The sequence below is a fragment of the Staurois parvus genome, unplaced genomic scaffold (genome assembly GCF_062004578.1).
Source record: "Staurois parvus isolate SC_StPar_1 unplaced genomic scaffold, SC_StPar_1.0 ptg002029l, whole genome shotgun sequence".
Lineage (NCBI taxonomy): Eukaryota > Metazoa > Chordata > Amphibia > Anura > Ranidae > Staurois > Staurois parvus.
In genome coordinates, this window is record NW_028319825.1 from 1 (window position 1) to 71,797 (window position 71,797).

At 52.9% G+C, this 71,797-nt stretch overlaps 2 protein-coding genes across 2 annotated transcripts; both read right to left on the reverse strand.

Annotated features, from left to right (window-relative positions):
* Nucleotides 1–115: 115 nt before the first annotated feature.
* LOC149432955 (tumor necrosis factor receptor superfamily member 16-like) lies at nucleotides 116–51,075 on the reverse strand. Its single transcript, XM_089664769.1, has 4 exons — nucleotides 50,786–51,075; nucleotides 9,362–9,491; nucleotides 8,423–8,728; nucleotides 116–311 (listed from the first exon to the last, which is right to left on the reverse strand). Exons 1-4 carry the CDS (start codon nucleotides 50,834–50,836, stop codon nucleotides 127–129), a joined length of 672 nt encoding a protein of 223 aa, XP_089520895.1. The 5' UTR covers nucleotides 50,837–51,075; the 3' UTR covers nucleotides 116–126.
* LOC149432956 (uncharacterized) lies at nucleotides 11,011–12,177 on the reverse strand. The gene is made up of 2 exons (XM_089664771.1): nucleotides 12,030–12,177; nucleotides 11,011–11,915 (listed from the first exon to the last, which is right to left on the reverse strand). Exons 1-2 carry the CDS (start codon nucleotides 12,175–12,177, stop codon nucleotides 11,011–11,013), a joined length of 1,053 nt encoding a protein of 350 aa, XP_089520897.1.
* Nucleotides 51,076–71,797: the final 20,722 nt, after the last annotated feature.

The window sequence follows — 71,797 nt, forward strand, 5'->3', positions numbered from 1 at the left end:
GGATGGCGGCTCCATTGGCAGTGGGATTGTCACAAGAGCTGCACACACGTTAGAACGGAACAATTATCAATCGCTGTGAAGATTTCGAGTTCTCGGTTTCTCCCGAACACAGCAGTTCTTACCAACTTACCATTTGAAAGCTACATAGGCAATGAGACCGACCACCACGGCGGCCAGGATAGAGCAATAGACGGGGATAATATTCTTGCTGTTGTCCTCCGGAGGGGTGAAATGAGGGTCGCCCGATGAAGTGCTGTTCTCGTCCCGACGCATGTCGCCTTCCGTGCGCTTTAGAATCGGCACATCTTTATCTGTGGACAAGACAAGTGCATGAAAGGTTTTGCTGGGAAAAAAAAAAATGAGTGATTTTAGAATTATAAAAAAAAAATAAAAATAATATACTCAACCTGAGACTTTTTAACATGATCACAGCTCTAACAGTAAAGAACTCTTTCCACAATTTATGTGAAGGGGTAAAAACTGGAGCAACCTGAACTGAGTGATATGTAGGGTAAAAGGTACAGATATTGGGGCAATCATAACTGTGAAGGTGCAGGAAAATGGGGTGCTCTGAGAAGTGATGGTCCAGAAATTGGGAGAGATCCAAGGGGTGAAGGTGCAGGAGCTGGGGTGACCTGAGGAGGGCAGGAACTAGGGTGACCTGAGGAGGGCAGGAACTAGGGTGACCTGAGAGGTGAAGGTGCAGGAACTTGGGTGACCTGAAGGGTGCAAGTACTGAGGTGACCTTGAGGGGTGCAGGAACCGATGTGACCTTATGGGTGAAGGTGCAGGAACTGAAGTGATCCGAGATGTTAAGGTACAGGAATTGGGGTGATCTGAAGGGTGAAGGTGCAGGAATTTGGGTGATCATAGCTGTGAAGGTGCAGAAACTGGGGGGAATCTGAGGTATGAAGGTGCAGGAACTGAGTGATATATAGGGTAAAGATGCAGGAACTGGGGTGACCTGAAGAGTGATGCTCCAGAAACTGGAGTGCTCCGAGGGGTGAAGGTGCAGGAACTCTGATGACCTGAGGGATGAATGTGCAGGAACTGGGGACGATCTGAGATGTGAAGATGCAGGGAATGGGGTGATCTGAGGGGTGAAGATGCAGGGAATGGGGTGATCTGAGGGGTGAAGATGCAGGATTTTGGGTGATCGTAGCAGATGCAGAAACTGGGGGAGATCTGAGGTATGAAGGAGCAGGAACTGGGGTGATCTCAGGGGTGACGGTCCAGAAACTGGGGTGAAGGTGAAGAAGTTTGGGTGATCTGAGGGTAAAAATGCAGGAATTGGGGTGGCCTGAGGTGTGAAGGTGCAGGAGTTGGGGTGATCTGATGGGTGAAGGTGCAGGATTTGGGGGTGGCCTGAGGCGTGAAGGTGCAGGAACTGGGGGTGGCCTGAGGCGTGAAGGTGCAGGAACTGGGGGTGGCCTGAGGCGTGAAGGTGCAGGAACTGGGGGTGGCCTGAGGCGTGAAGGTGCAGGAACTGGGGGTGGCCTGAGGCGTGATGGTGCAGGAATTGGGGGTGGCCTGAGGCGTGAAGGTGCAGGAATTGGGGGTGGCCTGAGGCGTGAAGGTGCAGGAATTGGGGGTGGCCTGAGGCGTGAAGGTGCAGGAATTGGGGGTGGCCTGAGGTGTGAAGGTGCAGGAATTGGGGGTGGCCTGAGGTGTGAAGGTGCAGGAATTGGGGTAATCTGAGGGGTACAGATGCAGGAATTGGGGGTGGCCTGAGGGGTGAAGGTGCAGGGACTGGGGTGACCTGAGGGGTGAAGGTGCAGGGACTGGGGTGACCTGAGGGGTGAAGGTGCAGGAATTGGGGGTGGCCTGAGGTGTGAAGGTGCAGGAATTGGGGTAATCTGAGGGGTACAGATGCAGGAATTGGGGGTGGCCTGAGGGGTGAAAGTGCAGGGACTGGGGTGATCTGAGGGGTGAAGGTGCAAGGACTGGGGTGACCTGAGGGGTGAAGGTGCAGGAATTGGGGTAATCTGAGGGGTACAGATGCAGGAATTGGGGGTGGCCTGAGGGGTGAAGGTGCAGGGACTGGGGTGACCTGAGGGGTGAAGGTGCAGGGACTGGGGTGACCTGAGGGGTGAAGGTGCAGGAATTGGGGGTGGCCTGAGGTGTGAAGGTGCAGGAATTGGGGTAATCTGAGGGGTACAGATGCAGGAATTGGGGGTGGCCTGAGGGGTGAAGGTGCAGGGACTGGGGTGATCTGAGGGGTGAAGGTGCAGGGACTGGGGTGACCTGAGGGGTGAAGGTGCAGGAATTGGGGTGACCTGAGGGGTGAAGGTGCAGGAATTGGGGTGATCTGAGGAGTGAAGGTGCAGGAATTGGGGTGACCTGAGGGTTGAAGGTGCAGGAAGTGGGGTGACCTGAGGGGTGAAGGTGCAGGAATTGGGGTGATCTGAGGGGTGAAGGTGCAGGAATTGGGGTGATCTGAGGGGTGAAGGTGCAGGAATTGGGGTGATCTGAGGGGTGAAGGTGCAGGAATTGGGGTGATCTGAGGGGTGAAGGTGCAGGAATTGGGGTGATCTGAGGGGTGAAGGTGCAGGGAGTGGGGTGACCTGAGGGGTGAAGGTGCAGGAAGTGGGGTGACCTGAGGGGTGAAGGTGCAGGAAGTGGGGTGACCCGACACAGATACTTGACATGGAGGTTGTGGACCCCCGATATACAGTTGGCTGCGATTAGCAATGATAAATTCCTCTCTCCTCCAGTCCAGGCGCTGCTCGTCTCTCTCCTCTCCATCTGCCCCCCTCCCACCCCAGAGCTGTCATCACCCCGGCCTGCACACCAGATGTGCAATCAGCACCCCCCACTCTCGGGTCTTTGAAGTCTGTCCTGCCGCAGGTCACAGGATGGGGTCACATGGAAGAAGTCAGCATTAAACTCTCAGATCTCCAGAGTGTAAAACAAACACAAGTCCCTGGCAGGCAGGTGAGGAGGGCTGCAGGCTCTTTGGTGACACTTCTGAATTGGGGGGGTTGGCAGATCCCAAAAATAGATAAATGATAAGACCAGATAGCAGCCATGTACATCCAATCATCAAAAATCTCTTCCTGTTACAGGGTGACAACGCTCTGTCCCCGTCTCCACATTGTGCTCCTGTGTTGTCACCCCCGTCACATGGGCTTCCGAAAGTGGCAGTTTCAGTTGCACAGACGTGGTCCAAGGTTGTCACCATCATGGAAACCACCCAGAGAAATGCCATTGCAGCAGGAAGAGCATGAAAATCAAAAAACAAAAAAACCCCAAAAACAAGTAAAATGTGGCAATCCTTTATCATACACAGCGAATTCTGTCCAGCGGAGGTTTACATCGTCTTTAAAAGGACCCCAAACAGAATGATATGCCAACGACTGCAAACAATCGCCAATTTTTATTTTCTTAATATCCTTTGTTTCGACTCATTTTTCTTCTCTGCTGATTTTACAGCCGATTTCCCTGCAGCCTCTTTACAGCCACTTCCAGGGCCATGTCTGGGCAATGTGTGTTGAAAGGTCCCCTCGTCTCCAGACGATTGCAGCCTTCAAGGACAGACAGAAGGACGAGTCTCCAACCTCCACCCCAGACCAGATATCTGCCCTTCTGTGGCCGGGAGAGGATTGCTGGACCCAGAGTGCAGCCGGCTATCAGGACAGAGATATCTGAGACCCAGAGGAGTGTTTGCCGGCCGAGATCCCGATAAGATAACGTCCCTGGAAGATGCAAACGCAGCAATGTACACACACACCACGGATCGACAGACCCCCCCGCCGCCGACCAAAAGACCCCCCCCGCCGGCCGACCTACAGACCCCCCCCCGCCGGCCGACCTACAGACCCCCCCCCGCCGGCCGACCTACAGACCCCCCCCCGCCGGCCGACCTACAGACCCCCCCCCGCCGCCGACCTACAGACCCCCCCCCCCCGCCGCCGACCTACAGACCCCCCCCCCCCCCGCCGCCGACCTACAGACCCCCCCCCCGCCGCCGACCTACAGACCCCCCCCCCGCCGCCGACCTACAGACCCCCCCCGCCGCCGACCTACAGACCCCCCCGCCGCCATGCATCAACCATGGATCAATATCCAAGCAGATGGACTAATACCGTCCAAGGAAAATCTCTGCATCACCGCTGATTGGATGCCGATATATTCCTATTGTATATCGCTCTGACATATACCGAGGCGCTGTACAGAGAACACTGAGCCAGTCCCATCAGTCTGTGTACCAGAGGAGCTTACGCTCTAATGTCCCCTCCCCCACAGTCCCATCAGTCTCTGTACCAGAGGAGCTTACACTCTAATGTCCCCTCCCCCGCAGTCCCATCAGTCTCTGTACCAGAGGAGCTACACTCTAATGTCCCCACCCCCGCAGTCACATCAGTCTCTGTACCAGAGGAGCTTACGCTCTACTGTCCCCTCCCCCGCAGTCCCATCAGTCTCTGTACCAGAGGAGCTTACACTCTAATGTCCCCTCCCCCGCAGTCCCATCAGTCTCTGTACCAGAGGAGCTTACACTCTAATGTCCCCACCCCCGCAGTCACATCAGTCTCTGTACCAGAGGAGCTTACGCTCTACTGTCCCCTCCCCCGCAGTCCCATCAGTCTCTGTACCAGAGGAGCTTACGCTCTAATGTCCCCTCCCCCACAGTCCCATCAGTCTCTGTACCAGAGGAGCTTACGCTCTAATGTCCCCTCCCCCACAGTCCCATCAGTCTCTGTACCAGAGGAGCTTACACGCTAATGTCCCCTCCCCCACAGTCACATCAGTCTCTGTACCAGAGGAGCTTACGCTCTAATGTCCCCTCCCCCACAGTCACATCAGTCTCTGTACCAGAGGAGCTTACGCTCTAATGTCCCCTCCCCCACAGTCCCATCAGTCTCTGTACCAGAGGAGCTTACACGCTAATGTCCCCTCCCCCACAGTCACATCAGTCTCTGTACCAGAGGAGCTTACACGCTAATGTCCCTCCCCCACAGTCACATCAGTCTGTGTACCAGAGGAGCTTACACTCTAATGTCCCCTCCCCCACAGTCACATCAGTCTGTGTACCAGAGGAGCTTACACTCTAATGTCCCCTCCCCCCATGTACTATTCTACATGTATATAGCTCTGACATAGGCCGCAGCGCTGTACAGAGGACAGGACGCCTCCACGCTCGCAGGTCTCGGGCTGGCAGTACGCCGTTCAGGGTGGAGGTGACCACGGATGGGCAGATGTTTCTCAGTGGGCAGGGAGTTGTCTCTCGGGAGGTGATGGAGACACATCAGATGCGGGTGGAATGGAGATATTCTGGGATGGAAGAGAAGGGGGACAATGGGCTCTGTCAGGGCTCTAAGGAGGGGATTAATGAGACAATCGGAGGGAGAGGCCGGGGGCCACACTGCCCACTGAGCACAGACACTGGGCCGGCCAACGGCTGGAAAATCTCCATTATGGAAGCTCTCAGCTTGAGATGTGCCGCTGCCAACACCAGTCAGTTCAAAGCTCTTTACTAATATCATAGCCGGTGCTGAGCCCTGGGAGAGCCTCCCCCGCTGGTCCATTCACAGCCATCCTTGTAAGACCACAATTCCCATTCCTCCGAGGACACAACAGCTGCATTCACCTGTCACTGCAGCTGCAGGACTCTGAGTCCATGACACCAGTACAGGCGCTGCAGAGGGTTACACGCACGACACCAGTACAGGCGCTGCAGAGGGTTACACGCACGACACCAGTACAGGCGCTGCAGAGGGTTACACGCACGACACCAGTACAGGCGGCTGCAGAGGGTTACACGCACGACACCAGTACAGGCGCTGCAGAGGGTTACACGCACGACACCAGTACAGGCGCTGCAGAGGGTTACACGCACGACACCAGTACAGGCGCTGCAGAGGGTTACACGCACGACACCAGTACAGGCGCTGCAGAGGGTTACACGCACGACACCAGTACAGGCGCTGCAGAGGGTTACACGCACGACACCAGTACAGGCGCTGCAGAGGGTTACACGCACGACACCAGTACAGGCGCTGCAGAGGGTTACACGCATGACACCAGTACAGGCGCTGCAGAGGGTTACACGCATGACACCAGTACAGGCGCTGCAGAGGGTTACACGCATGACACCAGTACAGGCGCTGCAGAGGGTTACACGCATGACACCAGTACAGGCGCTGCAGAGGGTTACACGCATGACACCAGTACAGGCGCTGCAGAGGGTTACACGCATGACACCAGTACAGGCGCTGCAGAGGGTTACACGCATGACACCGGGGTCAGGAATCCTTGTCCCCTCCCCCATACCTACCAGCTGCAAGATTACATTACATTCTGCACCAAACAGGACAATTTATCGACATTTAGGACCGTTTTCCTTCTCTACTCTGATGGTTGCAGCTTCTGTAGGCTTGTTATGGACAATTGGTTCCATCATGGAGAAGATTATAAATAACGGGGAGAATCGGAGGTCTCCAAAATTGTATAGCTTGTGTCTCTGCCCCTCCCACAATGGGGAGGACTAGGTGTGTCTCTGCCCCTCCCACAATGGGGAGGACTAGGTGTGTCTCTGCCCCTCCCACAATGGGGAGATTTCCCCCACTAATTTGTGCCTCTGCCCCTCCCACAATGGGGAGGAGTAATTTGTGCCTCTGCCCCTCCCACAATGGGGAGGAGTAATTTGTGCCTCTGCCCCTCCCACAATGGGGAGGAGTAATTTGTGCCTCTGCCCCTCCCACAATGGGGAGGAGTAATTTGTGCCTCTGCCCCTCCCACAATGGGGAGGAGTAATTTGTGCCTCTGCCCCTCCCACAATGGGGAGGAGTAATTTGTGCCTCTGCCCCTCCCACAATGGGGAGGAGTAATTTGTGCCTCTGCCCCTCCCACAATGGGGAGGAGTAATTTGTGCCTCTGCCCCTCCCACAATGGGGAGGAGTAGGTGTGTCTCTGCCCCTCCCACAATGGGGAGATTTCCCCCACTAATTTGTGCCTCTGCCCCTCCCACAATGGGGAGGAGTAATTTGTGCCTCTGCCCCTCCCACAATGGGGAGGAGTAGTTTGTGCCTCTGCCCCTCCCACAATGGGGAGGAGTAGGTGTGCCTCTGCCCCTCCCACAATGGGGAGGAGTAGGTGTGCCTCTGCCCCTCCCACAATGGGGAGATTTCCCCCACTAATTTGTGCCTCTGCCCCTCCCACAATGGGGAGGAGTAGTTTGTGCCTCTGCCCCTCCCACAATGGGGAGGAGTAGTTTGTGCCTCTGCCCCTCCCACAATGGGGAGGAGTAGTTTGTGCCTCTGCCCCTCCCACAATGGGGAGGAGTAGTTTGTGCCTCTGCCCCTCCCACAATGGGGAGGAGTAGTTTGTGCCTCTGCCCCTCCCACAATGGGGAGGAGTAGTTTGTGCCTCTGCCCCTCCCACAATGGGGAGGAGTAGGTGCGCCTCTGCCCCTCCCACAATGGGGAGGAGTAGGTGCGCCTCTGCCCCTCCCACAATGGGGAGGAGTAGGTGCGCCTCTGCCCCTCCCACAATGGGGAGGAGTAGGTGCGTCTCTGCCCCTCCCACAATGGGGAGGAGTAGGTGCGTCTCTGCCCCTCCCACAATGGGGAGGAGTAGGTGCGTCTCTGCCCCTCCCACAATGGGGAGGAGTAGGTGCGTCTCTGCCCCTCCCACAATGGGGAGGAGTAGGTGCGTCTCTGCCCCTCCCACAATGGGGAGGAGTAATTTGTGCCTCTGCCCCTCCCACAATGGGGAGGAGTAGGTGTGTCTCTGCCCCTCCCACAATGGGGAGATTTCCCCCACTAATTTGTGCCTCTGCCCCTCCCACAATGGGGAGGAGTAGTTTGTGCCTCTGCCCCTCCCACAATGGGGAGGAGTAGTTTGTGCCTCTGCCCCTCCCACAATGGGGAGGAGTAGTTTGTGCCTCTGCCCCTCCCACAATGGGGAGGAGTAGGTGTGCCTCTGCCCCTCCCACAATGGGGAGGAGTAGGTGTGCCTCTGCCCCTCCCACAATGGGGAGGAGTAGTTTGTGCCTCTGCCCCTCCCACAATGGGGAGGAGTAGTTTGTGCCTCTGCCCCTCCCACAATGGGGAGGAGTAGTTTGTGCCTCTGCCCCTCCCACAATGGGGAGGAGTAGGTGTGTCTCTGCCCCTCCCACAATGGGGAGGAGTAGGTGTGTCTCTGCCCCTCCCACAATGGGGAGGAGTAGGTGTGTCTCTGCCCCTCCCACAATGGGGAGGAGTAGGTGTGTCTCTGCCCCTCCCACAATGGGGAGGAGTAGGTGTGTCTCTGCCCCTCCCACAATGGGGAGGAGTAGGTGTGTCTGCCCCTCCCACAATGGGGAGGAGTAGGTGTGTGTCTGCCCCTCCCACAATGGGGAGGAGTGGTTTGTGTCTCTGCCCCTCCCACAATGGGGAGTGGTTTGTGTCTCTGCCCCTCCCCCCGGGGATCAGGGAACACCTACCCATACACAGAATGTCGTGGTGTTCCGTACAGTCGCTGATCTGCACCTCGGTCTCCTTGCACTCCGCCCGGCACGGCACACAGGGGGACTTGCTGCTCTTCACCTCGGAGTAGAAGCCTTTGGGGCACAGCTGGCACTCAGTGTTCTCTGTGCGGGAACAGTTCCTCTTTACACCAAACCCTTTCCCGCACACCCGACAGGGAAGGCATTGGCTGATGCTGTCATTATCGGAGTGCAGGTATTGTCCAATGGGGCAGCGAGGCCGGCAGAGCTCTGTGGCACCGATCATCTTCTGCAACGTGGAATCTGGGGAAGGACATGAGAACGTGAATACCTGAGAAAATGTGTCTCCGCCCCTCCCACAATGGGGAGATTCCCCCCGTAGTTTGTGTCTCTGCCCCTCCCACAATGGGGAGATTCCCCCCTGTAGTTTGTGTGTCTGCCCCTCCCACAATGGGGAGATTCCCCCCCGTAGTTTGTGTCTCTGCCCCTCCCACAATGGGGAGATTCCCCCTGTAGTTTGTGTCTCTGCCCCTCCCACAATGACGACATTTCCCCCATTGGTTTGTGTCTCTGCCCCTCCCTCATGGGGAGATTTCCCCCCTGTATTTTTTGTCTCTGCCCCTCCCACAAGGGGGAGATTTCCCCCAGTAGTTTGTGTCTCTGCCCCTCCCACAATGGGGAGATTCCCCCCAGTAGTTTGTGTCTCTGCCCCTCCCACAATGGGGAGATTCCCCCCTGTAGTTTGTGTCTCTGCCCCTCCCACAATGGGGAGATTCCCCCCTGTAGTTTGTGTGTCTGCCCCTCCCACAATGGGGAGATTCCCCGGCAGTAATATCCATGTACTCTCAGGAGAGGATGAATATAAAGGATTCCAGGATGTCGCCCACATTTCCGATGTGGGTGGAGTTGCCCTTTAATGTGGTGTGGCTCACTTACTGTTGCATTGGTCACAGTTGGGGTGGGGGGCTCCACACGGCACAAACACTCCGGAGCCCGGCGGGCACTCAGTGCAGCACACGTCCGCCTCGGTGACCATCCCGCTCCAGCACACCTCACCGGTCACCACCTGCGGAGGAACCAGGAGACTGAGAACATCGCCCACAATTCCATCTCTACTGTCAGCGCATACAACATGAATGAGAGCACACCGGGCGCAGTGGGCGGAGTCACAGCAGTGCCATGGGCGGAGTCACAGCAGTGCCATGGGCGGAGTCACTGCAACGTCATCAGAGGTAACAAAATGTTCCCTTCCATGCTAGAGTGCTTTAAAGGGTCACTCCACCCATAACCAATAGTCCAGAGCTTGGCACACTGAGGGCTGATGAGATGATGGGAGGAGTTCATTGTGTACAAGTCTGGATGGAAGGTGCCAGAGGGGGCGATACTGACGGGGCCACAGCTCACCATTGCAGGAGAGGGACCGGAGACGGGTCAGGGGCCGGAGACGGGTCAGGGGTCAGGGGCCGGAGACGGGTCACGGGGAGACGGGTCACGGGGAGACGGGTCACGGGGAGACGGGTCACGGGGAGACGGGTCACGGGGAGACGGGTCACGGGGAGACGGGTCACGGGGAGACGGGTCACGGGGAGACGGGTCACGGGGAGACGGGTCACGGGGAGACGGGTCACGGGGAGACGGGTCACGGGGAGACGGCCGGAGACGGGTCACGGGGAGACGGCCGGAGACGGGTCACGGGGAGACGGCCGGAGACGGGTCACGGGGAGACGGCCGGAGACGGGTCACGGGGAGACGGCCGGAGACGGGTCACGGGGAGACGGCCGGAGACGGGTCACGGGGAGACGGCCGGAGACGGGTCACGGGGAGACGGCCGGAGACGGGTCACGGGGAGACGGCCGGAGACGGGTCACGGGGAGACGGCCGGAGACCGGAGACCGGAGAAACTTGACAAGAGAGTCAGAGAGTGGAGACATTGCCAACTTGTCTAAGATTACTAGATTCTTGGCCATCATAATGATCCTCTGACACCTTCCTGTCACAGACAAGGATCCAGCATGCTGCAAGGGAAGTCAGAGTGCATAGATAGAGTGGATAGAATTCTGTCCATGGTCATCGTATATCAGAGAATCCCTATCCATCCTGTAGAGGTGACCCCCGGACCCCCTCCATCCAGACCCCCTCCTGGGGACATTAGCATGTGATGGCCCCACTTTGCACATCACAGGGTCTCACCTGGGACACAATGAGAGGGTTTCAGTGAAACTCCCCTGAATGTCAGAGCGCCCCCCTGGTGGGAGCATTGTAAATACCAGACACAGGGGGGCGCTCCACCCAGAATACACCCAACAAAGGAGTGTCGCTTCCTGACTCCAAATGTCTCCCAACCTTTCATCTGCTCTGGGAGGCAGAAAACCAGAAAAGGGCGAGGAGAGAGAAGTCAGCGTTCCGGATACATTGTCACAAATACCGAAACAAAGTAGTATAAGGGCAGGATGGAGGAGGAGGGTTAGAACCCCCCTCTGTAGGGCGTTTACGGCTATCTGGGGCTACAGTAGGGCTCATTCACACCCAGTGTGGTCAGCTGCATTGATCAGATCAAGTCATGCTCAGTACAGGGACAGGAATTATTAAGTACTGGTACTACTACTGGCACTGGTGGTACTACTACTACTACTGGCACTGGTGGTACTACTACTACTGGCACTGGTGGTACTACTACTACTGGCACTGGTGGTACTACTACTACTGGCACTGGTGGTACTGCTAATACGGGTGGTACTACTACTACTATTAATACTGGTGGTGGTGGTACTACTACCACTACTATTATTACTACTGGTGGTACTGGTACTACTACTGGTGGTACTGGTACTACTACTGGTGGTACTGGTACTACTACTGGTGGTACTGGTACTACTACTGGTGGTACTACTACTACTACTGGTGGTGGTACTACTACTATTAATACTGGTGGTGGTGGTACTACTACTACTGGTGGTACTACTACTACTACTGGTGGTGGTACTACTACTACTGGTGGTGGTACTACTACCACTACTATTATTACTACTGGTGGTACTACCACTACTACTGGTGGTACTACCACTACTACTGGTGGTACTACCACTACTACTGGTGGTACTACCACTACTACTGGTGGTACTACCACTACTACTGGTGGTACTACCACTACTACTGGTGGTACTACCACTACTACTGGTGGTACTACTACTACTGGTGGTACTACTACTACTGGTGGTGGTGGTACTACTACTGGTGGTGGTGGTACTACTACTGCTGGTGGTACTACTACTGCTGGTGGTACTACTACTGCTGGTGGTACTACTACTGCTGGTGGTACTACTACTATTAATACTGGTGGTATGACTACTACCACTACTATTATTACTACTGGTGGTACTACTACTGCTGGTGGTACTACTACTATTATTACTACTGGTGGTACTACTACTACTACCACCACTATTAATACTGGTGGTGGTACTACTTCTAGTAGTTCTTAATACTACAACTAGCCGTAAAATATTTAATACTCAGTCATTCATATTGTAAATATCGGTTTTATTACAGAATGGCTTCTTAAATACTAAATACCAAATGTGAGTTATTCTATTCTATTGATCACCAGAGCATTGATCTGAGCCCATTGATCTGAGCCCATTGATCTGAGCCCATTGATCTGAGCCCATTGATCTGAGCCCATTGACCTGAGCCCATTGACCTGAGCCCATTGACCTGAGCCCATTGATCTGAGCCCATTGATCTGAGCCCATTGATCTGAGCCCATTGACAAATCAATATTATTATTACATATATTTTTGTAACCATAATCATCTCATTATAGATGACTCCTCTATACAGCAGGAATGACTGAATACTACGGATGCCGCGTCTTGTCCTCCATACAACCAGCTATGAATATTTCATATTGTAAATATTGTGTTTATGATGTAATATCTTCTTAAATACAAAATGTTGTCATTGTTATTTAATTCAATAAAATTGATAGAATATAAATTAGCATAAATTAGCATTTAGTATTCAATTAAACACTAGTGTAACGATCTGAGCCTATTGACAGAAAAAAAAAAACCAAAAACAAAAAAAACATCCACCTAAAAAAAAAACCTAAAACAAAGCAAAAAAAAAAAAAAAAAAGGAAAAATATTTTTGAAATTAAATTTTATTACTACTACTAACAATAATAAAAAAAAATATTTTTATTATCAATAATAACCACCATATATTATTATTTTTTCTTTTCCTGTCTGCGTTAGGCCTCATGCACACGGACATCCTCCAGCACACAAGCCCCGACTTTAGGCCCCCTTATACCCCCCCTCCCCCGGGTCCCTTCACCCAGCAATCTCACCCAGTGTACACTTTGCCTATAGAAAGGTCCAGTCCAGCCAACAATGGCAGTTCAGTTTTGGGTGGATGTGAACAAATGACAAGCATTGAGGAGTCGCAGCGAGTCCTACAAGAGTTCCCCGAACTGCCCAACAACCCTCTCCACAGTCCAGCTGTTGGATTTTCGATTTCAAGTAACTAAAGCCAATTTTTTTTTTCTAGTTTCAGACGGAGAGAAGATGGATTACACCCCCCCCCCCCCCAACATTAGATTTCTACAGCTACCTCCGCCCCGATACGGAGATTCACCATCTCCATTTGTCCTGTTTACCATCAAAAGTAAAAGGAAATCCCCCATGGATTGGATTCCCCTAATTTGCAGGGATTGCCTCACTTCCGGTTTTGGCTATGGGACAGGAAGTGAAGGGAAATCTCCTCACTGGGGACACAGATGACATAAAACCTGGCAGGGGTCATAGCCCTCCTTTACTCCATCCAAACTGAAAAAAAAAAAAAAAAAAAAAAAGTTTTGCCTAGTTCTAATTTTTACTTTTTTTTTTTTTTTTTTTTTTTTTATTTGGACCGCCAGTTTTCCAGGACCAGGGGTCAGTAGGGGGCCCCATGAAATGCCCCTGGTACCTTTTTTATAGGCTTTTTTGAGTTTGGGCAAGGACACAGGGGCCCCAAGATCCCCTATTGCCTGGGGGCCCCATGAGTTGTCAGTCTGCCCCCTGTCCAGGACAAGCTTTTTGAGAGTCCTGGTCCAAGGAACCGTGCAACAGAGAATGCAGCAGTAGGAGTGAGACTGCATGCCAGGGCAGGGCGGAGGGTAACAACTCCAGCGTGGGATCCCGCCACTAGAATCGCTGCGACAGGCAGCAAGTGGGTGAACACCGACCACAGGCATCCGCTGAATCTTTTGCTTCTCTGTGCGAGTTGTAGTTTAGAACGGCGGAGCCAATACAAACACGCGGCGCGTCCACCGTCTGCACGCCGCGAGCCCTGCAGGACAAAACGCCATTCTTTGATCGCCGTGTTGCCGTCCTTATCCAATCACGGTTTCAGGTTTCTGTGTTTGTGGAACGATGGCGGAGTACACCGGCGGCACACTGGACCCTGTGTGTGTGTGCAGGAGGAGCGCGGGGCTCCCTGGCTGGCGAGGTGGGTGGACGCCGTGCCCACCGTGAGGAACGCGCTCAGTGCCCGCCGGGTGGCCCAGTGCCAGCCTTACAGCAGTTTAATTAATTGGGACCAACACTGGAAAAACACGCAGAGAGCCCCAAGGATGGGGACACAGAGAACCCGCAGGACGGGGACACCCAGAGAGCCCCAAGGATGGGGACACAGAGAACCCGCAGGACGGGGACACAGAGAACCCGCAGGACGGGGACACCCAGAGAACCCGCAGGACAGGGACACACAGAGAGCCCCAAGGATGGGGACACAGAGAACCCGCAGGACGGGGACACACAGAGCGCCCCCCCCGGGACGGGGACACACAGAGCGCCCCCCCCGGGACGGGGACACACAGAGCGCCCCCCCCGGGACGGGGACACACAGAGCGCCCCCCCCGGGACGGGGACACACAGAGCGCCCCCCCCGGGACGGGGACTAACAGAGAGCCCCCCGGGACGGGGACTAACAGAGAGCCCCCCGGGACGGGGACTAACAGAGAGCCCCCCCGGGACGGGGACTAACAGAGAGCCCCCCCGGGACGGGGACACACAGAGCCTTGTTCCAGGAATGCAGCCCGCAGACTAGAGCGACACACCAACACCCCTCCCACGCTGACCGATACAGATCATTTATATAGCTCTGACATACAGTTGTGTCCAAAATTATTCAACCCCCACTGAAATTGAGTGTTTTGGCCAGTTTGACATTGCTTTTGATCATTCAGTCATCTTGCTTACATTTACATTAAAGAGGCACTTGTAGGTCAGACAAATATAACATAACAGTTATAATGAAATAACCACAAATGTCTTTTCTGTGCTCACAGCATTATCAGTTTTATTCAACCCCCAAGTGACATTCAATCTTAGTACTTAGTACAGCATCCTTTTACAGTTATAACAGCTTTTAAACGTGAAGCATAGCTTGACACAAGTGTCTTGCAGCGATCTACGGGTATCTTCGCCCATTCTTCATGGGCAAAGGCCTCCAGTTCAGTCACATTCTTAGGCTTGCGCACTGCAACTGCTTTCTTTAAGTCCCACCAGAGGTTCTCAATCGGATTTAAGTCTGGTGACTGCGATGGCCACTCCAAAATGTTCCAGCCTTTCCTCTGCAACCATGCTCTAGTGGACTTGGAGGTATGCTTGGGATCATTGTCCTGTTGAAAGGTCCAACGTCTCCCAAGCCTCAGGTGTGTGACGGACTGCATCACGTTTCCATCCAATATCTCCTGGTACTGAAGAGAATTCATGGTACCTTGCACACGCTGAAGCTTCCCTGTACCTGCAGAAGCAAAACAGCCCCAAAGCATGATTGACCCTCCACCATGCTTCACAGTAGGCAAGGTGTTCTTTTCATCATAGGCCTTGTTCTTCCTCCTCCAAACATAGCGTTGATCCATGGGCCCAAACAGTTCTAATTTTGTTTCATCAGTCCACAGAACACTATCCCACAACTTTTGTGGTTTGTCCACATGGCTTTTGGCATACTGCAGTCGACTCTTCTTATTCTTTGGAGACAGCAAGGGGGTACGCCTGGGAGTTCTGGCACGGAGGCCTTCATTACGCAGTGTGCGTCTTATTGTCTGGGCTGAAACTTCTGTACCCACATCTGACAAATCTTTTCTCAGTTCCTCAGCAGTCACACGGGGACTTCTCTCCACTCTACGCTTCAGGTAGCGCACAGCAGTCGAAGTCAGCATCTTCTTTCTGCCACGACCAGGTAGCGTTTCAACAGTGCCCTTTGCCTTGAATTTGCGAATGATGCTTCCTAAGGTGTCTCTTGGTATGTTTAACATCTTTGCAATCTTCTTATAGCCATTGCCCTTCCTGTGAAGAGAAATCACCTCTTCTCTTGTCTTCCTGGACCATTCTCTTGCCTTCACCATGTTTGTAACCACACCAGTAAATGTCTAGAAGGAGCTGAGTATCACAGTCATTTTAAAGCTGCCTAATTGGTGCTTATTATGCTTGATTGCTGCTCGGTGACATCCACAGGTGTTTTCAATACCTGATGGAAAGCACCTGTATGAACCTCTGTTCTTCAGAGTGGTAGTCTTTAAGGGGTTGAATAATTGTGGCAATGAAGAAACCACATAAGAACCATTTACTACTGTATTACATAAACAATTGATGTCATTTTAGTTGCATTTGGGTAGTTACAACGTCCTTGTAGGATTTGATTCTGAATACAATTCCAAATGTACACTATAGTCCCTAAACCCCTTTACAGCATTGGGGGTTGAATAATTTTGGACACAACTGTATACTGCAGCGCTGTACAGAGATCACTAAGCCAGTCCCATCAGTCTCTGTACCAGAGGAGCTTACGCTCTAATGTCCCCTCCCCCACAGTCACATCAGTCTCTGTACCAGAGGAGCTTACGCTCTAATGTCCCCTCCCCCCACAGTCCCATCAGTCTCTGTACCAGAGGAGCTTACGCTCTAATGTCCCCTCCCCCACAGTCCCATCAGTCTCTGTACCAGAGGAGCTTACACGCTAATGTCCCCTCCCCCACAGTCCCATCAGTCTCTGTACCAGAGGAGCTTACGCTCTAATGTCCCCTCCCCCACAGTCACATCAGTCTCTGTACCAGAGGAGCTTACGCTCTAATGTCCCCTCCCCCACAGTCCAATCAGTTCCTTTCCTGAGGAGCTTACACTCCAATGTCCCCTCCCCCCCACAGTCACATCAGTCTCTGTACAGAGGAGCTTACACTCCAATGTCCCCTCCCCCCCACAGTCCCATCAGTCTCTGTAACAGAGGAGCTCACACTCTAGTGTCCCCTCCCCCACAGTCCCATCAGTCTCTGTAACAGAGAAGCTTACGCTCTAATGTCCCCTCCCCCACAGTCGCACACTGTGGGTGGAGTATGGCTGCATGCATCTGATGCTTCTCGCACAGGTTTTCCTTTCATCCTGACATTGGGGGAATGAGGAGTTAAGAAGATGAGAGAAGTGAATCCTCCGGGCCGGATCTTGTTCTAATTAGGCCGCATTTCCCTCTCTCTGCTCTCCGGTTACACAGCCGCTCCATATTTGGTGAGCGCACAGCTGTCTCTGCATCAGCATCTGGAGGCAGACTGGGGTTGGGACATCAAGGGGACAGAGAGGGTCCCGAGTGGGGGGTCCTGCGTGCCCCCGAAACATCACAATCTTCTGCTGCGATGTGATACCTTTGATAATGTTTGGATGCCATTTGGAAGGGGCAAGAGACCTCAGGGACCGAGAGAGGGTCCCGAGCAGGGGCAAGAGACCTCAGGGACCGAGAGAGGGTCCCGAGCAGGGGCAAGAGACCTCAGGGACCGAGAGAGGGTCCCGAGCAGGGGCAAGAGACCTCAGGGACCGAGAGAGGGTCCCGAGCAGGGGCAAGAGACCTCAGGGACCGAGAGAGGGTCCCGAGCAGGGGCAAGAAACCTCAGGGACCGAGAGAGGGTCCCGAGCAGGGGCAAGAGACCTCAGGGACCGAGAGAGGGTCCCGAGCAGGGGCAAGAGACCTCAGGGACCGAGAGAGGGTCCCGAGCAGGGGCAAGAGACCTCAGGGACAGAGAGAGGGTCATGAGCAGGGGCAAGACACTGAGGACAGAGAGGATCCTTGTCAGGAGCAGGACACCCGGGGGACAGAGAAGGTCCTGAACAGGGGCAGGAGACCCCGGGGACAGAGAAGGTCCTGAACATGGGGCAGGAGACCCCGGGGACAGAGACGGTCCTGAACATGGGGCAGGAGACCCCGGGGACAGAGACGGTCCTGAACATGGGGCAGGAGACCCCGGGGACAGAGACGGTCCTGAACATGGGGCAGGAGACCCCGGGGACAGAGACGGTCCTGAACATGGGGCAGGAGACCCCGGGGACAGAGACGGTCCTGAACATGGGGCAGGAGACCCCGGGGACAGAGACGATCCTGAACATGGGGCAGGAGACCCCGGGGACAGAGACGGTCCTGAACATGGGGCAGGAGACCCCGGGGACAGAGAAGGTCCTGAACAGGGGCAGGAGACCCCGGGGACATGGGGACAGAGACTGACCTGAACAGGGGCAGGAGTCCCCGGGGACAGAGATGGTGCTGAGCAAGGACAGGACACCCCGGGGACGGAGATGGTGCTGAGCAAGGACAGGTCACCCCGGGGACAGAGATGGTCCTGAACAGGGGCAGGACACCCCAGGGATGGAGATGGTGCTGAGCAAGGACAGGACACCCCGGGGACAGAGAGGGTTCCAAGCAGAGATAGGTCACCCCAGGGGACAGAGGGGGTTCCGAGCAGAGATAGGTCACCCCAGGGGACAGAGGGGGTTCCGAGCAGAGATAGGTCACCCCAGGGGACAGAGAGAGATGGCCCTAAGAAGAGGCAAGACACAGTAAGGAATGGGAAGATCCTAAACAGGAACAGAACACCCCAAGGACAGAGAAGGTCCCTATCAGGGGCAAGACACCCCAAGGGCCAGAAATGGTCCTGAGCAGGACAGGGAGGGGGAGAGGGGAAAGAAGAGGGAGACCTGATAATGGGGCAAGACACCCCAGGGACAGGGAAGGTCCTGAGCAGGACACCCCAGGGAAAGAGGGTCCAGATGAGGACACCACAGGAGCAAAGATGGTTCTGAGGAGGGGGAAGACACCCCAGAGAAAAAGAGAGTCCCAAACATGAACTGGACACCATGGAGGACAGGGAGTGTCCTGAATAGAGGTGGGCACTACCAGATTTGCCTCCTCTGACCCCTCCCTTATGGAGGGGGAGGGGTTCCGGACCTCATACAGTCATCACTGCTGTCCATGCCATTACTTCCTCTCCAGGAGACCAAACAGGAAATGATGAAAAATCTCCCCAACAGAGAGACAGCCAGCAATGGGAACCTATTGGAGGATGTGAAAAGCATCTTACAGGCGGTCAGAGGATGGAACCTTCCCCACTCCATCCAGAGCAAAGATTTAGGCGGAGTTCCTCTTAAAGGGCACAACAAAGGAGAATCTGACAACGTCTTCTGAAGATTCGGATCTGTTTCTGGGTTTCATTTAACATTTTATGGGGCAGACGGGTGAATCACACATTGCGACACCCGGGGGGGGGGGGGGGGGGGGAGGGAGCAGAACATTCCTACAGATACATTTCATCGAAACAGACCGACTCTGGGCGGAAAAACTGCACATCGTACAGAAAGAAAAAAACAAGAGACCGTTCAATAACTGGCCCTGGCACAGGTCACTCGGAGCAGGGGCCCCTGAGATGCAGGATGGCCCCCCAAGACTCGGGGTGGGCTCCCTTCTCCCCTCCGATGCTCAGGATGGGCAATACAATGTATTCCTGTTTCTTATACAATGCCGCTCTATAAAAATATTGTATCCGTTTATAAATATAAAAAAAAAAAAAAATGTACGATTCAACAAGATTTCTAGATTAGCCAAAGATTCACCCGGAAACATTCACCTAAATCCCCCCTCCGGCGCCCCCTTCAGGCTTGCACAGGTGTACCGGCTCCCTCTGATGTGACCGCACACTGGGAGCTCCTCACAATGTGCATTAGAAGCTGCAGCTTCAGAGAGAGCTCCGCCTCATTTTCTGGCTGGAGGACATCCAGCATCATCTAGTACTTTTCTCCCCAACCTGACTGTCACTAGCCCGCCCCCTTTTCTGCCCAGCCTGATTGTCACTAGCCCGCCCCCTTTCCTCTCCAGCCTGGCTGTCAGTGGCCCGCCCCCTTTCCTCCCCAGCCTGACTGTCACTAGCCCGCCCCCTTTCCTCTCCAGCCTGGCTGTCAGTGGCCCGCCCCCTTTCCTCCCCAGCCTGGCTGTCAGTGGCCCGCCCCCTTTCCTCCCCAGCCTGACTGTCACTAGCCCGCCCCCTTTCCTCCCCAGCCTGACTGTCACTAGCCCGCCCCCTTTCCTCCCCAGCCTGACTGTCCTGGCCCCGCCCCTTTTATTCATTGGAATTCAGTTCCTTCAACCACGGAGGCTCAGCATCACCCGTGGGCGTTAGCTATGCAAATAGAGTATTTACCTATGCAAATAGTCCGCCCCCTTTTCTGCCATCCTGTCACTAGCCCGCCCCCTTTCCTCCCCAGCCTGGCTGTCACTGGCTCAGCGTTTTCCTTCCCAGCCTGGCTGTCTGTGGCCCGCCCCTTTTCTCCCCAGCCTGACTGTCCCTAGCCCCACCCCTTTCTGCCCCAGCCTGGCTGTCAATGGCCCACCCCCTTTTCTCCCAAGCCTGACTGTCCCTAACCTGCCCCTTTTCCTCCCCAGCCTGACTGTCCTGGCCCCACCCCTTTTCTTCACAGCCTGACTGACCTGGCCCCGCCCCTTTCCTCCCCAGCCTGACTGACCTGGCCCCACCCCTTTTATTCATTGGATTTCAGTTCCTTCAACCACGGAGGCTCAGCATCACCCGTGGGCGTTACCTATGCAAATAGAGCCCGCCTAGGAACGCCCACTCCTCCAGACTGAAACCCACCCATCAAGGCTTTTTTATATTTGCATAACTCCTCCCACTGCTTACATCAGGACTGAGGGCTCTTGAGAGGAGGCCTGAGGCGGGGGTCGCTGTGATGCCAGCCCCTCCTACCAGCAAAGATCTGCCTGCATTGCCTAGAAAAGCACAGGGACCTAGTGATGACATCACTGGGTCTAAAATAAGTTTGATACTTTGCATAACTCCTCCCAAGAAAGGTGCGGCATCTTAGGTGCATCGCGGTCCATTCAAAATGGCTGATGCTCTCAACACGAGCGTAAAAAAAATGCGCAAGTTACCGGACACCCCAGTGTGAAGGGGCCCCCAACAAAGATTAGATAGGGGGTTCAGTGAGGATGGATGGATGACCCCCTGCCTGCCGCTCGTTGGAACACAGCGCCGCCGCGTCCACGTTCAGAACTGGCACAGAACGCCCCCCCCCCCCGCAATGTGCTAATTGTGTTCCCAGGAAAGCGCAGAGTAAATGTCGTTTTTATAAGGTCTGACCACTTAATTACAGCGACGGGCTGCGAGAGAAAAAAAAAAAAGTTAATAGTCGACTGAGAAAACGTGTTCAGCGCGATGAATGAAAGGCTTTTCTCTGGTGAAAGGCCCTCTTCAGACGCGTCCCCCCCTCCCCCCTCCTCCTGTCCCCTGTCCCTCTAATGCATCTCGCCTGCAGCTCTACCCGCAGCCCCCTGCACCTATTTACCAAACTGATTTCAAGGGAAATTCCACAAACTTTCCTTGAAGACTCGGAACACAGCGCCAGTGTGCCGTTCCTGGACGGCCGGAATCACGGCGAAGGACGGAGCTGGAGAGGAACCTAAATTTGGACGCGTCGCGGCGACTACATTAAACTCCATTCATTGGGGAGAAAGAAAAGAAAAAAAAAAAAAGAACGGGTTTAAAAGAGTCAATGTGAACCCCAACTGCATAACGAAGTCTGTTCTGTACACGGCGGGGCCCATCGATAGGTGGTGCGCCATTAGTGAGCGTGGTGTCATTTATTTTAATAAATGGCAAATCGCATTGTTCCTGCGTCACGTGATGTGCATATCAGAATTTGGGGGGAGGAAAAAAAGGAACGGGTTTAAAGAGTCAATGTGAACCCAAACTGCATAACAAAGTCTGTTCTGTACACAGCGGGGCCCAATCCATCGGCGGTGCGCCATTAAATAGTGAGCGAGGTGTCATTTATACGAATAAATGGCGAATCGCATTGTTCCTGCGTCACGTGACATGCACATCAGAAATTGGGGGGGGGGGGGGGGGAGGAACGGGTTTAAAAAGTCAATGTGAACCCCAACTGCATAACATGGAGTCTGTTCTGTACATGGCCCATCGATCAGCGGTGCGCCATTAAATAGTGCGCATGGTGTCATTCATTCTAATAAATGGCGAATCGCATTGTTAATGCGTCACGTGACGTGCACATCAGAAATTGGAGGGGAAAAAAAAAAAAAAAAAAAAAAAAGCCATTTGTAACGTGTCACAAGGATGTCACAATTTCTGCGTCACATCATTGCAAAAAATTGTATATATATTTTGGGCGCCAGAATAAGCGCCAAACAGCAGGTAGCGCAGGGCTTCTTAGGCAAGGTTCACGTCACACAGGAGCGAGCGATCGCATGGAAGGATGCCCATTCATTTCAATGGGTTGCCCCATGTGCGAGAAACGAAGAGGAAAAAAACAAACCGCGCCACACCGGAACGCATGGTGCTCCAGTGAAGGCAAGGTTCACGAGGTTTGCGCAGGCCCAGCAATCCATTCATCTGATTGGGCTGCCATGCCTCCCAAAATGCAGGGGGAAAAAAAGGTCCCTGCACTATTAATTGAATCGCAGTCCGCACGGGAACTGCAAGTACAGCGCGGTTGCAATTTCCAGTGCTGCCATTAGGATTAACAGAACCTCCCTTGCGTTTCACTTTTCACGGGAAGAGGTGTTGGTCCCGCAGGGGCAACCACCCGCACAGGTGTGAACCTAGCCCAAGGGCACCACTGTGCTTCTGCTAAAGGCCAGCGCGTTTCTGCGTGGTGCTCCAGTGAAGGCGAGGTTCACAAGGTTTGCGTAGGCCCCTCAATCCATTCATCTGATTGGGCTGCCGTGCCTCCCTAAACGCAGGGAGAAAAAAAAAAAAAAAAAAAGGTCCCTGTACTATTTTTGGAATCGCAGTCCGCACGGGAACTGCAAGTACAGCGCGGTTGCAATTTCCAGTGCTGCCATTAGGATGAACAGCACCTCCCCTGCATTTCACTTTTCACGGGAAGAGGTGTGGGTCCCGCAGAGGTGTGAACCTAGCCTAAGGGCACCACTGCGCTTCTGCTAAAGGCCAGCGCGTTTCTGCGGGGAAAGTGTGCGATTTTGCGCACATTCCCAATGCCTACACAAGGTGTGAGCCCGGTTCTCACTGGTGCGACTTGCGACGTAGAGTGTCATGACAAGCGAAAACACATTCATTTCAAGTGCGGCCGTCCCAAACAAGGGCACTCAAGGCACAGCGACGTTTAAAGAGGTTCCTGCACTACTTTGATGCAACATCAATTCGATTTGAGTCCTATAGACTTTAATGTGGCATAAATGTCGCACTGCAGGAAAAAAAAAACAAAAATCGCATGACAATGGGGATGTCAGCCGTGTGAACCTGTCCTTTTATATTATAGTTACTGCAACTTAATAGAGAATTTGTCGCAATTTACAACTTTTTTTTCCTGTTTTGCAACATTTTTTTTTCCTCTCCAATATTGTATTGGGCCCCGTGTATCGCAAACAAAAACGCTGCACTTTTTTCTGATTAAGCCCTTCCCACCAGGGTCATTACACCCGGGGGAGGCGGGGGTTGAGGGGGTGGGGAGGACAGGCCGATCACTTGGCCACCGCAATTGGCTGTCGAAGTGGTCAGGGGCGGATTGACCATTCGGAAACCTGGGCGCTGCCCGAGGCCCTGGGGTCAGTAGGGGGCCCCATGAGATGCCCCCTGGTACCTTTCGTAGGCTTTTTTCGGGTGTGGTTTGAGTGTGGGGCGAGGACACAGGGGCCCCATGATCCCCTATTGCCCGGGGGCCCCATGAGTTGTCAGTCCGCCCCTGGAAGTGGTCACACAATCACAAGCCACTCCCACTAGCCCCTCTAAAGGTTACGTTCGCACCTATGCGGGCTGCGTTCGACCCGCTTCTGCATTGCGTTTTTCTTCAGTTTTAAAAATTTTTCTTGTTGCTAGGCGGATTTAAAATGCAAAATGCACCAAAAACGCAATACATGCATTTCTGCAGCGTTTCCATTGAACTCTATAGAACCAAAAAAAAAAAAAAAAAAGCAACTTTTTGCGTTCAAAAAAGTCCCGATCCCGGGTTCACACTGATGCGGTTTCTGTGCGAATCACGCACTGCATCAGAATCGCACCCCGTCCGTGTAAACCGCTGCGGGTGCGCATGTTTAACTTGACACCTACCCGAAATCAGACCGCGATGCGCAGAATCGGATCGCATGGGTGTGAGTACCAATGCGATTCGATTCAAATGAAGGGTCCTGCACCTTTTTGGTGCGGATGCAATGCGATTTGAGCCATACAAAATATATGGCTCCAATCGCACCGCACAGACTTCGTGTGCTATTTGCATGGGAAGGCGCTGCGGTTCCTGCGCGTATCACATGCGATATACCGCACAAGTGTGAACCCGGGCCGGCCCTTTCCAAAAAAACGCAACGGGGGAAAACGCAGAGATGCGATTGTGTCCCACGTTAAATGGACTGTACCGCGTTTCTGCAAAAAGGTGTGAAGCTGCGGGTTATAGGAGGCCAAGAGCTGTCTACGAGAGCTCAGTCAGTGGACAGGGAGCACAGAAGGCTCCTCCATCCATGGACGCACATGTGCAGCGTGTGGGCATTAGAGCCCGCCTACTGCGCCGCTGTTACATGGGCATCACGAGGTTACCCGCCATCACGTCATTGCTTTGTACCGGTTTCGCTCACACTGGTCTCATCAGGAACACTTGAAATAGCCCCCCCCCCCCCGGGGCGGACTGACCATTTGGAAACTCGGGCACTGCCCGAGGGCCTGGAGTCAGTAGGGGGCCCCATGAGATGCCCCTGGTACCTTATCATAGGCTTTTTTGAGTTTGGGCAGGGACACAGGGGCCCCATGATCCCCTATTGCCTGGGGGCCCCATGAGATGCCCCTAGTACCTTTCATAGGCTTTTTTTGGGTGTGGGCTAGGACGCAGGGGCCCCATGATCCCCTATTGCCCCATGGGGCCCCATGAGTTGTCAGTCCGCCCCTGGCTCCCCCACTAGGGCGGGAGGTCTGTCTGCAATCCAAGTCAGCAAGAGATGCGTCCCATAGAGCGACGTCTGTCCGGGTGATTCCTTTACATGGTGTCAGCCTCAAAGTGACAACCGTGGACCATGTCTGCGCAATGTGCGTCACCGTGGTCACTTGTGGTCCCCACCAGGGGGCATGTGACAACACAGGAACACAACGGGAGACGGTTGTCACCCTATAAAAAAAAAAAAAATGGAAAGGCAGGATCAGCAGAGTTTTTTCTTTTTTACAGCAAGCCGCAGATTTGGGGCTCAGTCACACTTCCTAAAACACGCAACACGCATGCGTTGTGGAAACATTCATTGCGAATGGCGCCCCAGCGCTTCGTACAGCAGCGCCTTGCGTTGTGGTGCGCTGCATTGTTACATGTCATCCATTGGCAGTCTGTTCCTAATGAACGCGCTACCGCTACGCAACTCGCATCAACGCATGTCATGGCGCACGTTAAACGCACCGCAAACGACAAAAGTTGACATTAACGCGCCCAAAGCGTCAATCAAAATCTTGGATCCGGTTTTAGCCGCTTGTGACAGCAATGCGCATATATGCATCGCGTTCTCTGGGGGGGCGCTTCTTTTGGCGCCCCCCCTCTCCCCCAGGACTGTCACAGTTTTCGGGTCAACGGATGACGTTCAGTAGCTGGCAGGACATCAGCGCAGTGCAACCAATCACAGTGCAGCTCCTTCTGGTGTCACGGCCCATTTAAAGCACCGGCTCCCCCCCCCCACAATGTACAGCAAATGTCTGGAGGTTGGCGATCTACAAACCGCCATGGGAAGGCGCCATTTTCAGGAGCTGATTGGGCGGCTACTTTGATGCCCAATGGCATCTAGAAAACGAAATGGGTGAGCCAATGGCTAGGCGGCTTCAGTGCTCCACCAATGGAAGCGAACCGCTCATCTTCCACGCCGTCATCTACAATACGGAAGAAAAAAGTAGACTTTATCGCAGTTTAGAAGTTAGCAGATGTCAACGTTGTCACCGGGGAACAGTGCCCCATCATGGGTGTCAGTGGGGGGGGGGGAACGGCGCCCCATCATTGGTGTCAGTGGGGGGGGGGGAACGGCGCCCCATCACTGGTGTCAGTGGGGGGGGGGGAACGGCGCCCCATCACTGGTGTCAGTGGGGGGGGGGGGAACGGCGCCCCATCACTGGTGTCAGTGGGGGGGGGGGGGGGGAACGGCGCCCCATCACTGGTGTCAGTGGGGGGGGGGGGGGGGAACGGCGCCCCATCACTGGTGTCAGTGGGGGGGGGGGGGGGAACGGCGCCCCATCATTGGTGTCAGTGGGGGGGGGGGGGGGAACGGCGCCCCATCATTGGTGTCAGTGGGGGGGGGGGGGAACGGCGCCCCATCATTGGTGTCAGTGGGGGGGGGGGGGAACGGCGCCCCATCATTGGTGTCAGTGGGGGGGGGGGGGGAACGGCGCCCCATCATTGGTGTCAGTGGGGGGGGGGGGGGAACGGCGCCCCATCATTGGTGTCAGTGGGGGGGGGGGGGGGGAACGGCGCCCCATCATTGGTGTCAGGGGGGGGGGGGAACGGCGCCCCATCATTGGTGTCAGGGGGGGGGGGGGAACGGCGCCCCATCATTGGTGTCAGTGGGGGGGGGGGAACGGCGCCCCATCATTGGTGTCAGTGGGGGGGGGGGGGGAACGGCGCCCCATCATTGGTGTCAGTGGGGGGGGAACGGCGCCCCATCATTGGTGTCAGTGGGGGGGGGGAACGGCGCCCCATCATTGGTGTCAGTGGGGGGGGGGGGAACGGCGCCCCATCATGGGTGTCAGTGGGGGGGGGGGAGGAACGGCGCCCCATCATGGGTGTCAGTGGGGGGGGGGAGGAACGGCGCCCCATCATGGGTGTCAGTGGGGGGGGGGGAGGAACGGCGCCCCATCATGGGTGTCAGTGGGGGGGGGGGGAGGAACGGCGCCCCATCATGGGTGTCAGTGGGGGGGGGGGAACGGCGCCCCATCATGGGTGTCAGTGGGGGGGGGAGGGAACGGCGCCCCATCATGGGTGTCAGTGGGGGGGGGGGGAGGGAACGGCGCCCCATCATGGGTGTCAGTGGGGGGGGGGGGGGAACGGCGCCCCATCATGGGTGTCAGTGGGGGGGGGGGGGGAACGGCGCCCCATCATGGGTGTCAGTGGGGGGGGGGGGAACGGCGCCCCATCATTGGTGTCAGGGGGGGGGGAACGGCGCCCCATCATTGGTGTCAGGGGGGGGGGAACGGCGCCCCATCATTGGTGTCAGGGGGGGGGGGGGAACGGCGCCCCATCATTGGTGTCAGGGGGGGGGGGGGAACGGCGCCCCATCATTGGTGTCAGTGGGGGGGGGGGGGAACGGCGCCCCATCATGGGTGTCAGTGGGAGGAACGGCGCCCCATCATTGGTGTCAGTGGGGGGGGGGGGGGAACGGCGCCCCATCATTGGTGTCAGTGGGGGGGGGAACGGCGCCCCATCATTGGTGTCAGTGGGGGGGGGGAACGGCGCCCCATCATTGGTGTCAGTGGGGGGGGGGGGAACGGCGCCCCATCATTGGTGTCAGTGGGGGGGGGGAACGGCGCCCCATCATGGGTGTCAGTGGGGGGGGGGGGGGAGGAACGGCGCCCCATCATGGGTGTCAGTGGGGGGGGGGAGGAACGGCGCCCCATCATGGGTGTCAGTGGGGGGGGGGAGGAACGGCGCCCCATCATGGGTGTCAGTGGGGGGGGGGAGGAACGGCGCCCCATCATGGGTGTCAGTGGGGGGGGGGAGGAACGGCGCCCCATCATGGGTGTCAGTGGGGGGGGGGGGAGGGAACGGCGCCCCATCATGGGTGTCAGTGGGGGGGGGGGGGGGGGAACGGCGCCCCATCATGGGTGTCAGTGGGGGGGGGAACGGCGCCCCATCATGGGTGTCAGTGGGGGGGGGAACGGCGCCCCATCATGGGTGTCAGTGGGGGGGGGAACGGCGCCCCATCATGGGTGTCAGTGGGGGGGGGAACGGCGCCCCATCATGGGTGTCAGTGGGGGGGGGGGGAACGGCGCCCCATCATTGGTGTCAGTGGGGGGGGGGGGGAAACGGCGCCCCATCATGGGTGTCAGTGGGGGGGGGGGGGAACGGCGCCCCATCATGGGTGTCAGTGGGGGGGGGGAGGAACGGCGCCCCATCATGGGTGTCAGTGGGGGGGGGGGGAACGGCGCCCCATCATGGGTGTCAGTGGGGGGGGGGAGGGAACGGCGCCCCATCATGGGTGTCAGTGGGGGGGGGGGGGAACGGCGCCCCATCATGGGTGTCAGTGGGGGGGGGGGGGAACGGCGCCCCATCATGGGTGTCAGTGGGGGGGGGAACGGCGCCCCATCATGGGTGTCAGTGGGGGGGGGGGAACGGCGCCCCATCATGGGTGTCAGTGGGGGGGGGGGGGGAACGGCGCCCCATCATGGGTGTCAGTGGGGGGGGGGGGGAACGGCGCCCCATCATGGGTGTCAGTGGGGGGGGGGGGGAACGGCGCCCCATCATGGGTGTCAGTGGGGGGGGGGGGGGGAACGGCGCCCCATCATGGGTGTCAGTGGGGGGGGGGGGGGGAACGGCGCCCCATCATGGGTGTCAGTGGGGGGGGGGGGGAACGGCGCCCCATCATGGGTGTCAGTGGGGGGGGGGGAACGGCGCCCCATCATGGGTGTCAGTGGGGGGGGGGGGGAACGGCGCCCCATCATGGGTGTCAGTGGGGGGGGGGGGGAACGGCGCCCCATCATGGGTGTCAGTGGGGGGGGGGGGGGGGGAACGGCGCCCCATCATGGGTGTCAGTGGGGGGGGGGGGGGAACGGCGCCCCATCATGGGTGTCAGTGGGGGGGGGGGGAACGGCGCCCCATCATGGGTGTCAGTGGGGGGGGGGGGCGGCGCCCCATCATGGGTGTCAGTGGGGGGAGGGGGGGGCGCCCCATCATGGGTGTCAGTGGGGGGGGGGGGGGAACGGCGCCCCATCATGGGTGTCAGTGGGGGGGGGGGGAACGGCGCCCCATCATGGGTGTCAGTGGGGGGGGGGGGGGAACGGCGCCCCATCATGGGTGTCAGTGGGGGGGGGGGCGGCGCCCCATCATGGGTGTCAGTGGGGGGGAGGGGGGGGCGCCCCATCATGGGTGTCAGTGGGGGGGGGGGGGGGGGACGGCGCCCCATCATGGGTGTCAGTGGGGGGGGGGGGAACGGCGCCCCATCATGGGTGTCAGTGGGAGGAACGGCGCCCCATCATGGGTGTCAGTGGGAGGAACGGCGCCCCATCATGGGTATCAGTGGGAGGAACGGCGCCCCATCATGGGTGTCAGTGGGAGGAACGGCGTCCCATCATTGGTGTCAGTGGAATAGTGCTCCATCATTGGTGTCAGTGGAATAGTGCTCCATCATTGGTGTTTTACCACCCCCCACTCATATTTTTGCTGGAACTTTTTTCCCCCTCACACACGTTCTCATCCATATAATTATTGCAGCATGAATGGAGTGAAGCGTTTTCTGATTGTGGGAAATCCGTCAGCAAGATGAACGTCGCCAAAGTCTCCCCTGGTTGGAAGAGCCGTCTGTCCAATTAGGGACCAAAGTTCCTCTTCGTCTGCAGGAGGGAGTCTGGCCGCCTTCCAGGGTCAGTGAACTAATAATGTGCTAATTAGAGAGATCCGAACACGCGATTCCCAGAGCGCAGAGCGGCGCTATTCCCCGCCATGGAGAGGCGCCAACCCCGCGAAATCACCGCCGTGCGTGCCGATAGACGGCCTACAGAGGGGAAAACCAATCGAAGAGACATGGCGAAGGGTACCGGCCGATCTACCGGAGGATCTCTACCAACTCTCCCTCCCTTCACCACCCCCTTGGTGTCAGCCGGAGGCATAGCGCCCCATGCTTGGTGTCAGCCGGAGGCATAGCGCCCCATGCTTGGTGTCAGCCGGAGGCATAGCGCCCCATGCTTGGTGTCAGCCGGAGGCATAGCGCCCCATGCTTGGTGTCAGCCGGAGGCATAGCGCCCCATCCTTGGTGTCAGCCGGAGGCATAGCGCCCCATGCTTGGTGTCAGCCGGAGGCATAGCGCCCCATGCTTGGTGTCAGCCGGAGGCATAGCGCCCCATGCTTGGTGTCAGCCGGAGGCATAGCGCCCCATGCTTGGTGTCAGCCGGAGGCATAGCGCCCCATGCTTGGTGTCAGCCGGAGGCATAGCGCCCCATGCTTGGTGTCAGCCGGAGGCATAGCGCCCCATGCTTGGTGTCAGCCGGAGGCATAGCGCCCCATGCTTGGTGTCAGCCGGAGGCATAGCGCCCCATGCTTGGTGTCAGCTGGAAAAACCCGTGAAAATCGCAATAGCATAGTGGGAACGCGATGACGTGAATGGGGCCTTAAGGCTACGTCTACGTGTGGCAGGAATATGCGCAAAAGCTCACGGGTTCCCGAGTCGGGAGCGTCCTTTCCACGTTTCTTGCGTACACTGAAATGAATGGGTTGCCAAACGTGCTCAAAACACGCAAAAAAAAAAAAGCGCACGCGCATGCTCGGTCCCTGCTGTACCAAGCGTAGTGCATTCTGGTGCATTGAATTTTTTTTAGCCTGTTGGGGGGTGCTTTGGTAGCCCCTTCATTTTGAAAATGACCGCCCTAACACAACACGTGCCGGCGCAAGACAGAACGCGCGCTAATGCAACTCAAGGTGCATTTTTGGGAACCAAAAAAAAGTCAGGGGGTTCTTCTCTCGGTTTCTCATAAATCCAGATACGTGTTACTGGCAGGATCACCAGGGAAAAAGAAAAATGGAGGCGTCCACTACCATCTTAGGCTAGGCTCACACCGTACAGGCGTGATGACGTCCGTGTGTTGCGTGCAGGGCAGCCCATTCATGTTGGGAATACAAAAATTGCATGCCGAAATGTGCTGCCACGTGTTGGGACCAGGGGCGGATGGACCATTTGGAAACTCTGGCGACGCCCGAGGGCCCGGGGTCAGTAGGGGGCCCCATGAGATGCCCCTGGTACCTTTTTCATAGGCTTTTTTGAGTTTGGGCAAGGACACAGGGGCCCCATGATCCCCTATTGCCCGGGGGGCCCCATGAGTTGTCAGTCCGCCCCTGGTTGGGACCCTAGGACAGGATACGTGTTACTGGCAGGATCACCAGAAAAAAAAAAAAAAGAAAAAAAACAAAAAACAAAAAGGCAGCCACCATCTTAGGCTAGGCTCACACCATACAGGCGCGATGACGTCTGCGTGTGGCATGTAGGGACAATGTGTGGCAACAATGCTACTCATTAACATGCATGGGGGTGCCAAAGAAAATGGATGTCCCCGATGCCTCCGCTACAGAGCACTGCTTCCCTGTGCAGGTCAGGACGGCGTAAGATTTTGAGCGTGTTCCCCAACATGTACAATGTATGAACCGAGCCTGACCAAGGACTGGTGAGCTGCTACACATGACATTGCTGGGTGTCAGAGAATGCGTCACGTGGCACACGGGGATCAGAGGGTGCGCGTCACGTGGCACACGGGGATCAGAGGGTGCGCGTCACGTGGCACACGGGGATCAGAGGGTGCGCGTCACGTGGCACACGGGGATCAGAGGGTGCGCGTCACGTGGCACACGGGGATCAGAGGGTGCGCGTCACGTGGCACACGGGGATCAGAGGGTGCGCGTCACGTGGCACACGGGGATCAGAGGGTGCGCGTCACGTGGCACACGGGGATCAGAGGGTGCGCGTCACGTGGCACACGGGGATCAGAGGGTGCGCGTCACGTGGCACACGGGGATCAGAGGGTGCGCGTCACGTGGCACACGGGGATCAGAGGGTGCGCGTCACGGGGATCAGAGGATGCGCGTCACGGGGATCAGAGGATGCGCGTCACGTGGCACACGGGGATCAGAGGATGCGCGTCACGTGGCACACGGGGATCAGAGGATGCGCGTCACGTGGCACACGGGGATCAGAGGATGCGCGTCACGTGGCACACGGGGATCAGAGGATGCGCGTCACGTGGCACACGGGGATCAGAGGATGCGCGTCACGTGGCACACGGGGATCAGAGGATGCGCGTCACGTGGCACACGGGGTTCAGAGGATGCGCGTCACGTGGCACACGGGGATCAGCCGCTGGCACACAGTCGGGTAAACACCATTGTATCCTCCATCCGGTCCGGGGACTTTGCTTCCTATTCCGAAGCCCCGATGAAGGGGGCGGGGTTTTGGCCCAAAACGCGTTGGATTTCCCGTACGGTCGTGGAATAAATGGATCGCTCATAGCGCCGCACTTCCATCTCAGAACCAATTACACGGTGCAAGACGGCGGGGATGTGGAGCACGCAAAATCAGTAACGACCTGCCATCAGGATCTTTTCGGAACGCATCTACCCTCATCAATACGACGATTCGCAGGAATTGTATCAAATAAAATGGCATAAAAACAAAAAATAAAAACTACCACAAAAAAGGAAAATAAAAGAAAAATTACAAAAACAAAAATAAAACAAAAACATAAAAACAAAGATAAAGATAAAATAAGAAAAGAACAAAAATTACATAAAACATAAACATAATAAAAAAATAACATAAAATAACATAAGATAAAATAAATTAAAGATAAAAGAAAAACAGAAAATAAAATTACACAAGATAAAACAAAATAAAAAAAATCATAAAATAAATAAAATGAAGATAAAATAAACAGAAAACAACAAGATGACACAAAATACCATAAAATAAATTGAGATAAAATAAGAAAAACAACAAAATAAAATAACGTAAAATGTTTTCAAAAATAGAACATAAAATAAAAGATTATAAAATGACACAAAATAACATAAAACCATAAAATAAAATGGTATAAAATACCATAAAATAAAAAAATATATATTAATATTATTATTATTATTATTATTAATTTCACAGAGCAAACAATGTCTTTAAATAATTTAACATATTTTTGAGGAAGGGTCTCCGTGTGGTCTCCTTGTGGTCCCCGTGTGGTCCCCTTGTGGTCCCTCTGTGGCCCCCGTGTGGCCCCCGTGTGGCCCCCGTGCTTTCCTATGTGATCACACCAGAATAAATAACTCTGAAACAAGCTGGTGTGTGAGGGGCAGAAGCAGAGCGTTGTCACCCTATAACAGGAAGTGCCGGAACCTCCATGGCGGGATCACCAGGGATTGTTTGAAGGCAGATTTCCAAGTCAAAGCTTCTATGAGATCCTGGCGCCATAATAAACGCAGACATTGCAGCCGGCCAATCCCCGGAGAGGGAAGGGTTAGGGCTCCTCCCATACCTCCTCCACGAGTCTGTCGGCTCCTTTGTTCTGGCTGAGCCGAGCAATCAAAGAGATTCCCCCGATGACATCACTCAGCGCCGCTCTTCACCGCCGCGGGAACCATCCATAGTCAGACAGACGAGTTCATACAAGTCCCAGCCCCACCGCCGTCTGCCATGGTGTCATCCCGACACAGAGGTTAGAGCGTCAGCTCCTCTGGTACAGAGACTGATGGGACTGCGGGGAGGGGACATTAGAGTGTAAGCTCCTCTGGTATAGAGATTGATGGGACTGTGGGGGAGGGGACATTAGAGTGTCAGCTCCTCTGTACAGAGACTGATGGGACTGTGGGGGAGGGGACATTAGAGTGTAAGCTCCTCTGGTACAGAGATTGATGGGACTGTGGGGGAGGGGACATTAGAGCGTAAGCTCCTCTGTACAGAGACTGATGTGACTGTGGGGGAGGGGACATTAGAGTGTAAGCTCCTCTGGTACAGAGACTGATGGGACTGTGGGGGGAGGGGACATTAGAGTGTAAGCTCCTCTGGTACAGAGATTGATGGGACTGTGGGGGAGGGGACATTAGAGTGTAAGCTCCTCTGGTGCAGAGACTGATGTGACTGTGGGGGAGGGGACATTAGAGTGTAAGCTCCTCTGTACAGAGACTGATGTGACTGTGGGGGAGGGGACATTAGAGTGTAAGCTCCTCTGTACAGAGACTGATGTGACTGTGGGGGAGGGGACATTAGAGCGTAAGCTCCTCTGGTACAGAGACTGATGGGACTGCGGGGGAGGGGACATTAGAGCGTAAGCTCCTCTGTACAGAGACTGATGGGACTGTGGGGGAGGGGACATTAGAGTGTAAGCTCCTCTGTACAGAGACTGATGGGACTGCGGGGGAGGGGACATTAGAGTGTAAGCTCCTCTGTACAGAGACTGATGTGACTGGCTCAGTGATCCCTGCACAGCGCCGCGGTATATGTCAGAGCTATTGTAGTGTGGACTGCGGTTGCCAATCTCCTCTCCCGCCTAAATCTGCCCCCACACATCATACAATCACCTTTAGGCTAGGTTGTGAGAACGTGCGCAAAAACCGCCAATTTCCCGCAACGCATAGAAACGCGTCGCCCTTCTGCAGATGTCATGCGGTGCTTTTAAATTCTTAACTGGCCTTCCCTCGCATCCGGGAATTCGCGCCCCGTGCACCATGCGTTTCGGCACAATTACGCCCAAAGGGTCAGGGACCTCTTAAAAGTTTCTCGCAGCCATTGAAACGAACGGGCTGCCCGACACGCGGAAATGCGCAGAACCGCGCCTCAGATTCACCAACACGGCGTCATAGCCGGACAAACCTAAATCATTCATTCCAGTAATATCCAATCAGGCCGGATCTCCGACTGCAGAGATAAAGGAGATTGTACAATCAGATTGTAGAGTGTATGGAGAGCGCAGCAACCATTTCCAAGGAAAATAGAATAAATGCGGGAACTTGATGGAGAGGAAGTGGAGATCTGGGAATTTTGTGTTTCGCCCAATTGAGTAAAAATGTATCAAACGTAAAAAAAGAAATGAAAAAGAAAATTAATAAATATATATAAAAAATGTTATGTATATATTTGTTAATTTTCTTTCATTTCTTTTTTTTATGTTGATACATTTTATAAATCTAATTTATAAAATGTATCAACATAAAAATTATATATTTAAAAAAATAATAATAATGTGTATATATATTTTTTAATATTATTATTTATTAGTGTTTTTTTTAATATATAATATTTATGTTGATACATTTTATAAATTAGATTTATAAAATGTATCGACAAAAAAAAAAAGAAATGAAAGAAAATTAACAAATATATACATAACATTTTTTATATATATTTATTAATTTTCTTTTTCATTTCTTTTTTTATGTTTGATACATTTTATAAATCTAATTTATAAAATGTATCAACATAAAAATTATATATTAAAAAAAACACTAATAAAGAATAATATTAAAAAATATATATACACATTATTATTATTATTATTTATTTTTTTAAGTATATAATTTTTATGTTGATACATTTTATAAATTAAATTTATAAAATGTATCAACAAAAAAAAAAGAAATGAAAAAGAAAATTAATAAATATATATAAATTACATACATATACACGGCTCCAAAAAATGAGAGGAAGACTGACAACCCATCAGACCCCAATGGGGGGGAATCTCCTGCTGGATCCCTATACTGACATGGACGGGGGATGGGTGAGGAATGTAAGGACGCCCCATCGTTGGATGGAAATGATCGACCTACAGAGGACTGAATTCAAAGACACCCCGAAAATCAAAGTGAAGAAATGATGCAGCAGGCGAGTCCATGTTGGTGAAATGTCATTGCAGGAACTCAGAATGGCCCTCAGTAGTCTGTGTGGCCCCCACGTGCTTGTATGCATGCCTGACAACGTCGGGGGAGGGTCCTAATGAGACCACGGATGGTGTCCTGGGGGATTTCCTCCCAGATCTGGACCAGGGTGTCACTGAGCTCCTGGACAGTCTGAGGTGCAACCTGGGGGCGTCGGATGGACCGCAACATGACATCCCAGAGGGGTTCTATTGGATTTAGGTCAGGAGAGCGTGGGGGCCATTCAATGGTATCAATTCCTTCATCCTCCAGGAACTGCCTGCATACTCTCCCCACATGAGGTCGGGCATTGTCTGCACCAGGAGGAACCCAGGACCCACCGCGCCAGGAGGAACCCAGGACCCACCGCACCAGGAGGAACCCAGGACCAACCGCACCAGGAGGAACCCACCGCGCCAAGAGGAACCCACCGCGCCAAGAGGAACCCACCGCGCCAAGAGGAACCCACCGCGCCAAGAGGAACCCACCGCGCCAAGAGGAACCCACCGCACCAGGAGGAACCCGGGACCCACTGCACCAGGAGGAACCCGGGACCCACTGCACCAGGAGGAACCCGGGACCCACTGCACCAGGAGGAACCCGGGACCCACTGCATCAGCGTAGGGTCTGACAATGGGTCCAAGGATTTCATCCCCATACCTAATGGCAGTCAGGGGGCCATTGTCTATCCTGTAGAGGTCTGTGTGTCCCTCCATGGAGATGCCCCCCCAGACCATCACTGACCCCCCACCACAACAGTCATGCTGAACCATGTTACAGGCAGCAGAACGTTCTCCACGGCTTCTCCAGACCCTTTCACGTCTGTCACATGTGCTCAGGGGGAACCCGCTCTCCTCTGGGGGGGGGGGGGGGAACCCGCTCTCCTCTGGGGGGGGGGGGGGAACCCGCTCTCCTCTGGGGGGGGGGGGGGGAACCCGCTCTCCTCTGTGAGGGGGGGGGGGGGAACCCGCTCTCCTCTGTGAGGGGGGGGGGGGGGGAACCCGCTCTCCTCTGTGAGGGGGGGGGGGGGAACCCGCTCTCCTCTGTGAGGGGGGGGGGGGGAACCCGCTCTCCTCTGTGAGGGGGGGGGGGGGGGAACCCGCTCTCCTCTGTGAGGGGGGGGGGGGGGGAACCCGCTCTCCTCTGTGAGGGGGGGGGGGGAACCCGCTCTCCTCTGTGAGGGGGGGGGGGAACCCGCTCTCCTCTGTGAGGGGGGGGGGGGAACCCGCTCTCCTCTGTGAGGGGGGGGGGGAACCCGCTCTCCTCTGTGAGGGGGGGGGGGGAACCCGCTCTCCTCTGTGAGGGGGGGGGGGGAACCCGCTCTCCTCTGTGAGGGGGGGGGGGGGAACCCGCTCTCCTCTGTGAGGGGGGGGGGGAACCCGCTCTCCTCTGTGAGGGGGGGGGGGGAACCCGCTCTCCTCTGTGAGGGGGGGGGGGGGAACCCGCTCTCCTCTGTGAGGGGGGGGGGGGGAACCCGCTCTCCTCTGTGAGGGGGGGGGGGGGAACCCGCTCTCCTCTGTGAGGGGGGGGGGGGAACCCGCTCTCCTCTGTGAGGGGGGGGGGGGGAACCCGCTCTCCTCTGTGAGGGGGGGGGGGGAACCCGCTCTCCTCTGTGAGGGGGGGGGGGGAACCCGCTCTCCTCTGTGAGGGGGGGGGGGAACCCGCTCTCCTCTGTGAGGGGGGGGGGGAACCCGCTCTCCTCTGTGAGGGGGGGGGGGGGAACCCGCTCTCCTCTGTGAGGGGGGGGGGGGAAACCCGCTCTCCTCTGTGAGGGGGGGGGGGAACCCGCTCTCCTCTGTGAGGGGGGGGGGGGAACCCGCTCTCCTCTGTGAGGGGGGGGGGAACCCGCTCTCCTCTGTGAGGGGGGGGGGGAACCCGCTCTCCTCTGTGAGGGGGGGGGGGGGAACCCGCTCTCCTCTGTGAGGGGGGGGGGGAACCCGCTCTCCTCTGTGAGGGGGGGGGGAACCCGCTCTCCTCTGTGAGGGGGGGGGGGAACCCGCTCTCCTCTGTGAGGGGGGGGGGGGGAACCCGCTCTCCTCTGTGAGGGGGGGGGGGGGAACCCGCTCTCCTCTGTGAGGGGGGGGGGGGAACCCGCTCTCCTCTGTGAGGGGGGGGGGGGAACCCGCTCTCCTCTGTGAGGGGGGGGGGGGAACCCGCTCTCCTCTGTGAGGGGGGGGGGGGAACCCGCTCTCCTCTGTGAGGGGGGGGGGGGGAACCCGCTCTCCTCTGTGAGGGGGGGGGGGAACCCGCTCTCCTCTGTGAGGGGGGGGGGGAACCCGCTCTCCTCTGTGAGGGGGGGGGGGAACCCGCTCTCCTCTGTGAGGGGGGGGGGGAACCCGCTCTCCTCTGTGAGGGGGGGGGGGAACCCGCTCTCCTCTGTGAGGGGGGGGGGGAACCCGCTCTCCTCTGTGAGGGGGGGGGGGAACCCGCTCTCCTCTGTGAGGGGGGGGGGGGGGAACCCGCTCTCCTCTGTGAGGGGGGGGGGGGAACCCGCTCTCCTCTGTGAGGGGGGGGGGGGAACCCGCTCTCCTCTGTGAGGGGGGGGGGGAACCCGCTCTCCTCTGTGAGGGGGGGGGGGAACCCGCTCTCCTCTGTGAGGGGGGGGGGGAACCCGCTCTCCTCTGTGAGGGGGGGGGGGAACCCGCTCTCCTCTGTGAGGGGGGGGGGGAACCCGCTCTCCTCTGTGAGGGGGGGGGAACCCGCTCTCCTCTGTGAGGGGGGGGGAACCCGCTCTCCTCTGTGAGGGGGGGGGAACCCGCTCTCCTCTGTGAGGGGGGGGAACCCGCTCTCCTCTGTGAGGGGGGGGGAACCCGCTCTCCTCTGTGAGGGGGGGGGAACCCGCTCTCCTCTGTGAGGGGGGGGGAACCCGCTCTCCTCTGTGAGGGGGGGGGAACCCGCTCTCCTCTGTGAGGGGGGGGGAACCCGCTCTCCTCTGTGAGGGGGGGGGAACCCGCTCTCCTCTGTGAGGGGGGGGGAACCCGCTCTCCTCTGTGAGGGGGGGGGAACCCGCTCTCCTCTGTGAGGGGGGGGGAACCCGCTCTCCTCTGTGAGGGGGGGGGAACCCGCTCTCCTCTGTGAGGGGGGGGGAACCCGCTCTCCTCTGTGAGGGGGGGGAACCCGCTCTCCTCTGTGAGGGGGGGGGAACCCGCTCTCCTCTGTGAGGGGGGGGAACCCGCTCTCCTCTGTGAGGGGGGGGGAACCCGCTCTCCTCTGTGAGGGGGGGGGAACCCGCTCTCCTCTGTGAGGGGGGGGGAACCCGCTCTCCTCTGTGACAAGCACAGGGCGCCAGTCTCTATGGCCGGATTGGCTGCAACATGTTTGAGATGCCCCACCGTGTAATTTAAATTCCTGAGCTGACTGAGGGCCACAAGTGAGGAGGTTAAGGGCCCCGTGTAGGCTGCAGTCTGGCATGCCTGGTCTAGATGGAAGATCTGGAGTGCCTCAGTATGAATCGTTATCCATCCCCCACTGCGCTGGGACTTGTAGTTCCTGCAGCTGGCCGAATCCAACAACGAAACGGTTGACGGTGCAGCAAGATCTCCTACAACTTCCCCCAGAGAATCCTCTACTGACACCGGAACACAATGGAACATAAAGCTGATACAATGTAACAATCGGGATCCTTCCACAACGACAACTGAGGCCCATCCTAGAAGCGGGATTATTCCTCCGAAGGAAGTCAGATGGAAGGATTCTCATCCTGGAAGATCGCACCGGATACATGGCAGGCGGCCAACAACCGCTGGAGGACAGAGGAGCCACGGATGGAAACAATGTAACATTTCCAAAACCTCTCCACATCGTCAGGATAAATCATGTAACAAGAACCGGAAACAATGGAACACGAAAGTCACTTCCTAGAATCCTGGAGACAGCGACTTCCAAAACACAAAGTAACAAGGACTGGATACAACGGAACATGAATAATAATAATGGCGCCTCCTATAATCCAGAATATGATACGGGATGACGTCAGGGGCACAAAGGAACAAGGATCAGGCTTGCTTCACACTGGATGCGATTTAAAAATCGCCCTTTTTTTGCGATTTCACCGCATTTTCTGAGGATTTGTTTGCAGCTAGTGAAGATTTCCCAACGATTGCTCGCGGTTTCCATTATATTTTAAGTGAAATCTCAACAAAGTGTAGAAATTTGCAATTTAAAAATCGCACAGTTTGTGATTTCACCGCATTTTCTGATGATTTGTTGGCAACTATTGAAGATTTCCCAACAATTTCTTGTGTTTTCCATGACAACCTCTGTATGTGAACTCACAACAAAACGCAGAAAACTGCGATTTAAAATTGCCCATTTTTTTGGCGATTTCGCCGCGTTTTCAGAGGATTTCTTTGCAACTAGTGACGATTTCCCAACGATTTCTCGCAGTTTCCATTATATTTTATGTGAAAACGCAACAAACTGTAGAAAATTGCTATTTAAAGTCGCACGGTTTGTGATTTCACCGCGTTTGATGATTTGTTTGCAGCTATTGAAGATTTCCCAACGATTTTGCGGTTTCCATATTTTATGTATGTGAACTCACAACAAAACGCACAAAACGGATTTAAAAATCACCCGTTTTGTTTGCGATTTTGCCGCGTTTCCTGAGGATTTGTTTGAAACTAGTGAAGATTTCCCAACGATTTCTCACATTTTCCATTATAACCTATGTATACGAAATCGCAACAAACTGTAGAAAAATGTGATTTAAAATCGCACAGTTTGCGATTTCACTGTGTTTTCCAAGGATTTGTTGGCAACTTGTGAAGATTTCCCAACGATTTCTCACATTTTCCATTTTATGTGAAATCGCAAACAAACTGTAGAAAATTGCAATTTAAAATCGCCCGATTTGTTTGCGATTTCGCCGCGTTTTCTGAGGATTTTTGGCAACTTGTGAAGATTTCCCAACGATTTCTCGCGGTTTCCATTATATTCTATGTATGTGAAAGCGCAACAAACCGCAGAAAAAGCAATACAAGAACGACTTTTAAAATTGCGCTGCAGCAAATCGCACGTTAAGACGCCGACATTCACATTCATTAGATCTGATTTCAGGTACGAATTCAAATTCCCAAATCGCACCTGAAATTGCGGCCGATGTGAGCGCTCCGACCCAGTCGGAACCGCACCGATGCGAGCGCTCCGACCCAGTCGGAACCGCACCGATGCGAGCGCTCCGACCCAGTCGGAACCGCACCGATGCGAGCGCTCCGACCCAGTCGGAACCGCACCGATGCGAGCGCTCCGACCCAGTCGGAACCGCACCGATGCGAGCGCTCCGACCCAGTCGGAACCGCACCGATGCGAGCGCTCCGACCCAGTCGGAACCGCACCGATGCGAGCGCTCCGACCCAGTCGGAACCGCACCGATGCGAGCGCTCCGACCCAGTCGGAACCGCACCGATGCGAGCGCTCCGACCCAGTCGGAACCGCACCGATGCGACCGCTCCGACCCAGTCGGAACCGCACCGATGCGACCGCTCCGACCCAGTCGGAACCGCACCGATGCGACCGCTCCGACCCAGTCGGAACCGCACCGATGCGACCGCTCCGACCCAGTCGGAACCGCACCGATGCGACCGCTCCGACCCAGTCGGAACCGCACCGATGCGACCGCTCCGACCCAGTCGGAACCGCACCGATGCGACCGCTCCGACCCAGTCGGAACCGCACCGATGCGACCGCTCCGACCCAGTCGGAACCGCACCGATGCGACCGCTCCGACCCAGTCGGAACCGCACCGATGCGACCGCTCCGACCCAGTCGGAACCGCACCGATGCGACCGCTCCGACCCAGTCGGAACCGCACCGATGCGACCGCTCCGACCCAGTCGGAACCGCACCGATGCGACCGCTCCGACCCAGTCGGAACCGCACCGATGCGACCGCTCCGACCCAGTCGGAACCGCACCGATGTGACCGCTCCGCTAGAAATCTGTCAGATCCAGATCACCTCCTAGAATCCAGATTTGGGCCACAAAGGAATCCGATTTAGATACAATGTAACAAATTATCCTCCCTGCCTCCAATCCAGAATGTGATCTGTAGAGACTTCAGAGATACCAAGTAAACGAATTAGATACAATGTAACAAATGGATTTTTCTTCCTAGAATTCTGGAGGTTTATGCCGGCCATCCATGGGTCAAAGTTCGACCGATATTTGTCCAAAAATAAGAATAATCGGCCGATATTCGCTCTGTTAGTGGGGCAATGACACCGGACGATTTTCACTGTTAGTGAGGCAATGACACCGGACGATTTTCACTGTTAGTGAGGCAATGACACCGGACGATTTTCACTGTTAGTGGGGCAATGACACCGGACGATTTTCACTGTTAGTGAGGCAATGACACCGGACGATTTTCACTGTTAGTGAGGCAATGACACCGGACGATTTTCACTGTTAGTGAGGCAATGACACCGGACGATTTTTGCTCTGTTAGTGGGGCAATGACACCGGACGATTTTCTCTGTTAGTGGGGCAATGACACCGGACGATTTTCACTGTTAGTGGGGCAATGACACCGGACGATTTTCTCTGTTAGTGGGGCAATGACACCGGACGATTTTCTCTGTTAGTGGGGCAATGACACTGGACGATTTTCACTGTTAGTGAGGCAATGACACCGGACGATTTTCACTGTTAGTGGGGCAATGACACCGGACGATTTTCACTGTTAGTGGGGCAATGACACCGGACGATTTTCACTGTTAGTGGGGCAATGACACCGGACGATTTTCTCTGTTAGTGGGGCAATGACACTGGACGATTTTCACTGTTAGTGAGGCAATGACACCGGACGATTTTCACTGTTAGTGAGGGCAATGACACCGGACGATTTTTGTGGTTCCTCCCCTTTTCGGTGATCAGGCATGTTGGAAAATTTGTGAAAAACGACCAATTTTTGACTCAATGACGGTCAAATTGTACGATTGTTTTTCCGAAAAGAATCTGCGCCATGAGCCGTGACCTGGAAGGAACAGAAGTCTCGCCTGTTATATGGGGAGAACTTTATGACTCGGTCGGCCGATTTTCTACATCATCGATGGCGCCATCGGACTACAGAGCGAACTACGTTTTCGATTTTCGGACAAAAAAATTGTTCGGAATTCGACCCACGTATGGCCTGCATTAGAGATTTTACAACACAAAGTAACAAAAGCTGGATACAATGTAACGAGTGCGGAGGATTTCACACCGAGGAGTTTTTGAAGCGATTTTGCATTAAAAAAAAAAAAGCGCCTGAAAAGCTCAAGAAAAATGCTTCTCTGTGTATGTGAATGTATATCTAGGCGAGTGTTCACACTGGGGCGTTCAGCATTTTCGGGGCATGTTTGGGGAGTAAAAAAACACCCAAAAAATGCCTCTTCCAACTGAAATCAATGGAAAACGCCTGAAAAACGCCCCAAAAATGCCTCTTCCCATTGACAAATTGAAAACGCCTAAAAAGCGCCTTGAAAACACTTCCGAGAAGCGTTTTTGGTGCAGTTTTTTAGTCACGTGTCCTTTAAAAAAAAGATGCTTAGAAAGTGCTGAAAGAGTGTGGTAAAAACGCTTGTGTGTTTTTGGGGTGGATCAGTGTGAAAGTTGCCTGAGGCTACGTTCACACTGCACAGCTTTTGAAGCATTTTTGCGGTGAAAAAAAAAAAAAAAAAAAAAAACCCTCAAGAAAAATGCTTCCCTGTGTATGTGAATGTATACAGTCATGGCCGAAATTGTTGGCACCCTTGATATTTTTCCTGAAAATCAAGTATTTCACACAAAAAAGGTATTGCATTAACACATGTTTTGCTATACACATGTTTATTCCCTTTGTATGTATTGGAACAAATATAAAACAGAGGCAGAAAAGCAAATATGACATAATGTCACACAAAACCCCAAAAATGGGCTGGACAAAAGTATTGGCACCCTTAACTTAATATTTGGTTGCACACCCTTTGGAAAACATAACTGAAATCAGTCGCTTCCTATAACCATCAATAAGCTTCTGACACCTCTCACCCGGAATTTTGGACCACTCTTCCTTTGCAAACAGCTCCAGGTCTCTCTTATTGGAAGGACACCTTTTCCCAACAGCAATTTTAAGATCTCTCCACAGGTGTTCAATGGGATTTAGATCTGGGCTCATTGCTGGCCACTTCAGAACTCTCCAGCGCTTCTTTGCCATCCATTTCTGAGTGCTTTTTGACGTATGTTTGGGGTCATTGTCCTGCTGGAAGACCCAGGATCTTGGACGCAAACCCAGCTTTCTGACACTGGGCCCTACAGTGCGACCCAAAATCCTTTGGTAATCCTCAGATTTCATGATGCCTTGCACACAGTCAAGGCACCCAGTGCCAGAGGCAGCAAAACAACCCCAAAACATCATTGAACCTCCACCATATTTTACCGTAGGTACTGTGTTTTGTTCTTTGTAGGCCTCATTCCGTTTTCGGTAAACAGTAGAATGATGTGCTTTACCGAAAAGCTCTATCTTGGTCTCATCTGTCCACAAGACGTTTTCCCAGAAGGCTTTTGGCTTACTCAAGTACATTTTGGCAAACTGTAGTCTTGCTTTTTTATGTCTCTGTGTCAGCAGTGGGGTCCTCCTGGGTCTCCTGCCATAGCGTTTCATTTCATTTAAATGTCGACGGATAGTTCGCGCTGACACTGATGCTCCCTGAGCCTGCAGGACAGCTTGAATGTCTTTGGAACATGTTTGGGGCTGCTTATCCACCATCCGGACTATTCTGCGTTGCAATCTTTCATCAATTTTCCTCATCCGTCCACGACCAGGGAGATTAGCTACAGTGCCATGGGTTGCAAACTTCTTGATAATGTTGCGCACTGTGGACAAAGGCAAATCTAGTTCTCTGGAGATGGACTTGTAACCTTGAGATTGTTGATATTTTGCCACAATTTTGGTTCTCAGGTCCTCAGACAGTTCTCGTCTCCTCTTTCTGTTGTCCATGCTTAGTGTGGCACAGACAGACACACAATGCAAAGGTTAAGTGAACGTCTCTCCTTTTTATCTGCTTTCAGGTGTGATTTCTATATTGCCCACACCTGTTACTTGCCCCAGGTGAGTTTACAGGAGCATCACATGCTTGTAACATTCTTATTTATCCGCAGTTGTGAAAGGGTGCCAATACTTTTGTCCAGCCCATTTTTGGAGGTTTGTGTGACATTATGTCGAATTTGCTTTCTTTCCTCCCTTTTTTTGTTTTGTCCCAATACACACAAAGGGAATAAACATGTGTATAGCAAAACATGTGTTAATGCAATACGTTTCGTGAGAAATACATGATTTCCTGGAGAAATATCAAGGGTGCCAACAATTTCGGCCATGACTGTATCTATGTATGTGTTCACACTGCGGCGTTGCGCTTGTGGTGCGGTGTAAAAACTCCCATCTGCAGCATCTTTGGGGAGTTAAAAAAAAAAAAAAAAAGCCCCAAAAACGCCTCTTCCTATTGAAATAAATGGAAAATACCTGAAAATTGCCTCAAAAATGCCGCAGAGAAAAAAGTGTTTTTGGTGGAGTTTTTAAGTCACATGTGCTATACAAAAAAAAAAAAAAAAAAACGCTCAGAAAGCGCGGTAAAAATGCCTATGCGTTCTTGCGGCAGATCCGTTTGAAAGTCGCCTTTTAGTATCCCTTCCTATAATCCGTGACAAATGCCGGCCATACACGGGTCGAATTCCGAACGATTTTTTTGTCTGAAAATCGGAAACGCTGTTCGCCCGGTAATCCGATGGCGCCAGCGATGATTTCGAAAATCGGCCGACCGATTCATAAAGTTCCCCCCATATAACAGGCGAGACTTCTGCTCCTTCCAGGTCGCGGCTCATGGCGCAGATTCTGTTCTGAAAACCGATCGTACGATTTGACATCGAGTGGAAAAATCGGTAATTTTTCACGCATTTTCCAACACGACCGATCACCAAAAAGAGGAGGAGCCACGAAAATCGGCCGGTGCCATCGACCCCACTAACAGAGCGAAAATCGGCCAATTATTCTTTCGGGGAGAAAAAAAAAAAAAAAACGGTGGAATTTGGACCAGTGTATGGCCGGCTGATCTTAGGAAGAGTAACAAAAAGGAACCCATCGCTCTTCCTTCCTATAGTCCTGGAGGGTCATCGACCTCCAAAAAACAAAGTAACAAGATGCAGATACAATGGAGTCTCGCTTCCTGTGATCCGTTGGGATCGGTGACACAAGAGGTGAAAAGTAACAGAGCGATTTTGTTACATTGTATCGAATTCTTGTTACTTTGTTGTTTGGGAAGTCCCCATCCAGGATTCTAGCATAAGAGCAATTTTGTTACATTGTATCCGCATCAGGGGCGGACTGACCATTTGGAAACTCGGGCACTGCCTGAGGGCCCGTGGTCAGTAGGGCCCATGAGATGCCCCTGGTACCTTTCATTGGCTTTTTTGAGTTTGGGCAAGGACACGGGCCCCATGATCCCCTATTGCCCGGGGGCCCCCATGAGTTGTCAGTCTGCCCCTGATCTGCATCTTGTTACTTTGTTTTTTGGAAATTTCCTTCCTAGGAAGTCAGAGCGATTTTGTTACATTGTATCGAATTCCTGACTTCCTAGGAAGGAAATTCCCAAAAAACAAAGTAACAAGATGCAGATCAGGGGCAGACTGACAACTCATGGGGGCCCCCGGGCAATAGGGGATCATGGGGCCCGTGTCCTTGCCCAAACTCAAAAAAGCCAATGAAAGGTACCAGGGGCATCTCATGGGGCCCCCTACTGACCCCGGGCCCTCGGGCAGTGCCCGAGTTTCCAAATGGTCAGTCCGCCCCTGATGCGGATACAATGTAACAATCACTCTTATGCTAGAATCCTGGATGGGGACTTCCCAAACAACAAAGTAACAAGAATTAGATACAATGTAACAAAATCGCTCTGACTTCCTAGAATCCTGGATAGGAAATTCCTAAAAAAAAACAAAGTAACAAGATGCAGATACAATGGAGTCTCATTTCCTATGATCCATTATGATTGGTGACACAAGAGGTGAAAAGCAACAAGAATTAGATACAATGTAACAAAATCACCCTGACTTCCTAGAATCCTGGATAGGGACTTCCCAAACAACAAAGTAACAAGATTCAGATACAATGGAGTCTCACTTCCTATGATCCATTGGGATCAGTGATGAAAAGAGGTGAAAAGTAACATGAATTAGATACAATGTAACAAAAATCGCTCTTACTTTTGCTAGAATCCTGGATAGGGACTTCCTATAAAAAACAATGTAACACGATTCAGATACAATGGAGTATCCCTTCCTATAATCCATTGGGTTCAGTGACATATGGATACAATGTAACAAAATAGCTCTTACTTCCTATAATCCTGGATAGGGACTTCCTATAAAAAACAAAGTAACACGATTCTGATACAATGTAACACGATTCAGATACAATGGAGTATCCCTTCCTATAATCCATTGGGATCAGTGACATATGGATACAATGTAACAAAATAGCTCTTACTTTTGCTAGAATCCTGGATAGGGACTTCCTATAAAAAACAATGTAACACGATTCTGATACAATGTAACACGATTCAGATACAATGTAACACGATTCAGATACAATGTAACACGATTCAGATACAATGGAGTATCCCTTCCTATAATCCATTGGGATCAGTGACATATGGATACAATGTAACAAAATAGCTCTTACTTCCTATAATCCTGGATAGGGACTTCCTATAAAAAACAAAGTAACAAGATGTGGATACAATGAAACCAATACTAGTCTCCCCACCTAGAATCGATAAAATACAATGTAACAAACTGCTCTTCCTATTATTCTGGAGTGACTTCCAAAAACAAGAAGTGGATACAATGGAACACATACTAATAATTCTCACCACCTCTAATCCAGGAGATAGAGACACCAAAGTAACAACAACTGGATACAATGTAACATGAAAACCTCACTTCTCATAACACGAGAGATTTGGTGACAAATACAACCCCCCCCCCTTCCCCCCCTTCCCCCCCACCAAAAAAAAAAACCCCTCCATCATGGATTGGATACAAAGTCACGGTTTATAATCCAGGAGATTGAAGGAACATGAAGGCCACAAAGCAACAATATTTGGATACAATGTAACAACAGAGCGTTTGTCCGTCATACTTTTTTTTTTTTTTTTTTTAATTTGCAAGTTACATTTTTTTTAGGACATGCCTTCACCCCCCCCCCCCCCCCCCCCTTCTAAGGTCCAAGCAGGACTCTTACAATGTAACAGTCTCACCATACAGAACCCAGAGGATTGATGGACTTCACTGAAACCCAGCATGAGGGACGGGTTACAATGTAACAAGATTAGTCTCACTGCCTACATTCCAGATGATTTACAGACTTCAGAGACACCAAGAAAAACAGGAAACAATCAGGAGAATCACAACTGCAGGAATATCATGTAACAGGGACTGGATACAATGTAACAAACTGGTATCACTTCTCATAATCCAGGAGATTTAAGGAGGTCGGTGACACAAAGTAACAAGGACTGGATACAATGCAACAAGATTTACTGACACCAGGGACACAAAGTAACAAGGACTGGATACAATGTAACAAATCAGTGTAATCCAGGAGGATTTAGTGACACCAAGGACATGATGTAGCAGGGACTAGTGGATACAATGTAACAAATCAGTCTAATCTAGGAGATTTAGTGACACCAGGGATACAAAGTAACAAGGACTGGATACAATGTAACAAGATTTACTGACACCAAGGACACAAAGTAACAAGGACTGGATACAATGTAACAAGATTTACTGACACCAGGGACACAAAGTAACAAGGACTGGATACAATGTAACAAGATTTACTGACACCAGGGACACAAAGTAACAAGGACTGGATACAATGTAACAAGTCAGTGTAATCCAGGAGGATTTAGTGACACCAAGGACATGTTGTAGCAGGGACTAGTGGATACAATGTAACAAATCAGTCTAATCTAGAAGATTTAGTGACACCAGGGACACAAAGTAACAAGGACTGGATACAATGTAACAAGATTTACTGACACCAGGGACACAAAGTAACAAGGACTGGATACAATGTAACAAATCAGTGTAATCCAGGAGGATTTAGTGACACCAAGGACATGATGTAGCAGGGACTAGTGGATACAATGTAACAAATCAGTCTAATCTAGGAGATTTAGTGACACCAGGGATACAAAGTAACAAGGACTGGATACAATGTAACAAGATTTACTGACACCAAGGACACAAAGTAACAAGGACTGGATACAATGTAACAAGATTTACTGACACCAGGGACACAAAGTAACAAGGACTGGATACAATGTAACAAGTCAGTGTAATCCAGGAGGATTTAGTGACACCAAGGACATGTTGTAGCAGGGACTAGTGGATACAATGTAACAAATCAGTCTAATCTAGGAGATTTAGTGACACCAGGGATACAAAGTAACAAGATTTAGTGCAATCCAGGAGATCTGGTGACACCAAGGATACAAGTTAACAAGGACTGGATACAATGTAACAAAATTAATCTAATCCAAGAGATTTAGTGACACCAGGGATACAAAGTAACAAGGACTGAACCCAATGTAAAAAGTTAGTCTAATACAGGAGATTTAGTGACACCAAGGACATGATGTAGCAGGGACTGGATACAATGTATCAAGATTTAGTGTAATCCAGGAGATCTGGTGACACCTGGGATACAATGTAAAAAGATTTAGTGACACCGGGGGACACAAAGTAACAGGGACTGGATACAATGTAACAAGTCAGTGTAATCCAGAAGGATTTAGTGACACCAGGGAAATGATGTAACAAGATTTAGTGTAATCCAGGAGATCTGGTGACACCAAGGATACAAGTTAACAAGGACTGGATACAATGTAACAAATTAGTCTAATCTAGGAGATCTGGTGACACCAGGGATATAAAATAGCAAGGACTGGATACAATGTAACAAATTAATCCAGGAGATTTAGTGACACCAGGGACACAAAGTAACAAATTAGTCTAATCTAGGAGATCTGGTGACACCAGGGATACAATGTAACAAGGGCTGGACACAATGTAACAAGGGCTGGATACAATGTAACAAGGGCTGGATACAATGTAACAAGGGCTGGACACAAAGTAACAAGGGCTGGACACAAAGTAACAAGGGCTGGACACAATGTAACAAGGGCTGGACACAATGTAACAAGGGCTGGACACAATGTAACAAGGGCTGGACACAATGTAACAAGGGCTGGACACAATGTAACAAGGGCTGGACACAATGTAACAAGGGCTGGACACAATGTAACAAGGGCTGGACACAATGTAACAAGGGCTGGACACAATGTAACAAGGGCTGGATACAATGTAACAAGGGCTGGACACAAAGTAACAAGGGCTGGACACAATGTAACAAGGGCTGGATACAATGTAACAAGGGCTGGATACAAAGTAACAAGGGCTGGACACAATGTAACAAGGGCTGGATACAATGTAACAAGGGCTGGATACAATGTAACAAGGGCTGGATACAAAGTAACAAGGGCTGGATACAATGTAACAAGGGCTGGATACAATGTAACAAGGGCTGGATACAATGTAACAAGGGCTGGATACAAAGTAACAAGGGCTGGATACAATGTAACAAGGGCTGGATACAAAGTAACAAGGGTTGGATACAATGTAACAAGGGCTGGATACAAAGTAACAAGGGCTGGATACAATGTAACAAGGGCTGGATACAATGTAACAAGGGCTGGATACAATGTAACAAGGGCTGGATACAATGTAACAAGGGCTGGATACAATGTAACAAGGGCTGGATACAATGTAACAAGGGCTGGATACAATGTAACAAGGGCTGGACACAATGTAACAAGGGCTGGATACAAAGTAACAAGGGCTGGACACAATGTAACAAGGGCTGGATACAATGTAACAAGGGCTGGATACAATGTAACAAGGGCTGGATACAAAGTAACAAGGGCTGGATACAATGTAACAAGGGCTGGATACAATGTAACAAGGGCTGGATACAATGTAACAAGGGCTGGATACAAAGTAACAAGGGCTGGATACAATGTAACAAGGGCTGGATACAAAGTAACAAGGGTTGGATACAATGTAACAAGGGCTGGATACAAAGTAACAAGGGCTGGATACAATGTAACAAGGGCTGGATACAATGTAACAAGGGCTGGATACAATGTAACAAGGGCTGGATACAATGTAACAAGGGCTGGATACAATGTAACAAGGGCTGGATACAATGTAACAAGGGCTGGATACAATGTAACAAGGGCTGGATACAATGTAACAAGGGCTGGACACAATGTAACAAGGGCTGGATACAATTCTCTAACTTCCAGAGAAGTGACCGCAGTTCTCACACACAAAGGAACACTCCTCGGATACAATGTAACACGCCAGGGACATGGACCCACCTTGGAGCACAGCAGCACAAGAAGGGTTCCGAAGCTCCCAGTGACACCCATGGCGGCTGTAGGGTTTCCCTCCTGAGTCAGGACAGCTGGGGGCCAAGTCCAGGGGCCACAAGTACGGCTGCTCTTCAGGACGGGCTCAGTCCCTCCGCATGGCAATCCCGGGGTTGATGGGGCTCAGCTCCGGGGATGGAGGGGTCTCTGCGGAATGGGGGACCCCCGATGAGCCGTCCGCTCTGCTCTGGGCTGGGAATGAGGAGACCCCCTTACTGATCCTTCACCATTCAGTCCCGAAAGAGAGGAGTGAGGAGGAGGAGGAGGAAGTTAGTAGGATGGTGATTGGAGGGGGGGGGAGGTTTCTCCAGGCTGGGTGGAGGGAGAGGAGACAATGGGGGCTTAACCCTTTCCTGGCAGCCCCCTTAACCCCTCCACTGCTGAAGCTGCCCCAGGTCACCCCCCAGTGTATTGTCTGTGCAGATCAGACATGGAGTGGGGGGGCCTTCTGATGACTATCTGGGGGGGGGGGGGCCCTTCTGATGTCTGTCTGGGGGGGGGCCCTTCTGATGACTATCTGGGGGGGGCCCTTCTGATGTCTGTCTGGGGGGGGGCCCTTCTGCTGACTATCTGGGGGGGGGCCCTTCTGATGTCTGTCTGGGGGGGGGGGCCCTTCTGATGACTATTTGGGGGAGGCCCTTCTGATATCTGTCTGGGGGGGGCCCTTCTGATGTCTGTCTGGGGGGGGCCCTTCTGATGACTATCTGGGGGGGCCCTTCTGATGTCTGTCTGGGGGGGGGCCCTTCTGATGACTATTTGGGGGGGCCCTTCTGATATCTGTCTGGGGGGGGCCCTTCTGATGACTATTTGGGGGAGGCCCTTCTGATATCTGTCTGGGGGGGGCCCTTCTGATGTCTGTCTGGGGGGGGGGCCCTTCTGATGACTATTTGGGGGAGGCCCTTCTGATATCTGTCTGGGGGGGGCCCTTCTGATATCTGTCTGGGGGGGGGCCCTTCTGATGACTATCTGGGGGGGGCCCTTCTGATATCTGTCTGGGGGGGGCCCTTCTGATGTCTGTCTGGGGGGGGCCCTTCTGATGACTATCTGGGGGGGCCCTTCTGATGTCTGTCTGGGGGGGGCCCTTCTGATGACTATTTGGGGGGGCCCTTCTGATATCTGTCTGGGGGGGGCCCTTCTGATGTCTGTCTGGGGGGCCCTTCTGATGACTATCTGGGGGGGCCCTTCTGATGTCTGTCTGGGGGGGCCCTTCTGATGACTATTTGGGGGGGCCCTTCTGATGTCTGCCTGGGGGGGGGCCCTTCTGATGTCTGTCTGGGGGAGCCCTTCTGATGTCTGTCTGGGGGGGCCCTTCTGATGACTATTTGGGGGGTCCTTCTGATTTCTGTCTGGGGGGGCCCTTCTGATGACTATCTGGGGGGGGTCTTCTGATGTCTGTCTGGGGGGGCCCTTCTGATGTCTGTCTGGGGGGGCCCTTCTGATGTCTGTCTGGGGGGGGCCTTCTGATGTCTGTCTGGGGGGGGGCCCTTCTGATGTCTGTCTGGGGGGGCCCTTGTGATGTCTATGTGGGTAGAAGGTGGTCTATCCGTCCAGTAGATTGCCAGCTCTTGGGCTCACAGGAAGCAGTTGTAGCGAGCTTTCCAGTGATCAGGGGCGGACTGTCAACTCATGGGGCCCCCGGGCAATAGGGGATCAGGGGGCCCCCGGGCAATAGGGGATCATGGGGCCCCTGTGTACTTGCCCAAACTCAAAAAAGCCTATGAAAAAGGTACCAGGGGCATCTCATGGGGCCCCTTACTGACCCTGGGCCCTCGGGCAGTGCCCAAGTTTCCAAACGGTCAGTCCGCCCCCGGGTTCAATACAAGAGGGTTAGGAGGGCCCTGTTCCTAGGAGCGTGCAATCTAATAGGGAGGGGCTTGTGGAAAAACTGCGGGGGATGGGCTGACGGGAGAAATAGAAGATTTGACAGCAAAGGCTTCCCTGCAAGAGATGAGTTTTCTGGGAAACTTCAATGGAAACGCATTAAAAAACGCAAGCAAAACGCAAGTGCGTGCATTTTTGGTGCGTTTCCTGGCTGATAACAGACCCCTCCCCCTAGCAACATTACCACATCCCAAAAATGCAAAACGCATCAAAAATCAATGTGAAAAAAACGCAAACGGCAACGCAAAATGCACCACAACAACCGCAACCTGCAGAGCTGCATTGAGCCCGGGTTCACACCTATGCGGTGCGGGAAATGTTGCGAATCCTGTACGTTTCCCGCACCGCATTGCAATCGCGTTCATGCGATCTGGTGCGGGTGTCAATGATAAAGTAACGACATCCTGGAACAGATCGCAAAACGCAATGCGATCGCCAGAAATCCAGATGAGGATTTAAAAAAAAAATGGGTCCTGCACCTTTTTTGTGCAAAATGTACGGCTCAAATCGCACGATACAGACATTTGCATGTAATTGCGGCGCGATTCCTGTGCGAATTGAATGCGGCGTCTGGCGCTGCATAGTGTGAACCGGGGCGTTTCCTAAACGCACAACAAAACAGAAAAAAAGGCGCATTTTACGCCATCAGGCCCCGTTTTGTACTGATGCGGCGCTGGAAAGGAGGCGATTTCTGTGCGTTTCCCATAGCAATTGCTGCGGGCGTCAATGGAAAGTTACCGACGCCCCAAAAAGCAGGTCGCAAACGCAGTGCGTCTGCCTCAACCGCATCCCACCGGTATAAACACCAGTTCCAGGGTAAATTATAAAAAAGCTGCACCTTTTTTGACTCGCATTTGATGCGATTTGAGAAAATCAAAAACGATGCAGCGCACAGAATCGCGTGTGATTCGCACAGGAATGGCGGTACAATTTGCGATTCACAAGCGGTTCCCAAGCGTGAACCTAGGCCAGTATGTAATGGTGCCCCAATCGACGCGTGTTTTGCCGCGTGTTTGTCATGTGACGCACTACAAACGCGCCAAAAAACGCACTGAACGAAGACCTGAGGTTTAGCGACCAAAAAAAGATTCTGCAGCTACTTTTGGTGCGTTTTCCCAAATGAACACGCTGTCCTAGGCGCGCAAAAAATGGAAGCGGTTGTAGCGAGCTCTGCAGCGAGGTTGGAATCTCTGTGGGCCGTCCCCGACCATAGCGACCCCTCTGGGAATGCGATGTTTCGCGCGGCGGTCCTTTCGTGAGACGAGCGCGGTCCTTTTTTTTTTTTGCGACTAATTGTTGCACTTTTGGAACCAATGGCTCCCTATGGAGTGAAACAGACGGGTAGCTGCGATTTATCACTCGCGATCATATTGCGCACATCCAGCCAGGACTGACAACTCATGGGGCCCCCGGGCAATAGGGGATCATGGGGCCCCTGTGTCCTCGCCCACACTCAAAAAAGCCTATGAAAAAGGTACCAGGGGCATCTCATGGGGCCCCCTACTGACCCCGGGCCCTCGGGCAGTGCCCGAGTTTCCAAATGGTCAGTCCGCCCCTGCATCCAGCCACGATCGCCGCTGGCTGTGCGAACCGTCGCGGAGGACGCAGTTATCAGCGCATGGTTGTCAAGTCCAGCCGCAGGAATTCGCAGAAAAATCACAGCGCATGTCACAGGGGCGGACTGACAACTCATGGGGCCCCCGCAGGCAATAGGGGATCATGGGGCCCCTGTGTCCTAGCTCACACTCAAACCACACCTGAAAAAGCCTACGAAAGGTACCAGGAGCATCTCACGGGGCCCCCTACTGACCCCGGGCCCTTGGGCAGTGCCCAAGTTCCCGAATGGTCAGTCCGCCCCTGACAGGGGCCGACTGACAACTCATGGGGCCCCCAGGCAATAGGGGACCATGGGGCCCGTGTCCTCACCCACTTAAACCACACCCAAAAAAAGCCTATGAAAGGTACCAGGGGCATCTCATGGGGCCCCCTACTGACCCCAGGCCCTCGGGCTGTGCCCGGGTCTCCAAATGGTCAGTCCGCCCCTGACGGGCCGACTGACAACTCATGGGGCCCCCGGGCAATAGGGGATCATGGGGCCCCTGTGTCCTCGCCCACACTCAAACCACACCCAAAAAAGCCTACGAAAGGTACCAGGGGCATCTCATGGGGCCCCTTACTGACCCCGGGCCCGAGTTTCCAAATGGTCAGTCTGCACCTGGCGTGTCATCGCCTTGCGCTTCAAACGTACGCAATACGACGCGCATAGGGGGCCGTCTGATCCAAAGATGTTGCAGTCGACCGCGTCAAATGAGCGATTCGTAGGGAGCGACTGGACTGAGCGCTTTGTAGCGATCGACCGCTACTCCTATCCGCGCACAGTTATCAAGTCCAGCCGCAGGAATTCGCAGAAAAATCGCAGCGCGCATCATCGCCTGTGCGAACGGAGCCTTGCGCTTCAAACGAACGCAATACGACGCGCATAGGGAGCCGTCTGATCCAAAGGGGTTGCGATCGACCGCGTCAAATGGGCGATTTATAGGGAGAGACTGGACTGAGCGATTTGTAGCGATCGACCGCTACTCCTAAGACCACGTCCATCTTTTTTTTTCTCACAGTGGAGTGTGTGATGGGGCCCCCGGGCAATAGGGGATCATGGGGCCCCTGTGTCACACTCAAACCACACCCAGAAAAGTCTATGAAAGGTACCAAGGGCATCTCATGGGGCCCCCTACTGACCCCGGGCCCTTGGGCAGTGCCCGAGTTCCCAAATGGTCAGTCCGCCCCTGACAGGGGCCGACTGACAACTCATGGGGCCCCCGGGTAATAGGGGATCATGGGGCCCCTGTGTCCTCGCCCACACTCAAACCACACCCAAAAATGCCTACAAAAGGTACCAGGGGCATATATTGGGGCCCCTTACTGACCCCGGGCCCGTGTTTCCAAATGGTCAGTCCGCCCCTGGACAGGGGCGGACTGACAACTCATGGGGCCCCTGGCCAATAGGGGACAATGGGGCCCCTGTGTCCTTGCCCACTTAAACCACACCCAAAAAAAGCCTATGAAAGGTACCAGGGGCATCTCATGGGGCCCCCTACTGACCCCGGGCCCTTGGGCAGTGCCCGAGTTCCCAAATGGTCAGTCCGCCCCTGACAGGGGCCGACTGACAACTCATGGGGCCCCCGGGTAATAGGGGATCATGGGGCCCCTGTGTCCTCGCCCACACTCAAACCACACCCAAAAATGCCTACGAAATGTACCAGGGGCATATATTGGGGCCCCTTACTGACCCCGGGCCCGTGTTTCCAAATGGTCAGTCCGCCCCTGGACAGGGGCGGACTGACAACTCATGGGGCCCCCGGCCAATAGGGGACAATGGGGCCCCTGTGTCCTTGCCCACTTAAACCACACCCAAAAAAAGCCTATGAAAGGTACCGGGGGCATCTCATGGGGCCCCCTACTGACCCCGGGCCCGAGTTTCCAAATGGTCAGTCCGCACCTGGCGTGTCATCGCCTCGCGCTTCAAACGTAGGCAATACGTCGCTACGACGCGCATAGGGGGCCGTCTGAGCCAAAGATGTTGCAGTCGACCGCGCCAAATGGGCGATTTATAGCGAGCGACTGGACGGAGCGATTTGTAGCGATCGATCGATACTTTTTTTCTCACAGTGGAGTGCGGAGCCCTCGGAAGAGCTTTGGGGTTTTTGCCCAAATGAACGACCTGCCCTAGGCGCGTGAAAAATGCGCAAAAAAACTCGGAAACGCACATTGCAGTGCGAATGGGACGTCATAAAGCAACAAACGATCAATTTGTTGATTTTTTTTTTTTGTCGCATTATCGCGTCTGCAGGTGCATGTGTGTGCGGTATCGGCACGTTTGCGTCTAAGGCGGCTCATGCGCTTCGATGGCGCGAGAAACAAGTCCCTTGGTATTGTCCAAAAACGCAGCATGACGCGGTTTGGTGCATGCGCACGCCATTAGCAATGAATCCCCCACCCTAAAGTGCAACGCGTTTCGGTGTGTCGGGACAGCGCGCAATGTTGCGTCCGTTCCCAACAGGCACAGATTTGAACCAAACCTGAAAAGCAGCTGCCTATTTCGCTTTGCGTGCAGCGCAAACGCATCCCAATAGGACAAGCTGCATCCAGAAACGCAACGCCAAGCGCAGCCTTGGAGCTGCCATCCACACTGCACCATCGAGGCGAGGGGGAATCGGCAGACTTGGGATTCATGCAAAATGGGATTCCCCTCCCCCCCGTGGGCCCCTGCCGTTTAGGGCCCGTTCACACTCCATGCGTTTCCTTTGCTTTTTTTCTGCATCCAAAACGCACGGAAAGTCGGTGATCTGGTTGTCATAGTTCACATCAGCGTTTGCCGTTCCAGGGGGTTCCAGTTGCAGGAAAAAGAATAGAACAGGCGGCTTTTTTTCTGCACGGAAATGTACTGGAACGCCGTAATACGCATCGAAAACGCACCGGAACGCAAAAAAACCGCACGTCCCCATTTAAATTGAAGAAAAAAATGAACAAGAATGTGTCAAAAATACACCGGAACGCGCCCAAATGGATCAAAAATGCGCGTGCAGAAACAGAAAACTGCGTTTCTATGGTGTGAAATTGCAGCGTGTGGAGAGATCGGCAAGTAAAGGGAACGGCCTATAGGGTGACAACGCTCTGTCCCTGTCTCCCAATGGTGCTCTTGCGTTGTCACCCTTTCACACGGGCTTCTAACATCGCTGATAAGACGTTCACTGACCTCCAGTCGCAACTTGATGCTGTTGTTCGTGTTCCCCCGGCTGTCACGGAATGCATAAAAAAAAACGCACCGGAACGCACATGTCCCGATTTAAATTGAAGAAAAAGGAGAGGGGGAAAAAATGAACCAGAACGTGTCAAAAATGCACCGGAATGCACCACAACGCATCAAAAAGCGCATGCAGAAACAGAAAACTGCGTTTCTATGGTGTGAAACTGCTGCGTGTCGAGAGATTGGCAAGTATAGGGAACGGCCTATAGGGTGACAACGCTGTGTCCCTGTCTCCCAATGGTGCTCTTGCGTTGTCACCCTTTCACATGGGATTCTGATGGAGACTATGTGCGGCCGTTTCAACTTCAACACACATTACACAGGAATGGTCCGCTTTTGTCCCTGACGATCCTGCCAATAAATCCCTATTCTGGACACTTCCTGGTAAAGGGTGACAACGCTCTGTCCCTGTCTCCCAACGGTGCTCTTGCGTTGTCACCCATTGTTGTCACATTGTAATTGCCCATTTCAGCACACATTAAACAGGAAAATTGCTCTGCTGTCCCTGATAATCTTGCCATGATGCTCTTTATGTAGGCATTTCCTGTTATAGGGTGACAACGCTCTGTCCCTGTCTCCCAATGGTGCTCTTGCGTTGTCACCCTTTCACATGGACTTCTAATGGAGACTACACGTGCAGATTTCATCACACATTAAACTGGAATGCTGCTCTGTTGTCCCTGATAATCCTGCCATGATGGTTCTTATGTGGACATTTCCTGTTAAAGGGTGACAACACTCTGTCTTTGTCTCCCAATTCTGCTATTGCGTTGTCACACAAGTTTCCAATGGAGACTATGAGTGGCCATTTCAACTTCAACACGCATTGCACAGGAATGGTCCACTTTTATCCCTGGTGATCCTGCCATTAAGGCCCTTATTTGGGCATTTCCTGTTATAGGGTGACAACGCTCTGTCCCTGTCTCCCAATGGTGCTCTTGTGTTGTCACCCTTTCACATGAGCGTCTGATGGAGGCTACAAGTGCCCATTTCAAGACACATTAAACAGGAATGTTGCTCTGTTGTCCCTGATAATCCTGCCATGTAGACATTTCCTGTTAAAGGGTGACAACGCTCTGTCTTTTGTCTTCCAATTCTGCTATTGCGTTGTCACACTGTCACATGGGTTTCCAATGGAGACTATGAGCGGCCATTTCAACTTCCAACAAACATTACACAGGAATGGTCCGCTTCTATCCCCGGCCATCCTGCCATTAAGGCCCTAATTTGGGCATTTCCTGTTATAGGGTGACAACGCAAGAGCACCGTTGGGAGACAGGGACAGAGCGTTGTCACCCTATAACAGGAAATGTTATAGTGTGAACCGGGGGGCGGACTGACAACTCATGGGACCCCCGGGCAATAGGGGATCATGGGGCCCCTGCAGGGGCGGACTGACAACTCATGGGGCCCCCGGGCAATAGGGGATCATGGGGCCCCTGCGGGGGCGGACTGACAACTCATGGGGCCCCCGGGCAATAGGGGATCATGGGGCCCCTGTGTCCTTGCCCAAACTCAAAAAAGCCTATGAAAAAGGTACCAGGGGCATCTCATGGGGCCCCCTACTAACCCCGGGCCCTAGGGCATTGCCCGAGTTTCCAAATGGTCAGTCCGCCCCTTGTGCGAACCAGACCTCATGGCGGGTATAGGCGGGTAGTGAATGCGACCGAATTCTCCTCTGTGTCAGTGGCCCCCCCAAGTCCAAGTCCACAAACTCCACCAGCTGTGGTCCAGAGGAGACCAATAAAGCCCATCCCCACCCCCGGGGGCGATTCTGCCTCATTGGCGCGGCGGGGGGACGCATTCTTTTTGACCTGATCCTCATCTGTTTTGTGATTTCCTGATGGGCCCCGGATCTCTCCCGAGCTGTCCATGGGGGCCAGTGGGGATGAAAGGGCCCCTCCGCCATTATCTGGCCTTGTGATCTCATTGTTTGATGTTGAATGGTCTGTGGAGGATGTGAGTCTATTATTATGGACTGTTTGTCCCCCCCCCCCCTCTGGGTAGAGGAAGCCCATTCAGGATGTGGTCTCTCCCGGTGGGGGGTGGTCTTCACCTTGAGGGTCTCGGCTTGGCCAATAAAAGGTGCTCCTGCTGGATCTCCATTGTGGTTTATTGCGGCCTTGTAATGTGTGCGCTTCATAAAAGTCTCAAATCTCTGAGTTTTATCACCCCCCCCCCACCACCACCTCGGGCCCCCCACACTGCCCATGGGGGGGGGGGGTTAAAGGGCCAATAAAACTGGGATAAGAAGAGCCATGAATACTACATGCGTCTGTATGGGAAGAAGGTCTGAGACCTCGGCTCCTCGATGGGCGATATGACCGCATTGGGGGATTCTGGGGCCCCCCCACTAGGGGCTTATTCACATCATTCACGATGAATGGGCCGATGCGGCAAAAACCGCGCGTGAAGCGTCTCTGGCTGCGCAGTATTGCGTTGGCTCCATGGCCATCGGGAATAAATGGCACCCCATTGCACCAATGCATGTGACCCCGAGGGGCCGCTCCCACTAGTGCGACGTGTCATGCAACTTTGTCCCTGACCATCCTGCCATTAAGGCCCTTATTTGGGCATTTCCTGTTATAGGGTGACAACGCTCTGTCCCTGTCTCCCAATTGGGCTCTTGCGTTGTCACCCATTGTTGTCACGTTGTAATTGCCCATTTCAGCACACATTAAACAGGAAAGTTGCTCTGATGTCCCTGATAATCCTGCCATGATGGTCCTTATGTAGGCACTTCCTGTTAAAGGGTGACAACGCTCTGTCCCTGTCTCCCAGTTGGGCTCTTGCGTTGTCACCCTTTCTCATGGGCTTCTGATGGAGACTACGAGCGGCCGTTTCAACTTCAACACACATTGCACAGGAATGGTCCGCTTTTGTCCCTGACGATCCTGCCATTAAGGCTCTTATTTGGGCATTTCCTGTTATAGGGTGACAACACTCTGTCCCTGTCTCCCAACGGTGCTCTTGCGTTGTCACCCTTTCGCATGGGCTTCTGATGGAGACTACGAGCGGCCGTTTCAATTTCAACACACATTGCACAGGAATGGTCCGCTTTTGTCCCTGACGATCCTGCCATTAGGACCCTTATTTGGGCATTTCCTGTTATAGGGTGACAACGCTCTGTCCCTGTCTTCAAATTGTGCTCTTGCATTGTCACCCTTTCGCATGGGCTTCAGATGGAGACTACGAGCGGCCATTTCAGCGCACATTAAACAGGAATATTGCTCTGTTGTCCCTGATAATCCTGCCATGATGGCCCTTACGTAGGTACTTCCTGTTAAAGGGTGATAACGCTCTGTCCCTGTTTCCCAATTGTGCTCTTGCGTTGTCACCCTTTCTCATGGGCTTCTGATGGAGACTACGAGCGGCCGTTTCAACTTCAACACTCATTGCACAGGAACGGTCAGCTTTTGTCCATAGTGATCCTGCCATTAAAGTTCTAATCTGGGCACTTCCTATTATAGGGTGACAACGCTCTGTCCCTGTCTCCTAATTCTGCTGTTGCGTTGTCACACTGTCACTTTGGTTTCTGCAGGAGACTACAAGTGGCTGTTTCAACTTCAACACACATTACACAGGAATGGTCCTCTTTTGTCCCTGGTGATACTGCCATTAAGGCCCTTATTTGGGCATTTCCTGTTATAGGGTGACAACGCTTTGTACCTGTCACCCAATTGTGCTCTTGCGTTGTCACCCTGTCACATGGACTTCTGATGGAGACTACATGTGCCAATTTCAGCATACATTAAACAGGGATGTTGCTCTGTTGTCTCTGATAATGCTGCCATGATGGCCCTTATGTAGTCACTTCCTGTTAAAGGGTGACAACGCTCTGTCCCTGTCTCCCCAATCTGCTATTGCATTGTCACATAGGTTTCTGTTGGAGATTACGAGCGGCTGTTTCAACTTCAACACACATCACACAGGAATGGTCCGCATTTCCCTGGTGATCCTGCCATTAAGCCCCTTATTTGGGCATTTCCTGTTATAGGGTGACAACGCACTGTCCCTTTCTCCCAATTGTGCTCCTGTGTTGTCACCCTGTCACATGGGCTTCCAGTGGCCATTTCAACATTACACAGACATGGTCCACTGTTCTACGTAAGCAAAGGGGCAGCGATAACAGTGGCCGCGGCCATATGTGGTCAGTGATGTCACCAACATCCCCGCCCCATGCCTTGTATAGCTGATAACAGCTCAGGGATGAGCCGCGTGCGCCGGGCCGGCCATTGGCTTTTGCAGTCAGAACTGTTGCCTCCAAAGCCCCCCCCAAAATACATTGCAGACCATTGGATGGGTCTGTTGCTGCTTTTGTTTCATTTTTATTTTTTTCTGTAAATGAAATGTCATTTATAGGCGATTTTAGGACTCAATTACACTCGCTCCAAAATGTACCCCCATGTCCCTGTCTTGGTGCTTCAAAGCATCTCCAAAGCCTCCATAGAGGTCTATGACAACGCTCGCTAACAGCGCCTGCAGCATTTGAGGGGCTTTTATTCAGCTTTAGCTTTGCTTTGTTTTGGAGGTATTGCAGGTATGGGATATCCCAGGATGCACTGGGAAACCAACAAGGAAACCAGAAAGACGTCATCAGCAGTCACTTCCTGTTCCTGTGTGTATAATCTGGGGGTGTCTGGTGCAGACATCCCATCTGGGGTGCAGCAGGAAGGTGAGCGGGGTCAGGACCGGAGCAACTAGCAGACAGCACACATGGTCTGCAACATGGGAACACTATAGTGGAAAGTGAGGGGGTACAGGAGAGAGAGGATCAGCAGAGCTGGGGGACCAGAGCAGGAGAAACTAGCAATGTCACATGTGGTGCGCAGCATGGGAGCTATATAGAGGGAGGTGGGCGGGGACCAGAGAGAGAGGAGGATCAGCAAACCAGAGGATCAGCAGAGCTTGGGGTTACCACTGAGCGGGGGATCAGCAGAGCTGGGGGTTACTACTGAGTGGGGATCAGCAGAGCTGGGGGTTACTACTGAGTGGGGATCAGCAGAGCTGGGGGTTACTACTGAGGGGGGGATCAGTAAAGCTGAGGGTTACTACTGAGTGGGGATCAGCAGAGCTAGGGGTACTACTGAGTGGGGATCAGCAGAGCTGGGGGTTACTGCTGAGCGGGGGATCAGCAGAGCTGGGGGTTACTACTGAGCGGGGGATCAGCAGAGCTGGGGTTACTACTGAGTGGGGATCAGCAGAGCTGGGGGTTACTACTGAGTGGGGGATCAGTAAAGCTGGGGGTTACTACTGAGTGGGGATCAGCAGAGCTGGGGGTACTACTGAGTGGGGATCAGCAGAGCTGGGGGTTACTGCTGAGCGGGGGATCAACAGAGCTGGGGGTACTACTGAGTGTTGTACTAATATACAACAATAAAATTTATATTTATTAAAATGTATCTTAATATTATTATTATTATTATTATTATACAGGATTTATGGCGCCAACAGTTTGCTCAGCGCTTTACAATATAACGGGAGACAATACAGCAACAATACAGTTCAATACAAGAGGGATTTAAAAATGTATCTTAATATGAATAACATTTATTAGCGTGAATAACAATAATAATAATAATAATATTTAATAAAGTGTATAATAAACAACAATAAAATGAATATTTATTAAAATGTATCTTAATATGAATAACATTTAATAAAGTGTCTTTACAAATCTACATTTTTGGAACGCATTTACAAATTTATGCAAAAATATATGATAAAATGACTATTTTTATATGTTAAAAAAAATCTGAAGAATATATTTAAAAAATATATCTTTTTAAAAATTCCAGAAATGTAGATTTGTATTTTTAAAAACATGCAGTATATGTGAAATATATTTAAAAAATATCCTTCCCAAATATATTGCCGTATATTTGAAATGCTACAATTTTGGCCGCATTCAATATATTTCAATAAATATATATATATAGATAGATAGACATGCAGTATATTTGAAATGTATTTTTTAAAAATATTTTTTATATATTTTGTTTTTTGAAATATATTGAATAGGGCCCAAATTGTAGCGTTTAAAATACACGGCAATATATTTGGGAAGAATATTTTTTAAATATATTTCAAATCTATTTTTCTCCCAGGTGGGCAGTTCCCTGCGCTCAGCCAAGACATGAATGACGGCTGCAACTTGGATATCCCGAATACTGGACACAATTGATAAATGTAACCCGGCCCTTTAAATCCTAACTAGACCAATCATTGAACACGGAGCCATCGCCTGTGAAATAATTGCTAACACAATTCATATATAATAAATGAAACCAATAAAAAGGAAACGTTCGTATCGTAGATCGTCCAGAGAAGTGACCGAAGCGCTGCGAGCTGCCAAGCTCCTTCACAAGAAAGAATAAAGGGGCCTCTGAACCAAATGAAGGCGATCCCGAATTACAGAGATCAAAAGCGCTTGAACCGGAGCTCCAGGCTGGCACTCCCACGATCAAACGTGCAGCTGATTGAATGACCTCATCGATGGAGCGTATGGACGAACCCAATGGAAGCCTTCATCTCATATGTCGCTCACGGCAATCACATGGGTAAAGCATAACGAGGGAGCAGCCTCACCGTGCCGAATAATCAACCTTCCAATTATTTATAAAAGTATTGCACAGGTAGGGAAATACGAGCAATGTATCCTACAAAAAACACCAGGCCAGTACGTGATGACGTCACACTCAAACTCCGCCGTGTTTCCCCAAAATGGTGTCCCCTGGGATGGGAGATTGGATCCCCAAAAATGGGGTTCTCTGGGATTGGAGATTGGATCTCCAAAATGACGTCCTCTGGGATTGGAGATTGGATCCCCAAAAATGGTGTTCTTTGGGATTGGAGATTGGATTCCCCAAAATGGCATCCTCTGGGATTGGAGATTGGAGCCCCAAAAATGGCATCCTCTGGGATTGGAGATTGGATCCCCAAAATGATGTCCTCTGGGATTGGAGATTGGATCCCCAAAATGGTGTCCTCTGGGATTGGATCCACAAAAATGGTGTTCTCTGGGATTGGAGATTAGATTCCCCCAAAAATGGCGTAATCTGGGATTGGAGATTAGATCCCCAAAATGGCGTCCTCTGGGATTGGAGATTGGATTCCCCAAAAATGGTGTCCTCTGGGATTTGAGATTGGATCCCCAAAATTGTGTTCTCTGGGATTGGAGATTGGATCCCCAAATATGGTGTTCTCTGGAATTGGAGATTGGATCCCCAAATATGATGTTCTTTGGAATTGGAGATTGGATCCCCAAAATGGTGTCCTCTGGGATTTGAGATTGGATCCCCAAAAATGGTGTCCTCTGGGATTTGAGATTGACCTTTGGGATTGGAGGTTAGATTCCCCCAAAATGGTGTCCTCTGGAATTGGAGATTGGATCCCCAAAATGGTGTCCTCTGGGATTTGAGTTTGGATCCCCAAAAATGGTGTCCTCTGGGATTTGAGATTGACCTTTGGGATTGGAGGTTAGATTCCCCCAAAATGGTGTCCTCTGGGATTGGAGATTGGATCCCCCAAAATGGCGTCCTCTGGGATTTGAGATTGGATCCCCAAAAGTGGTGTCCTCTGGGATTTGAGATTGACCTCTGGGATTGGAGGTTAGATTCCCCCAAAATGGTGTACTCTGGGATTGGAGATTGGATCCCCAAAATGGCGTCCTCTGGGATTTGAGATTGGATCCCCCAAAATGGCGTCCTCTGGGATTGGAGATTGGATCACCAAAAATTGTATTCCCTGGGATTGGAGATTGATTCCCCCAAAATTACGTCCTCTGGGATTGGAGATTGGATCCCCAAAAATTGTGTTCTCTAGGATTGTTGATTGGATCCCCAAAAATTGTGTTCTCTGGGATCGGAGATTGGATCCCCAAAAATGGCGTTCTCTGGGACTGGAGATTGATTGGATCCCCAAAATGGCGTTCTCTGGGATTGGAGATTGGATCCCCAAAAATTGTGTTCTCTGGGATCGGAGATTGGAAAGCTAATGGCCACTATTCAGTCCTCCTACTCCTCGTCCACCCCCTCCTCCTTAATAAACTGCACTCCCTCGGCCTCAGAGATTCTGCTCTCTCCTGGTTCTTCTCCTATCTATCCCAACGCTCCTTCAGTGTTACCTATATGGCTGCCACCTCCCCCTCACTCCCCCTCTCTGTCGGGGTCCCTCAAGGCTCTGTCCTCGGGCCCCTTCTCTTCTCCATCTACACCTCCTCCTTTGGCCAACTCATACACTCTCACGGCTTCAACTACCACCTCTATGCCGATGACACTCAAATTTACCTCTCCACCCCCCACCTCACCCCCTCAGTCTCCGCCCGAATCACACACCTACTGAGCGACATATCAGACTGGATGTCGCTCCATTTCCTTAAACTGAACCTCTCCAAAACCGAGCTCCTGATTTTCCCCCCAGCCCGCGCCCCCCCCCCCATCCTCTCCATTACGACCAACAATGCCACCATCAGTCCCACCCCGCAAGCCAAAGTCCTAGGTGTCACTCTAGACCCCAATCTGTCTTTCCAACCCAATGTCCAATCGTTGGCAACTTCATGAAGGCTCCACCTCCGCAACATCTCCAAAATACGTTCGTTCCTCACCCCAGACACTACTAAACAACTCGTTCACTCCTTTATTATCTCACGTCTGGACTACTGCAACTCCCTCCTCGCCGGCCTAACCCAACACAGGCTATCCCCGCTTCAGTCTATCCTGAACTCAGCGGCCAGACTCATCCACCTCACCAACCGCACCGTATCCGCCACCCCCATCTGTCATTCCCTCCACTGACCTCCACTCAGTGTCCTCCACCCCCCTCTGTCATCCCTCCACTGGCCTCCACTCAGTGTCCTCCACCCCCCTCTGTCATCCCTCCACTGGCCTCCACTCAGTGTCCTCCACCCCCCTCTGTCATTCCCTTCACTGGCCTCCACTCAGTGTCCTCCACCCCCCTCTGTCATTCCCTCCACTGGCCTCCACTCAGTGTCCTCCACCCCCCTCTGTCATTCCCTTCACTGGCCTCCACTCAGTGTCCTCCACCCCCTCTGTCATTCCCTTCACTGGCCTCCACTCAGTGTCCTCCACCCCCCTCTGCCAATCCCTCCACTGGCCTCCACTCAGTGTCCTCCACCCCCCTCTGCCAATCCCTCCACTGGCCTCCACTCAGTGTCTTCCACCCCCCTCTGCCAATCCCTCCACTGGCCTCCACTCAGTGTCCTCCACCCCCCTCTGTCAATCCCTCCACTGGCTCCCGATTGCCCAATGCATTAAATTCAAACTACTAACACAGACATACAAAGCCATTCATAACGCCGCCCCTAACTACCTCCCCTACCTGATACCCAAATACCACCCAACCCGTAATCTTCGCTCCTCACAAGACCTCCTACTTTCTAGTTCCCTGGTCTCCTCCTCCCATGCCCGCCTTCAGGACTTCTCCAGGACTTCCCCAATCCTCTGGAACTCACTACCCCAATCCATCAGACTGTCACCTACTCTCCTCACCTTTAGGCGCACCCTGAAAACCCACCTCTTCAAGGAAGCCTACCCCGCCCTCACCTAACAGCCGATCTCCTCCACTCCTCCTACCACTCCATCCCCCACAGCTACTTCCCCCTGTGCCACCTTCCCCTCCCTCCTAGATTGTAAGCTCCAAGGATCATGGCCCTCGAACCCCTCGTGTATTGTACTGTATTGTCTCATGTTCTGTCCCCCACTATAATGTACAGCGCTGAGCAAACCTTTTGGTGCTTTATAAATACTGTATAATAATAATAATAATCCCCAAAAATTGTGTTCTCTGGGATCGGAGATTGGATCCCCAAAATGGCATTCTTTTTTCTTGGTAAAAAAAAAAACACAACCATGGAAGAAAATGGGAAAACGCAGCAGAACTCTAAAAAATGCTAAAAAAAAGTTAAAAACTCGGGTTTTTAACATGACTTGCCTTGAGGTTTCTTCAGGGGTGCCCGGGCGCCCTGGCGTGCCTTGAGGTTTCTTCAGGGGTGCCCGGGCGCCCTGGCGTGCCTTGAGGTTTCTTCAGGGGTGCCCGGGCGCCCTGGCGTGCCTTGAGGTTTCTTCATGGGTGCCCGGGCGCCCTGGCGTGCCTTGAGGTTTCTTCAGGGGTGCCCGGGCGCCCTGGCGTGCCTTGAGGTTTCTTCAGGGGTGCCCGGGCGCCCTGGCGTGCCTTGAGGTTTCTTCAGGGGTGCCCGGGCGCCCTGGCGTGCCTTGAGGTTTCTTCAGGGGTGCCCGGGCGCCCTGGCGTGCCTTGAGGTTTCTTCAGGGGTGCCCGGGCGCCCTGGCGTGCCTTGAGGTTTCTTCAGGGGTGCCCGGGCGCCCTGGCGTGCTTTGAGGTTTCTTCAGGGGTGCCCGGGCGCCCTGGCGTGCTTTGAGGTTTCTTCAGAGGTGCCCGGGCGCCCTGGCGTACCTTGAGGTTTCTTCAGGGGTGCCCGGGCGCCCTGGCGTGCCTTGAGGTTTCTTCAGGGGTGCCCGGGCCCCCTGGCGTGCCTTGAGGTTTCTTCAGAGGTGCCCGGGCGCCCTGGCGTGCCTTGAGGTTTCTTCAGGGGTGGCTTGGCAAAATGTCTAAAAATTGCCCAAAACTTGCATACAAGCCGGCGGGTGGAACAAGCCAGCCTTTTAGGTGCACAAAGCCACCGGTTCCCATTGTGCACCATTACGACCTTCTAGCCGCCGGAGTCCTGACAACCAATGGCGTCAAAAAATTGATAAGGAGGATACCAGTTGCTTGCGCAGCATCCTAGTTTGACCCTCTCCTGCCCCTCTCCATCAGTGCTGGGGTTCCTAGTTTGACCCTCTCCTGCCCCTCTCCATCAGTGCTGGGGTTCCTAGTTTGACCCTCTCCATCAGTGCTGGGGTTCCTAGTTTGACCCTCTCCTGCCCCTCTCCATCAGAGCTGGGGTTCCTAGTTTGACCCTCTCCATCAGTGCTGGAGTTCCTAGTTTGACCCTCCCCTGCCCCTCTCCATCAGTGCTGGGGTTCCTAGTTTGACCCTCTCCTGCCCCTCTCCATCAGAGCTGGGGTTCCTAGTTTGACCCTCTCCATCAGTGCTGGGGTTCCTAGTTTGACCCTCCCCTACCCCTCTCCATCAGTGCTGGGGTCACATCATCTCAGTGATGGATAAAAACTGAGGGAGAGGAGAAACCCTGGAATACTAGTCAGTACCAGTGTTCAAAAGTGTATTTGCTTTGGAAGACTTTGCCTCTAATGTTGGGTCTCTTACGTGTGTGGATGTTGCTGCGATATATAAAACTATCAGAATCATTTTCACATTTTAGAATGCGGTGCCTCAAGACTGTCCATAATTTTAAAGGATTCCCCTGGACTGTCTATCATTTTAAAGGGTTCCCCTGGACTGTCCATCATTTTAAAGGGTTCCCCTGGACTGTCCATCATTTTAAAGGGTTCCCCTGGACTGTCCATCATTTTAAAGGGTTCCCCTGGACTGTCCATCATTTTAAAGGGTTCCCCTGCACTGTCCATCATTTTAAAGGGTTCCCCTGGACTGTCAATCATTTTAAAGGGTTCCCCTGGACTGTCCATAATTTTAAAGGATTCCCCTGGACTGTCTATCATTTTAAAGGGTTCCCCTGGACTGTCCATCATTTTAAAGGGTTCCCCTGGACTGTCAATCATTTTAAAGGGTTCCCCTGGACTGTCCATCATTTTAAAGGGTTCCCCTGGACTGTCCATCATTTTAAAGGGTTCCCCTGGACTGTCTATCATTTTAAAGGGTTCCCCTGGACTGTCTATCATTTTAAAGGGTTCCCCTGGACTGTCCATCATTTTAAAGGGTTCCCCTGGACTGTCCATCATTTTAAAGGGTTCCCCTAGACTGTCCATCATTTTAAAGGGTGCCTTGACTGAAGGTTGAGAGGCACTGCCTCCGCAATACCTCCCATTTTTATACACCATAGAACAGCTTTTGGTATATTTTACGTGTTTTATATCTCCTACTAAAATGTTCGATGCACCAACCCCAAAGAAGTGGCTGCTGTAGCCCCCCGAAATGCGTTGGTGGCGTTCTCTGTGTGTTTTTATGACCAATAAATGGGCAGCACAGCGGCTAAATGGTTGGCACTTCCGCCTGGCAGTACTAGGGTTAGAATCCCAACCACGGCACCGCCTGACTGGAGTTTGCATGTTCTCCCTGTGCCTGCGTGGGTTTCCTCCGGGTACTCCGGTTTCTTCTCCAAAGACATGCTGGTAGGTGAATTGGCTCCTGTCTAAATTGTCCCTAGTATGTGTATGTATGAATGTGAGTTAGGGACCTTAGATTGTACACTCCTCGGGGGCGGGGACTGATGTGAATGTACAATATACATGTAAAGAGCTGCGTAGATTGACGGCGCTATAGAAGTACCTGAAATAAAAATAAATATTTACTTTTTGAAGGCATGGTTCTCAAGGACCGTTTTTGTTCCCACCATTGACTTCATCTCCAGTTTTTGGGTCAAAAAACAACCTTTTAATGAAATCAACAGTCATTAATAATTCAATCAGGCTTGTTCTTCTCCCTCCCCATTGGTGGCTCCTCCTGGTGTCCCCAGGCACCCTCCCCTCCCAGTATTTCCATTCCCACTTCTTGGCATTATCTACAAATGTGAGGATAATGCCCCTAATAGAGGATCTCCCCCTCCTCTCCATCCATGGGGTCCTCCCTGTGTCAGTATGAGACCCCAGCTCTTCAGGTAGGTCATGGAGATCCATGGAGATAAGAAGCCCCCTACCTCTGAGAACTGCCCCCATGTACACAGGAAGGGGTGGGGGAGGGGATACCTGGCCTGGGGGGGGATTCATGGCAGACAGACAGTAGCAGGTCCTGTGGTGTCTTTGATGTCGGGACACATTTGATGGGGAGAGAAGGAGGAAGTCTCCTGACTTTATGACCCTGGCCACAGAGGACAACTGTCCATTGAGGGTCCCCTATGTGTCTCCCCCACTTCTCACCATGGACAGAGGGGCTTCGGGTTCCTTCTAGTTAGAAATCAAATCGGGGTCTCTGTCTTGGATGGTGGAAACCCTCATTGTCATCCTCGAGGGCCCATTGTCGCCCTTGAGGGCCCATAAACGATACGATGCAAACGCATGAATGCCTTCTCTAATGTGGGTCCTGATGGGGCCACTGATGGTCCTCAAAGGATAAAAAAACCACGCATGGTCCTTTGGCGACGTGTCTGTTGTGAAGCATCATGCATGAACTCGGGTCATTGGGATGCCGTGCACAATAAATAGCAGCGCAATGCACAGCACATGGAGCGAGTGCACGGGCCCCGAGGGTAGCCCTAGGAAGCCAGCTCCTTGCCCCAGTGTTACATTAGGTTGATGGATGGGAATATATTCATGTGACCGCTGGCATCTGAGGCAGGTGCATAGGGCGCTCTATATTCAGCACTGCTCTGTTATATTGGGGTCCAAGGGCTGCATCTCCCACCTGTCACAGGGTGCAGCAAATCCCACATCTCTGACCTTCCTGAACTCCGTCAGGTGATGAGAGAAAAGAAACGATGTACTGTGTTAGCTGTCCCCACGCAGTGCATGGAGTAACCAGGGGCCACATTATTATTACATGTATATCGCTCTGACATATACCGCAGCGCTGTACAGAGATCACTGAGCCAGTCACATCAGTCTGTGTACCAGAGGAGCTTACGCTCTAATGTCCCCTCCCCCACAGTCACATCAGTCTGTGTACCAGAGGAGCTTACGCTCTAATGTCCCCTCCCCCACAGTCACATCAGTCTGTGTACCAAAGGAGCTTACGCTCTAATGTCCCCTCCCCCACAGTCACATCAGTCTGTGTACCAGAGGAGCTTACGCTCTAATGTCCCCTCCCCCACAGTCACATCAGTCTCTGTACCAGAGGAGCTTACGCTCTAATGTCCCCTCCCCCACAGTCACATCAGTCTCTGTACCAGAGGAGCTTACGCTCTAATGTCCCCTCCCCCACAGTCACATCAGTCTGTGTACCAGAGGAGCTTACGCTCTAATGTCCCCTCCCCCACAGTCACATCAGTCTGTGTACCAGAGGAGCTTACGCTCTAATGTCCCCTCCCCCACAGTCACATCAGTCTGTGTACCAGAGGAGCTTACGCTCTAATGTCCCCTTCCCCACAGTCACATCAGTCTCTGTACCAGAGGAGCTTACGCTCTAATGTCCCCTCCCCCACAGTCACATCAGTCTCTGTACCAGAGGAGCTTACGCTCTAATGTCCCCTCCCCCGCAGTCACATCAGTCTGTGTACCAGAGGAGCT

What these genes read in the sequence shown, in the direction of transcription:
- LOC149432956 (XM_089664771.1), bottom strand. Translation starts at nt 12,177, where the DNA reads ATGGGCTCAGATCAATGGGCTCAGATCAATGGGCTCAGGTCAATGGGC. An exon ending in GGGCTCAGATCAATGCTCTG is followed by an intron (nt 11,916 to 12,029) that starts GTGATCAATAGA and finishes TTTTACGGCTAG; the next exon opens with TTGTAGTATTAAGAACTACT.
- LOC149432955 (XM_089664769.1), bottom strand. Translation starts at nt 50,836, where the DNA reads ATGGGTGTCACTGGGAGCTTCGGAACCCTTCTTGTGCTGCTGTGCTCC. An exon ending in CAACTGTGACCAATGCAACA is followed by an intron (nt 8,729 to 9,361) that starts GTAAGTGAGCCA and finishes GTCCTTCCCCAG; the next exon opens with ATTCCACGTTGCAGAAGATG. An exon ending in CCACGACATTCTGTGTATGG is followed by an intron (nt 312 to 8,422) that starts GTAGGTGTTCCC and finishes TCTTGTCCACAG; the next exon opens with ATAAAGATGTGCCGATTCTA.